Source organism: Coregonus clupeaformis, chromosome 1 (assembly GCF_020615455.1).
Source record: "Coregonus clupeaformis isolate EN_2021a chromosome 1, ASM2061545v1, whole genome shotgun sequence".
NCBI lineage: Eukaryota > Metazoa > Chordata > Actinopteri > Salmoniformes > Salmonidae > Coregonus > Coregonus clupeaformis.
In genome coordinates, this window is record NC_059192.1 from 16,893,108 (window position 1) to 16,965,196 (window position 72,089).

General features: G+C 44.3%; 1 protein-coding gene across 2 annotated transcripts; it reads left to right on the top strand.

The window, feature by feature from the left end:
* The first annotated feature begins 879 nt into the window (after positions 1 to 879).
* Positions 880 to 33,425, top strand: LOC121577759 (peripheral myelin protein 22). Of its 2 annotated transcripts, none has more exons than XM_041891640.2 (5): positions 880 to 1,055; positions 13,414 to 13,505; positions 13,730 to 13,823; positions 30,523 to 30,663; positions 31,570 to 33,425. In XM_041891640.2, exons 2-5 carry the CDS (start codon positions 13,428 to 13,430, stop codon positions 31,728 to 31,730), a joined length of 474 nt encoding a protein of 157 aa, XP_041747574.1. In that variant the 5' UTR covers positions 880 to 1,055; positions 13,414 to 13,427; the 3' UTR covers positions 31,731 to 33,425. The 2 variants fall into 2 exon arrangements, with proteins under 2 accessions (XP_041747574.1, XP_041747566.1); XM_041891632.2 differs by lacking the exon at positions 880 to 1,055 and adding an exon at positions 12,352 to 12,539.
* The last annotated feature ends 38,664 nt before the right edge of the window (positions 33,426 to 72,089 follow it).

Consider the following 72,089-nt stretch of genomic DNA (forward strand, 5'->3'; position numbering starts at 1 on the left):
GAGTCACAAATGAGCATATTTCAGCGGTGGCAGTCTCTGGCTGTGTCCGAAATGGCACTCTATTCCCTATGTAGTAGACTACTCTGGTCAAGAGTTGTGCACTATGTAGGGAATAGGGTGCCATTTCGGACAAAATCTCCATTGTGGATTTAAGTGGACGCTGAAGGACGGGGTGTCGGTGGACATGAGTACCATCACCTCATGCTTTGTTTGTCTGAGGAGGTAATGTTAACCTGATGACCAGACTACCAGAAGGTAATGTAAACCTGATGACCAGACTACCAGAAGGTAATGTAAACCTGATGACCAGACTACCAGGAGGTAATGTAAACGTGATGACCAGACTACCAGGAGGTAATGTAAACCTGATGACCAGACTACCAGGAGGTAATGTAAACCTGATGACCAGACTACCAGGAGGTAATGTAAACCTGATGACCAGACTACCAGGAGGTAATGTAAACCTGATGACCAGACCTCCAGACTAGAGCTCAGAGAATGACTTTAAACTAATAGATACAACACATTCTGTTTCTCTGACTATGCAATATTCTCCCAACCACCTCACACACACATACACACACACACACACACACACACACAAACACACACACGCACACACACATGCCACTGTTTCTTCTGTGTGCCATTGCACCCTAACACGCACCATGTGCCTTCATTATTCCTCTAAGTAAACCTGCTTTATCTGTGCATCTCTGTTAGGTGTGCTTGCGCACGCACGCATGTGTGTGTGTGTGTGTGTCCATTGTGACACATCTGGGCTGTTTCAGAGAGTGGGAGGGAGAGGGGCAGAGCGTGGCCAGGGGACGTGGTGCGACGGTGATGGTGGGAGGGAAGCTGTCAACAGATGGGAGCACTTCACGTTCTGATGCCAGCCCAGGACGTAGGGAGTAACTTAACAAGTAACCTAACTGTCACCTGACCAGCACCCATTAGCAGCTTTCCCAGTGGTTACCGTTTGTCCCTTACTCCTGACCTCCAAGGCAGGAACCCCACCTGGAATCTACTGCTTCACTGTCCATCAACATCCCACTGTAAGTCTGATGAGTTTCTGTCTTTCTCGGGTAACTACGTATCTTTCTTCCATTACTTTTGTACCATGCACCTGCAAGTAACACAATGTGTGTTAGTGTGTACACTACTCCTAAACATTTCCTCATACTTCTTCGCAAAAATATGGAATGAGGCATTACACTGTTTGTTGGTCATGAAGTCATGATGACATCTGATGACATTTCTTCGAGATAGGGCCGTTGAGTGAGACAACACTCAGTGTAAGTAGAACACCATATTTTCCCATATCAAGGATACACTGAGAACAATGTGTCTCTCCATTTCCTTCAGGTCTCAGTCCTTCTGAAAATGTAAAACTCTCATTTTCATTTAGCTCAGGTATTTTCCTGTGGCTTTCAAGTCCTTCGATTTTTGACATGGAATGAGGCAAAAGTGAAGACAGAGCTACTACTGTATTATCCAGTTGTTTAGAGCCACTGATAAGATACAGAAATAGAGAGGCCAGGTTATCCATTCATTTCCACTCTTTTCAGACAGCGCATGTTTTGTGGCCTTAACCCTGTCTCTGAACTACTACACCCCGTCTCTAAACTCCTTAACCCTGTCTCTGAACTGCTCAACCCTGTCTCTGAACTGCTTCACCCTGTCTCTGAACTGCTTAAACATGTCTCTGAACTGCTTAACCCTGTCTCTGAAATCCTTAAACCTGTCTCTGAACTGCTTCACCCTGTCTCTGAACTCCTTCACCCTGTCTCTGAACTGCTTGACCCTGTCTCTGAACTGCTTCACCCTGTCTCTGAACTCTTTAACCCTGTCTCTGAAATGCTTAACCCTGTTTCTGAACTGCTTCAATCTGTCTCTGAACTCCTTAACCCTGTCTCTGAAATGCTTAACCCTGTCTCTGAACTGCTTCACCCTGTCTCTGAACTGCTTAACCCTGTCTCTGAACTCCTTAACCCTGTCTCTGAACTGCTTAACCCTGTATCTGAACTGCTTAACCCTGTCTCTGACCTCCTTAATCCTGTCTCTGAACTCCTTAATCCTGCCTTTGAACTCCTTAACCCTGTCTCTGAACTACTTATCGCTGTCTCTGAACTGCTTAACCCTGTATTTGAACTCCTTAAACCTGTCTCTGAACTGCTTCACCCTGTCTCTGAACTGCTTCAATCTGTCTCTGAATTGCTTAACCCTATCTCTGAACTGCTTAACCCTGTCTCTGAACTCCTTCACCCTGTCTCTGAACTGCGTAAACCTGTCTCTGAACTGCTTAACCCTGTCTCTGAACTCCTTAACCCTGTCTCTGAACTCCTTAACCCTGTATCTGAACTGCCTAACCCTGTCTCTGAACTGCTTCACCCTGTCTCTTTACTGCTTAACCCTGTCTTTGAACTCCTTAACCCTGTCTCTGAACTGCTTCACCCTGTCTCTGAACTCCTTCACCCTGTCTCTGAACTGCTTAACCCTGTCTCTGAACTCCTTAACCCTGTCTCTGAACTGCCTCACCCTGTCTCTGAACTCATTAACCCTGTCTCTGAACTGCTTAAACCTGTCTCTGAACTGCTTAACCCTGTTTCTGAACTCCTTAACCCTGTCTCTGAACTGCTTCACCCTGTCTCTGAACTCCTTCACCCTGTCTCTGAACTGCTTAACCCTGTCACTGAACAGCTTAACTCTGTCTCTGAACTGCTCAACCCTGTCTCTGAACTGCTTCAATCTGTCTCTGAATTCCTTAACCCTGTCTCTGAAATGCCTAAACCTGTCTCTGAACTGATTCACCCTGTCTCTGAACTCCTTAACCCTGTCTCTGAACTGTCTCACCCTGTCTCTGAACTCCTTAATCCTGTCTCTGAACTGCTTAACCCTGTCTCTGAACTCCTTAAACCTGTCTCTGAACTGCTTCACGCTGTCTCTGAACTGCTTCAATCTGTCTCTGAACTCCTTAACCCTGTCTCTGAAATGCCTAACCCTGTCTCTGAACTAATTCACCCTGTCTCTGAACTGCTTAGCCCTGTCTCTGAATTGCTTAACCCTGTCTCTGAAATGCCCCACCCTGTCTCTGAACTGCTTAATCCTGTCTCTGAACTGCTTAACTCTGTCTCTGAACTCCTTAAATCTGTCTCTGAACTGCTTCACCCTGTCTCTGAACTCCCTCACCCTGTCTCTGAACTGCTTAACCCTGTCTCTGAACTGCTTAACCCTGTCTCTGAACTCCTTCACCCTGTCGCTGAACTGCGTAAACCTGTCTCTGAACTGCTTAACCCTGTCTCTGAACTCCTTCACCCTGTCTCTGAACTCCTTAACCCTGTCTCTGAACTCCTTAACCCTGTATCTGAACTGCTTAACCCTGTCTCTGAACTGCTTCACCATGTCTCTTCACTGCTTAACCCTGTCTTTGAACTCCTTAACCCTGTCTCTGAACTGCTTCACCCTGTCTCTGAACTCCTTCACCCTGTCTCTGAACTGCTTAACCCTGTCTCTGAACTCCTTAACCCTGTCTCTGAACTGCCTCACCCTGTCTCTGAACTCCTTAACCCTGTCTCTGAACTGCTTAAACCTGTCTCTGAACTGCTTAACCCTGTCTCTAAACTCCTTAACCCTGTCTCTGAACTGCTTCACCCTGTCTCTGAACTCCTTCACCCTGTCTCTGAACTGCTTAACCCTGTCACTGAACTGCTTAACCCTGTCTCTAAACTGCTCTACCCTGTCTCTAAACTCTTTAACACTGTCTCTGAACAGTGTCACGGTTTCGGCCGAGGCTGCTCCTCCTCCTGGTTCGGGCAGGCTTCGGCGGTCGTCGTCCCCGGAGTACTAGCTGCCACCGATCTATGTTTCATGTTCGTTTGGTTTTGTCTTGATGTTGTACACCTGTGTCTTGTTAGTCCTCGTTAGTGTCCTATTTAGTTCTCGTTGGTTGTGTTTGTCTTTGTGTGTGATTGCTCTTCTGTTTTGTGTTGGAGCTACGTATTTCCCTCCAGTGTTTTGGAGAGGTTCTTTTTGCACATGTTAGTGCGCCGTTTATTTGACGCCTGTGTGCGCCGTGTATTCGCCTTCGGGCTTATTGTGCTTATTTCTTTCGTGAATATTGCACTAAAGTCTTTTGGACTGAGCCTCTGCGTCCTGCGCCTGATTCATACACCACACCCACCTTCAGCACCCATTGACAGAATCACACACCTTAATGGAATCAGCAGGATCGGCAGTTACGCCTGAGTCGCTCGAGGAGCATATCCGTGGGCAAGATGACCAGATAAGACAACTGGGGACCGCTCTACAGGACGTAATCAACACCTTGCACCGATGGGAGGCCAGCAGGGTACCCACACCTCCACCTACCCTGCCCACCCCATCGGCCGGTCCACCAGTCCCAGGTTCGGAATCCAGGGGGTTTCGGCTCTCGCTCCCGAGGGCGTATGACGGAACAGCTGCCGGGTGTCAGGGGTTCCTCCTGCAGGTGGAGCTCTACCTGGCCACTGTACACCCGGTGCCCTCGGGACACGAGAGCGTTTCCGCCCTCATCTCCTGTCTCACGGGCAAGGCGTTGGAGTGGGCTAACGCCGAGTGGAAGAAGATGGACGCCAACACCATCTCCTACGCCGAGTTCTCCCGTCGCTTCAAGGCCGTGTTCGACCATCCACCTGAGGGCAAAGCGGCGGGGAGCGTCTAGTCCACCTGAGACAGGGGAGGAGGAGCGCACAGGCGTTTGCTTTAGAGTTCGGACTCTAGCGGCGGACGCAGGGTGGAATGAACGGGCCCTCATCGACCATTTTCGATGTAGCCTACGGGAGGACGTTCAACGTGAGTTGGCCTGCAGGGATACCCATCTTACCTTCGACCAGTTGGTCGATATGTCCATCCGTCTGGACACCCTGCTGGCCACCCGTGGACGTCCCGAGGGGGTCCTTCCATTCCGCCCTCCGGCACCTCCGAGCCGAGCCCTATGGAGCTCGGGGTGCCGGCGCTAGAGAAAGGAGGAGGAGGAGCCCAAGGGGGCCCTGTCTCCTGCACCAAGTGTGGTCGTGGAGGGCACACTGCGGCCAGGTGCTGGGGAGGGTTCTCCGGGGAGAAGACAACAGGCCACGCACTGGGGGGCCTCCCAGGTGAGTAGACGTCCCACTTACCCAGAGCTTTCTGTTGCGCACTTTTGTATACCTGTTGGTTTTCCACAGGTTGCACCTCATTCCCAGCATAAGGCGCTAGTAGATTCAGGCGCAGCTGGGAATTTTGTTGATCGGAAGTTTTGTTTAGATTTAGGGATCCCTCTCCTACCTGTTGAAAACCCTTTTCCCGTTCATGCCTTAGATAGCCGCCCGTTGGGGTCGGGGCTGATTAGGGAGATCACAGCGCCACTTAGGATGTGTGCGCGGGGGTCATGAAGAGACTATACAGCTATATCTGATCGACTCTCCTGCGTACCCGGTGGTGCTGGGAATTCCCTGGTTAAGCACCCATAACCCTGCTATTTCGTGGCAACAGAGGGCTCTCGATGGGTGGTCTGCTCAGTGCGAGGGGCGATGTCTGGGTGTTTCCGTGGGGGCGACTTCGGTGGAAAGTCCAAACCAAGTGCCCGCACTGCACATTCCGCCTGAATATGGGGATTTAGCTCTCGCGTTTAGTAAAACTAGGGCGACACAGTTGCCTCCTCATAGACAGGGGGATTGTGCGATTGATCTCCAGGCAGGAGCAGCGCTCCCACGGAGCCATGTGTATCCTTTGTCTCAAGAGGAGAGAAAAGCTATGGAGACTTACGTAGCCGAATCTTTGAGACAGGGATACATTCGGCCCTCCACTTCTCCCGCCTCCTCAAGCTTATTTTTTGTGAAGAAGAAAGATGGAGGGTTGCGCCCGTGCATTGATTACCGTGGTCTCAATCAGATTACTGTGAAATACAGTTATCCACTCCCTCTGATTGCGACCATGACGGAGTCATTGCATGGAGCGCGGTTTTTCACAAAATTGGATCTCAGGAGCGCGTATAACTTGGTGCGCATAAGGGAGGGCGACGAATGGAAGACAGCGTTTAGTACCACGTCAGGTCATTTCGAGTATCTGGTCATGCCATATGGGTTGATGAATGCTCCATCAGTCTTCCAATCCTTCGTAGATGACATTTTCCGGGATATGCAGGGACAAGGGGTGGTCGTGTACATTGATGATATTCTGGTGTACTCGTCTACCCGAGCCGAGCATGTAACCCTGGTGCGTCGTGTATTGAGGAGGCTGTTGGAGCACGACCTATATGTCAAGGCAGAGAAATGTCTGTTTTTCCAGGAGTCTGTCTCCTTTTTGGGTTATCGGTTGTCCGCGTCAGGGGTGAGAATGGAGGTGGATCATGTGTCCGCTGTGCGTTATTGGCAAACCGCAACTACTGTAAAAGAGGTGCAGCAGTTCTTGGGCTTTGCGAATTACTACCGGAGGTTTACCCGGGGTTTTGGACAGGTGGCAGCTCCCATCACGTCCCATCTGAAAGGGGGTCCGGTGTGCCTGCAGTGGTCAGCTGATGCGGACAGGGCCTTTGGGAGACTGAAGGACCTGTTTACGTCGGCTCCGGTGCTGGCGCATCCGGATCCCGCATTACCCTTTCAGGTTGAGGTGGACGCGTCTGAGGCAGGTATAGGGGCCGTTCTCTCTCAACGGTCTGGCACGCCACCTAAACTCCGCCCCTGTGCTTTTTATTCTAAAAAGCTCAGCCCGGCGGAGCGTAACTATGACGTTGGGGACAGGGAGCTGTTAGCTGTAGTTCAAGCCCTTAAGGTGTGGAGGCATTGGCTTGAGGGGCTCAACACCCTTTCCTCATTTTGACTGACCATCGGAACCTGGAGTACATCCGGGCAGCGAGGAGACTGAACCCTCGCCAGGCTCGATGGAGTATGTTTCTCACCAGGTTCGTATTTAAAATCACGTACATCCCTGGGTCCCAGAATGGTAAGGCAGATGCGCTGTCCCGGCGGTATGACACGGAGGAGAGGTCCGTTGAGCCTACTCCCATACTACCGGAGTCTTGCCTTGTGGCACCGGTGGTATGGGAGGTCGATGCCGAAATCGAGCGAGCGTTGCGTGCCGACCCCAGCCCTCCACAGTGTCCTGAGGGTCGGAAGTACGTTCCGCTCGAGATTCGGGATCGACTCATTTACTGGGCTCACACGTCCCCCCTCCTCTGGACATCCGGGTATTGGCCGGACAGTGCATTGCCTTAGCACTAAATACTGGTGGCCTACTTTGGCTAGGGATGTGAGGGTTTATGTCTCCTCCTGCTCGGTGTGCGCCCAGTGTAAGGCGCCCCGACATCTGCCCAGGGGTAAGTTACAACCCCTGCCCGTTCCACAACGACCATGGTCCCACCTCTCGGTGGATTTTGTGACAGACCTTCCCCTCTCTCAGGGGAATACCACCATCCTGGTCATTGTGGACCGGTTCTCTAAGGCCTGTCGTCTTCTCCCTATGTCGGGTCTTCCTACTGCCCTACAGACCGCTGAGGCCCCACGTCTTCCGGCATTACGGGGTGCCCGAGGATATAGTGTCTGATCGAGGCCCCCAGTTTACCTCCCGTGTTTGGAGAGCGTTCATGGAGCGTTTGGGGGTCTCGGTTAGCCTTACCTCAGGGTACCACCCGGAGAGTAACGGGCAGGTAGAACGTGTCAACCAGGATGTGGGTAGGTTTCTGAGGTCGTATTGCCAGGACCGGCCTGAGGAGTGGTCAAGGTACCTTCCCTGGGCCGAGATGGCCCAGAACTCTCTCCGCCACTCCTCTACCAACCTAACCCCCTTCCAATGTGTATTAGGTTACCAGCCGGTTCTGGCACCGTGGCAGCAGAGCCAGATCGAGGCCCCTGCGGTGGATGATTGGATGAGGCGCTCGGAATAGACGTGGAACGCTGCCCACGTCCACCTGCAGCGGGCCGTCCTTCGTCACAAGGCGAGCGCCGATCTCCACCGCAGTGAGGGGCCGGTGTACGCAACCGGAGATCGAGTCTGGCTCTCTACCAGAAACCTACCCCTCCGCCTGCCCTGCCGGAAGCTGGGTCAGCGGTTTGTGGGGCCCTTTAAAGTCCTGAGAAGATTGAACGAGGTGTGTTATAGGTTACATCTACCTGTTGAGTATAAGAATATTAACCCCTCGTTCCATGTGTCTCTTCTCAGGCCGGTGGTAGCTGGTCCACACCAGGACAATGAGATAGGAGAGACTCCTCCGCCCCCACTGGACATCGAGGGGCTCCGCGTACACCGTTCGGTCCATCTTGGACTGCAGACGCCGGATGGGGGTCTCCAGTATCTCGTGGAGTGGGAGGGGTGCGGCCCGGAGGAGCGGTGCTGGGTGCCGTGGAGGGACATCCTAGACCCATCTCTCCTGTCGGAGTTCCACCGGGACCATCCCGCGCGCCCTGCTCCGCGTCCTCCTGGTCGTCCCCGAGGCCGGGGTCGGCGCACGGCTGGAGCCGCGGGTCAAGGGGGGGGTACTGTCACGGTTTCGGCCGAGGCTGCTCCTCCTCCTGGTTCGGGCAGGCTTCGGCGGTCGTCATCCCCTGAGTACTAGCTGCCACCGATCTATGTTTCATGTTCGTTTGGTTTTGTCTTGATGTTGTACACCTGTGTCTTGTTAGTCCTCGTTAGTGTCCTATTTAGTTCTCGTTGGTTGTGTTTATCGTTGTGTGTGATTGCTCTTCTGTTTCGTGTTGGAGCTACTTATTTCCCTCCAGTGTTTTGGAGAGGTTCTTTTTGCACATGTTAGTGCGCCGTTTATTTGACACCTGTGTGCGCCGTGTATTCGCCTTCGGGCTTATTGTGCTTATTTCTTTCGTGAATATTGCACTAAAGTCTTTTGGACTGAGCCTCTGCGTCCTGCGCCTGATTCATACACCACACCCACCTTCAGCACCCATTGACAAACAGTTTAACCCTGTTTCTTAACTGCTTAATCCTGTCTCTGAACTGCTCAACCCTGTCTCTGAACTCCTTCACCCTGTCTCTGAACTGCTTAACCCTGTATCTGAAGTGCTTAACCCTGTCTCTGACCTCCTTAATCCTGTCTCTGAACTCCTTAATCCTGTCTTTGAACTCCTTAACCCTGTCTCTGAACTACTTATCGCTGTCTCTGAACTTCTTAACCCTGTCTCTGAACTCCTTAAACCTGTCTCTGAACTGCTTCACCCTGTCTCTGAACTGCTTCAATCTGTCTCTGAACTCCTTAACCCTGTCTCTGAAATGCTTAACCCTGTCTCTGAACTGCTTAACCCTGTCTCTGAACTCTTTAACCCTGTCTCTGAACTGCTTAACCCTGTTTCTTAAATGCTAAATCCTGTCTCTGAACTGCTCAACCCTGTCTCAGGACTCCTTCACCCTGTCTCTGAACTGCTTAACCCTGTCTCTGACCTCCTTAATCCTGTCTCTGAACTCCTTAATCCTGTCTTTGAACTCCTTAACCCTGTCTCTGAACTACTTATCACTGTCTCTGAACTGCTTAACCCTGTCTCTGAACTCCTTAAACCTGTCTCTGAACTGCTTCACCCTGTCTCTGAACTGCTTCAATCTGTCTCTGAACTCCTTAACCCTGTCTCTGAACTGCTTAACCCTGTCTCTGAACTGCTTCACCCTGTCTCTGAACTGCTTAACCCTGTCTCTTTACTCCTTAACCCTGTCTCTGAACTGCTTCACCCTGTCTCTGAACATATGTGTTCTCTCTGTATTGTAACTCATACATGTAACTGCCAAAATTAAGGAAACACTTGAGTAAATTAGGGATACAAAGTATATTGAAAGCAGGTGCTTTCACACAGGTGTGGTTCCTGAGTTAATTAAGCAAGAAATATCCCATAATGCTTAGGGTCATGTATAAAAATGCTGAGCAGGCCATTATTTTGGCTACAATGGCTATGCCCCCATAGGGTGACAATGCCCCCATCCACAGGGCACGAGTGGTCACTGAATGATTTGATGAGCATGAAAATGATGTAAACCATATGCCCTGGTCGTCTCAGTCACCAGATCTCAAGCCAATTGAACACTTATGGGAGATTCTGGAGCAGTTCCTGAGAAAGTTTTCCACCACCATCAACAAAACACAGAAGGATGGAATTTCTTGTGGAAGAATGGCGTCGCATCCCTCCAATACAGTTCCAGACACTTGTAGAATATATGCCAAAGTGCATTGAAGTTCTTCTGGCTCGTGGTGGCCCAATGCCCTGATTAGAATCTTTATGTTGGTGTTTCCTTTATTTTGGCTGTTACCTGTGGATCAATCACAGTGATAGCTAGTTTGTAACAGAGATGCAACGCTAGACTCTGATCAGAACCTGACCAGTTAACTGTCTCCCAGCTGGGTTGGCTCTGGGCCTCTGATAAACAGATGGTGTAATGTAACACTCCCAAGCGGTTGGCACGTCCACCCACCCACACACTAACTCTTGTCAGTCTTTTACAAACATTAGCATATATGGGGCTAGGAGGGTGCGCTAAGTAGCTTTTCATTTCAGGCAGTAGTGAGCTACTCCATTATCCTGGTCCCATATCTGTGTGCTGTTTGGCAAGGCATTGATATGGATATGCTGAATAAACTGATCTGGGACCAGGCTACCACTCCTCAGCTCCTCTGGGGCAGTATGATGTCTCCATATCACTGTGTGTGTGTGTCTGTGTGTGTGTGTGTGTGTGTGTGTGTGTGTGTGTGTGTGTGTGTGTGTGTGTGTGTGTGTGTGTGTGTGCGTGCGTGCGTGCGTGCGTGCGTGCATGCGTGCGTGTGTGCGTGCGTGCGTCTAGAGCTGCTCTACTAACCTACTGGGTGTGTATTAAGTGTCTGTCTGTCATATGCTTTGTGTTTGACATCTACCCAACACACACCCTGTGTTCAGGGCTAGAACACTGTGCTGGTGTCTTCTTCCTTATAGGCCTAATGACTGACTGTTGAGTGTTGAAGTGTGTTTATTTTATGAGCCTAATCTGGACCACAAAGACCCTTACACAGTAGAATTTCTAGAATATGTCTTTCACATGACTATGCAGAATTCAGTCTCTCACTTAGTGTGAAGCAGCATTGACTGCCAGTAGGTCTCAGTGCTGTAGTGTGCTGAGAGTCTTCATACTTAGAGAGAGATTTTGGTCCAGTTTCTCCAAAGTCTACTCCTGCTGAATGGAGAATCTCCAGTCCAGGAAATGGAGTATAATCTGTGTCCAGGAATAAGGCTGCTAAAGTTTTGTTTTGACTCCCCACTGCTCTTCACACCAAAAAGAGGCTCTCTGAATTTTGATCATAGCAACACCCATTACTTTATTACACTGTTATCTGTATCTGTACCTGTAAACTTCCTTGTACACAGAGGAGTAGAATCCATCTCTACAGAGGTTGGAACACCTTGAGCTGAATTATTCATGTCAAACAGAGGATAGAGGATAGCCCTAGATCCTGGCTGCATCCCAAATGGCACCCTAATCCCTACATTGTGCACTACTTTTGTCCAAAGGCCTATGGGCTCCCAGCTGAATGAGTCATGTCAAACAGATGATAGGGCAGAGATAGCCCCAGATCATATCTCTCCTCTCCAGCAGGCCTACATCCCACAGGCGCTGCGCTACGGCTGGGTCATACCCACCCATCCACACTTTCACACATGCTGTGTGATGGGGTGAGTCACTCACAGAGCAGACCACACTTTCGGCTAGCAGTGGGAGAGAGGCTGGTTCCCACTCTGGGAACCAACAATGTTTGTGTGCCTCATTCCCCAGACAACACCTGCAGGATGACTGACTGACTGGACGGAGGGAGGGACCTCAGTATTTATTCAGTTTGGAGCACTTCCAACATACCTCACTGTACTGTACAGTAAGCTACGTTACATCCACCCTGACCCCTCTCAGTTTCAACATGAGATAAATGATGAGGTGTATTAAAGCTGTATTAAAGTTCAAAGGCCAACAATAACTAAGATTTGACATTTTAAAAAATCATATGTAGCTCATCCGTGTTCATATTTGGATTTGTTTTAAGTCTATTCAATATATCACATATCAAAATTGAGTGGAGTCATCAATTTAAAATGTATAAATGTAAATACTAGTTCCATAATATTTAGGCAAAGAAATGACCCTCATATCTCCACAATATTTCTGTAATAAGTCTAAGGAATTCCATCCAGAGAGATATTAATACATTCCTCGAATACAAATGTCATTATGTGTTCATGGTATCCATGTATCCAAGCAAACAATGTGTCATGAAATAACTTCCAAGCACACTGGAGTAACTTCCGGACTGCTTTCCTGCTGCGTGATTATGTACTTCAATTCAGAAGCATATATCGGGAATCCTATCACAGAGGGGCACTCCCTGACGTAGCGACGCACGGCTTGGGCGTTGTACTTCCATAATGAGATACTTTATAACTGCAGTGCTGCCCTTGACATCAATCGAGTCAGAAGAACTTGGAACTGTTGTTGGATTCGGGGAAACTTGCTTTGCGCGCTTTTCGGCAGAAAACCATTTTTGTGGAATTATAATCACTCTGCAGTCGTACTGAGTAAGTTGACTTTGCTTCCAACTGTGGTTAACTTTTTCTGTAGATTAAATAATCTCATGCGCATTGAACATATGGCACGAACAGACAATTGAAGTTATTGAGATCTTCTCGCACGCGAGGCAGGCAGGGGAGCGACTTGGTTTATAACATCCATAAAAACATTTTTGACGGATGGTTCTGCTTATTTTACATTTCGTCTATCAGCGTGTCGACATACAGTAGCCTTTTCCGTTCTATTATTTTTTATATTTTTGCTAGATAGATGGAGTCGAATTGTTTATTGATAATTCATGCGCACTTATTGAGAATACGCATGCAACATATACAAACAAACTGGCATAAGTAATTTGGGAAGTAGCCACTGTCCACTGATCTCTGTGTGGTTTAGTAGAACATATTTTAGGTCCAACTGGACCTGCAGTGCTGTGTGAAAGGTGGTCTGTTTTTTACCTAGATTGATTTGTTTATCATGGAGAAAACAACGTTTTTTTTATTATTTTGTTCATGCAGGGAAACTTACTAAGGGTGTGATTCATGATTTAGTAATGACAGGCTACACTAACAATAGTATATGTATACACTTGTACATTTCAACTGGACATACATAATAGTGACTATTCAATTTTAAACATGGGAGAAAAAAATGCAGCTAAGATTTGTCATGTGTATTACAAGTTGAATATCAGCTGGACAAACACTTTCTCTTTTTTAGAACTCCTCTCTCCAATAAAGACATTCCACAGTTTCAGAGAAGGTTCTGTTCTGTGTTGAAGGCAGGGTACTGCAAATCCTTTAGTGACACACCCATGTCCCAGTCCCACAGAACTGGAGAGAGACCTTCAGAAACTGACTGTCTCCTTCTTTTATCATTTAGCTCCTTCTGACAAGATGCTGCTCCTACTACTGGGAATCGTTATCCTGCACATCGCAGCCTTAGTCCTCCTGTTTGTGTCAACAATTGTCAATGTAAGTGAAGTTTCTTTATCTGTTGAGTTATCTGATTATTATCAATAATTGGTTCTCATTTACGATAATTATTCAAAACAGTAAAAAAAAATAGATTAACATATATTTTATTTGGAAATCAATAGATTGTTTTAAAGTGTTGACATCTCTGCTATCTGTAGGTGTTTTCTATTTGTCTGCAGTGTTCTCTTGTTAATAGCAGCACTGTGTTGTTAATCCTCTAGGCCTGGGCAACAGGGTCCGCTAGCAGTTCAGACCTCTGGAAGAACTGCTCTACAACCAATGGAGGATACCACTGTGACCCGGCCAACACTGGAGGTAAGATACAGTAAAGACTGACTGTGTACATCTGCTGCAGTGGCTTGTTTTTTTCAGCCATGATGCTGATGATGCCTCCTATTGTCCAATAGTGAACTTATTTGAAAGGATATACTGTAGATATCTATTTGTAGATCCTATAAATTGGATATTCTGAATGTTAGTCCATTTGACATCAAACTGGTTGAGATTTTTCTTAAGTGTGTCTTGAGAATAAGTTCAGCACTGTTTGTTGACTGTAAGATCGTAGACAGTAAGACGTGGGAAGCCTTGAAGTGTGATTAACTATAACTGGCCTTGGCCCTGAAAGCGCGCTCACTCACTCTCCTGTTAACTCCTGTGGTCCTCTGTAGCTCAGCTGGTAGAGCACGGCGCTTGTAACGCCAAGGTAGTGGGTTCGATCCCCGGGACCACCCATACACAAAAATGTATGCACGAATGACTGTAAGTTGCTTTGGATAAAAGCGTCTGCTAAATGGCATATTATTATTATTTTATTATTATTTAACCATGCCCCTAATGGGCATCAGGCTCCAATGAGACTCTACTGCCATCTAGGTGTGAGAATGTGAAACTCTGTATAGATAGTTGTGGTGTGATGTCCATATTCAGGCATAAATGGGGCTTTTTAGGGTATTTAAAGTGTTAGATCTGAGCAGGATTGTGTGTGTGTGCAGACAGGGAGGCCTTGGACCACCCCATACAGAACACAGTGTGTTGACAGCTCTGGTCACGCCTATGAATCAGATCCTGTATACAGCCAGATCATTAACAAAACCAGAGACCTAGCAGCTGTGTTTTTGTCTATGAGACAGATTCAGACCAGAGTAAACAGGGGTTGGAGGGAAACACTGCAACAAGAAACAATACCATATTAAATTAGAAGTTTTGATATGGATATGCAGTAGGTTATCTTACAATTAGCAGAAACATGGTTCTAGAGGCACTGTAATACTATAGAATTTGTGTTCAATAGTTTCATGTATTGCCTTAGAGACCCAGTACTACAGAACTAACTGCAGTAGCCTCAAGCCCAACAGGCTGTAGCTAGATGATGTCATGAGTCTAGAATGAGCTGGTTGAACTCACGCCCCAGTGTGTGTTAGTGAGACAGGCAGCGGAGCCTCTCTCTCTCTCTTTCTCTCTTTCTTTCTTTCTTATAAGGAGGCGTATGTGTTGTGGAGTCTGTACTCATGTGCACGTGGCCCAGCCCGACCCAGTCAATCTGTTCAAAGGCCCCTGCAGTGTTTTGCTGAGCAATCACTACAACTGGTATGCCTGGACTGGATGAGCTAAACATGAGGACAGAGTGGCAAGGCAAGCCTCCTATCTGAGGCTCTCTACTGAGAGGGCGGGGTGGAGGCACCAACAATGGTCACGCCCACTGGGTGGCCTTTTATTTTTAATCTTGCTATTAGGAGTTATGTAGTTTATATTCCACATGGGGATTGGTTTATTTTTTACCCATGTTTTTTGCACTTAACCTGAAATGGAAATCCAGTCCTTAGTTTGTATCACTAATTACAGTTAAGCAATGTCCACACCAGCTTCTTACTGTATGTTAGTTATTACATGTGATGGACAGACACCAGCTGGTATGATCTCTACTGTAGCCATGAGCTGGCACTTCAATCTTTCAGCTGAAGCTTGACAATAACATGACATACACAGCAGATATGGCCTTGTGCCTCAGGATAGTCAGGACTCGACAAACTAAGAACAATTATTCATGAAAAATATTTGTCTGTATATTTTGTATAAATTATATAAATAGAGTACAGTATAACGTATTGTTGTATGGGTATACCCATGGAGCATAGAATGGAAATAACCATAGACACAAGCACAACAGGGACTCTTATTATGGTAGATATTGTGGGCCCAGAGGACCACACCTCACACCAGGAAATGCCCCACGTCACAGTCTTCTGGTATGACAGGGGAAGAGAGGAAGAAAAGCTTGGTTTATCAACAGGAGATATTTATAGAACCCTGATATAAAACAAAGTGGCGACCAACAAAGGATCATGTAACACGTTATCATGTTGAGGTCTATACATTGAGTATAAATTACCGTATCGTTAGCCTTACTATGAGAGCTGTTTTGGTTTTGTGTAAAGCTTTCATGGATATAAATAGCGTTTGTCGTATCGCAGTGGATGGGTTTGATAGTAGTGTTGTTGGCTATGTCCTCTGTCATACCTCCTATCTACTAGTGTGCTCTGGTCTGGGGTGAGTGTAGCATGGGCACAGACTCTTTGATAAACCATCAAACCCTGTTGTTTCCCCAAACCTCTCATGACAAGTTGTATTAGTTTCCTGGAAAGCTACATCATGGGAGATGTATAAACAATCTACAAATGGATGTAAACCGAAAGAACAGTTATAAATTAGTCATGTGTCTGCCTGTGGACAGAGTCGTTTTGCTGGTGGTGGTTACTATATGTGTGATCACTCAAGGTCGCAGCAAAGCCAACTGTCTCCTTACTTCAACATTATTTACGCATTTATGTCTTAGCCACAATCATTCATTAAGGTTTCTTAACCAATTAGTGGTGCTAAAGCAGCCTGAGCAGGGTCTCAAAAACCACTGGATTTGTGATGAATTAAATAAAACAAGCATGCACAGTGAGTTTGGTACCTGAGAGATTACTCCAAACTCTAACACTAAGACATGGAGGATGCAGGGTGTATACTGGAACCTTATCTTCCTACTTGACTATGGTCCAGTGTCCTTAGTATCCTATGGGGGCATGCAGGTCTGTATCTGTATTTATTAAGGATCCCCATTATTTCTTGCCAAGGCAGCAGCTACTCTTCCTGGGGTCCAGTATAATTTAAAAAAAAGGCAGTTATACAATTTAAAAAAACATTACAGTACATTCACAACAGATTTCACAACACACTAAGTGTGTCCCCGCTATTCCATAAGGTATATTGTTATCTGTTTTTAAATCTAATTTTGCTGCTTGCATGTGTTACTTGATGTGGAAAAGAGTTCCACGTAGTCCAAATATAAATGTCTGTTTGGCTCTGTAGAGGTAAATACTCTGGTAGAGCTCCAGCAGAAAACAACATGTGGGTAGTGACAGCAGCAGACACAGCTAAACATGAAGTGAGAGGGAGAGAGATGTGTGAGAAATGGCTTGGGAGGGAGGGAGAGATGGATGGAGGGAGGGAGAGATGGCTTAGGAAGGGAGCTGGGAGCTGGCTTAGGAAACCTGAAAGTGGATGCAGGCTGCATGCATGACCCTCAGACAAGAAAGAGAGCTGCTTGGAAGTCCAGGCATTAGTGCTGTGGTTGTAGCGCTAACACAGAGTGGTGGGGGGCTATGTCTCAGTCAGTGGCTTGTATTTATGGATGCCAAGGGAAGCCTGGCTTCCCAAAAAAATTAACCAAGAAAAAAACATACATTATTTTGTATCATTCGTCTCTTTGCGTTTCATAAATATCCTTCAATTCACAAGAGACTGGATGTATCTCACCGGAGAAAGCATCCAAGTGAACGAAACAGCGCCCCTCTGTCTCAGTATGCGTAGCCCATCTATCTGATGCTGTCTGGTTAAAAAGAGTATGACATTGTTGCCGCCCGTAGCATTAAATGCAAGGGAAGCCAATCAGCGTTGAGCTAAACTGAGTGAGCTCAGCTGTGAATGGTCCTGGCTCACCAAAGAAAAGTGTCAAGGGAAGCCAGTTTGGATTTGGCTTCACACCAATCACATCACTTCAAAAGCCAAACGTCATTGACAAAAAAAACTTGAATTGTTGAATCTCGTTGTGTTGTTGTCCTCCGGTGGCTAGCTAACTAAAATCATCCCTTTCCTAAATTAGCCATGGATGGACATAGGGATTTGGACTTGTGGTTTTAACTAATTCTCCGTACCGGCCAATGATTATAACGGCGATTCTGATCCAATCATTAATGTATAAATTGTGCCCCTGGCCTGAGAGGATGGAAGTTCAATATGTAGCTAGATGTAGAAGGCTAATGTTAACTAGCTAACCTTGGGGCGTAGACAAGATGGCGTATTGAATAGAAATCGGTACGAAACACCTCAAGATAAAAACATAATATTCAAAATCAATAAGTTAGACTAAATATTAGCATTTCATATATTCGCAGTTAATATAATTCAATCTGGATAATAACATAAAACAGATCATAAGGCTAGAGAAATATATCGACAAATATTACATCAACACGCAACACCCAAACATGGCGGAAGATAAGCGAGGAGAGCCGATCCCCAAAAGAAAACGCGACTCTTCAACTGATACGGATGACATATGCTTTTCACCACTAGGTATGGTAAGTGTGGAAAGCGACCTGTTGAAGTCGATAAATGACAAATTGGGCATACTAGAACTGGTCAGTAAAGACGTAAAAGAGTTGAAAGCGAGTCTTCAAATGAGTGACTGAAAAAGCTTTGGTAATGGAGAAAGAAACCAAAGAATTAAAAGTGACAGTCTCTAAAATAGAAACGAACGTTAGGGAACTAAAAAAGGAGAACAATCTTCTGAAAGCAGCCTTACTAGACATCCAAACTAGATCGATGAGGGACAATCTAGTACTTACCGGTATTCAGGAAAAGGAGGGAGAAATAACAGAGAATGTTATGAAGGACTTCCTGCATACAGCGCTACAAATCCCACTCGAGGCTGTCGATAAAATCCAACTCGAACGTGTACATCGTTTAGGAAAAAGAGGACAGAAATATGAGCGCCCAATCGTTGCCAAATTTGCGTTTTTTAAGGAGAAAGCTATGGTGAAGAGCCTGGGAAAAAGACTTGCTGGCACAAAAATAGGCATGAATGATCAGTTCCCGAGGGAGATTGTAGAAAGGCGCAAAGTTCTGTATCCAATCTTCAAGGAAAACAGATTAAAAGGGAAACGTGTTGCATTAGTGGTGGATAAATTATATATTGACAACCAAATGTTCAGAGACACAAAGACTACTCCATGGCTATTCTAAGTGGTAATAGAGGAGTCAAATATTGGAGCACCTGATAGGGATTGTAATATTAAATGACATTTATAGTAAGTATAGTATTGTATAAAACGATATAACAAGCAGAATAATACATATTTAAATACAAATAATTAGAACATGGCTTTTTTTTGGCGGGAGGTTGTTGTTTTGGCGGATGGTTGTTGTGGTTGGTCCTGTGTTCTCTCTGGCGTCCTTTTCCCCTTGCGGCAGATGTGGATGCGGGTGCGTTTGCACGCTCGGCCCATTTCTTCCCCAGTCAACCATGTGGTATGCATTTTTGTGTTTGAAAAGGTGCGGCGTTAAATGAGTGAGAGGGGAAATGGTTGCATATCCCGGAGCCGACCGGGGTCTGGGAGCAGGGGTACAGAGAGAGAGCTGTCAATTTTGTGTGGATGAGGGATATACATTTTTAAATATAGTATACATCTAATCTAATTTTCCATTGTCCTATCATGATGGAAAGATCCCTAACCCTATAACCTTGACACCCACCTGAGCGACCTATACACCAAAGAGAAGTTCCCATCTCTTTTTGGACCTGCTGTGAATATGCAGCCTAAACAGAGAAATAAATACGGTCAGAGACCTACTTGAGCAGCACCGCCCCCTCAAGATTCTGAGCCTGCCTGGCAGGGTTGGTCATACAAAGCCAGAGCCCCTGATGGGAGAGCATAATAAACAAGGAAATTCTCAAAGCTGCTAATGAGAACCTTGACGACCTTTACCTAGCCGGTGGGGATTCCGTGGGGTACGCCCACCCAGGTAGTGGCAGTGCTGGCAACACTGGCTGCAGTAACCCATGGGGAGGGGGGTCACACTCGGACAATCAGAGAGGGGGTTTATCATTGTAGCCCAGGTGGCACAAAATAATCAAAGGTCTGATCGCATGGAGATGCTTGGGAAAATGGTTAAAACAGGGGATCAGAGTGTTTGTGTCTCGGGTGATCTGATCTCCATCACCTAGGACTGGACATAGATTAAGTAGATTAATCAAATCTCACATTGTTATCAATTTCTACTCAATCTGCATGCTTTCTCAGTCAGCTTTAACTGTATCTGCACTCGTAGATCAAGTTATTTCTCGAGTTGGGCTCTGGGATATAACAGCTGTTGAGTATCTGTTTTTATGGTGGACTGTGGAGGGGAGGGGTTGAGTGTGTTGGAGTATGTGAGTATGTGCGTGTGTGCTTGTCTGACGTCTGTTGTGGGGGGTGGGGATGTTGGGGGAGGGTATGGGATGGACCGCGGGAATTATTTGCTGGGATAATAATTACTTGTCAATGAATTAAATGTAATACAATGGCAATCCGGGTTATATGTTAGAATCCTACGCGTGAACTGCCGACATTATTACGCATATTAATTGATAATGATGAAAAATAGGATATGCATAATTAAAAAATAAATAAATAGATATATATATATAGAGGTGAAAGCATTGGAAATGCTTTTGGCGGTTGACCTGCTTTTGTTTTGTGGGTGGCACTATGTGCTGTTTTCGATGGATGGGTCCTGGCCTCTCGGGGCCTTAGGGATACGGAGGGACGTGGGTGGGATGCTGATCACGGCGATGACGGCTCAACTTGGGATGGGAAGGGGCTTTAGCGGGGGAATTAGTGGAGAACAATTGAAGGGCTACTCCGTAGCAATGCAAATATCACGGTACAGCTATATGGACACTCAATCATTACGCTATTTTTTATTGGTAAATTTACAAACATATATAATGATAAATAGACTTGAAACTTGTATCTCATTATGGTGTATGGTGAAATAAGTATAGCCAGTTATAACTGTAATGGCTTAGCTGATAATAACAAAAGAAGAACAATATTTACATGGCTCAAAGAGAAGGAATATAATATCTATTGTATACAGGAAACTCATTCAACAATTCGAGATGAAGTAGCGTGGAAAAAGAATGGGGGGAAATATACTTCTCCCATGGGCAAAGAAATTCAAAAGGGGTGATGATATTAATTAATAGTAATTTCGATCCAAATGTGCAAATTGTACAAATAGATACACAAGGTAGATGGATTATTTTAAATATGTTATTGGACCATAAACAGATATGGCTCATTAACCTTTACGGACCAAATAATGATGATCCACAATTCTTTGACAATATATATAATAAATTATCAAGCCTGCAAGCAACTCAAGACAATATTATTATGGTGGGGGATTATAATACTGTTTTAAATAGCTCAATGGACCGTAAAGGAAATCACACCACAAACAATCACCCACATGCTCTTAAGGAAATTGTGAATGTCATGGATACATTAGAACTAGTAGATATATGGAGGCTTAAATATACTGATCTAGTGAGATATACATGGCGGAGACTGAATCAAGCTAGTCGTCTTGACTTCTTTCTTATCTCATTCTCGTTGGCACCAAAAGTATAAAAAGTGTTGATAGGGACAGAATGCGGTCAGACCATCATGTAATAGGCATATATATTACTCTTACTGAATTTCCACGTGGGCGAGGATATTGGAAATTTAATCAAAGCCTATTGGATGATAATTTATTTATAATTAGAACAAAGGAATTTATAACTGATTTTTTCCAACATAACATAGGTACAGCTGAATCCCCTTATTGTATGGGGACACCTTTAAATGTGCCTTTAGAGGCCATGCAATTCAGTACTCATCTCGAAAACAAAAGCAATTTAGGTCAAAAGAGTTTATACTAAGAAAGGAAATAGAAAGTCTAACAGAACAGATAGATGGCAATAAAAACTGTAACATAGAGGCTCAGAATAAATTAGAGGAAAAACAAAAAGAAATGGAGAAACTTATTCAAGAAAGATCAAGTGTAACATATTATAAAAATAAAGCAAACTGGATGGAATATGGGGAAAAATGCACAAAATTCTTTTTTAATCTTCAACATAGGAATGCTACCAAAAAGAACTTAATGAAACTGGTTACAATTGACGGAGTCACCCATGATTCACCAAATGACATTTTGAAGGAAGAAACAAAGTACTTTAAGCATATGTTTTCTTTTCAGTCGCCTCCATCTCCTCTAACTGAAGCTAATTGTAGAGATTTTTTTCTATTGATAATGTCAAATTAACAGCCACACAGAAAGACTCATGTGAAGGTGAAATTACAGAGGAGGAACTTCTGGATGCAATTAAAGACTTTAAGTCTGGGAAAACTCCAGGGTTGGATGGCATACCAGTCGAGGTATACCAAACCTTTTTGATATACTAAGAGGACCGTTATTAGCATGTTTTAACCACTCCTATGTAAATGGTAGATTATCTGACACTCAAGAAGAAGGACTGATCTCATTATTACTGAAACAGGATACAAGTGGAAAATATAAAGATCCAGTCCATTTACAAAATTGGAGGCCCCTTACACTTCAGTGTTGTGATGCAAAAATCCTAGCAAAATGTATAGCGTATAGAATTAAAAAGGTATTGCCGGATATTATTAATTCTAATCAGACAGGTTTTTTACATGGAAGATACATTGGAGATAATATAAGGCAAGTATTGGAAACATTAGAACACTATGGAAAATATGGGAAACCAGGCCTGCTATTCATAGCAGACTTTGAAAAGGCATTTGATAAAGTTCGACTGGGGTTTATATATAAATGCCTGGAGCATTTCAATTTTGGAGAATCTCTTATAAAATGGGTCAAAATCATGTATAGTAACCCTAGGTGTAAAATAGTAAATAATGGCTATTTCTCTGAAAGTTTTAAACTGTCAAGAGGAGTGAAACAAGGTTGTCCACTATCGGCATATCTATTTATTGTGGCCATCGAGATGTTAGCGATTAAAATCAGATCTAATAATAATATCAGAGGATTAGAAATAAAGACCTTAAAAACAAAGGTGTCATTGTACGCTGATGATTCATGTTTTTTTTTAAATCCACAACTAGAATCCCTCCACAGCCTCATAGAGGATCTAGATACATTTTCTAACCTCTCTGGATTACAACCAAATTATGACAAATGTACTATATTACGTATTGGATCACTAAAAAAATACAATTTTTACATTACCATGTAGTTTACCAATAAAATGGTCTGATGGTGATGTGGATATACTCGGAATACATATCCCAAAGGAAATAAATGATCTCACTTCAATAAATTTTAATAGAAAATTAGCAAAAATAGATAAGATCTTACTACCATGGAAAGGAAAATACCTGTCAATTTGTGGAAAAATCACCCTGATTAACTCATTAGTATTATCACAGTTTACCTATTTGCTTATGGTCTTGCCTACGCCTAGCGAACAGTTTTTTAAATTATATGAGAAAAAAATATTCAATTTTATTTGGAACGGCAAGCCAGACAAAATTAAAAGAGCATATTTATATAATGAATATGAATTCGGAGGACAGAAATTATTAAATATTAAAGCATTAGACCTATCACTAAAAGCTTCAGTCTTACAAAAGTTATACTTAAATCCGAACTGGTTCTCAAGCAAATTAGTAAGATTGTCTCACCCAATGTTCAAGAAAGGCCTTTTTCCCTTTATTCAGATTACAACCTCACACTTTCAGTTATTTGAAAAGGAAATAATCTCCCAAATGTCACTATTTCTAAAACAAGCCATAGAAAGTTGGTTGCAATTTCAATTTAATCCTCCAGAAACGACAGAACAAATAATGCAACAAATATTGTGGTTAAATTCAAATATACTAATTGACAAAAAACCTTTATTTTTTGACAGAATGTTTAAAAAAGGTATAATCTTTGTAAATGATATCATCGGTAGGACTGGTGGAGTTATGACGCACATGCAGCTAACAAAAACATATGGAAATGTCTGCTCTACCCAAAATTACAACCAAATAATGGCAGCTTTACCGCAAAAATGGAAGAGGAAAGTGGAAGGGGGAGAAAGTAAGGAACTTGTCTGTCGGCCTTGCATTAAAGAACATAATTGGTTAAGGAAAACTGTGATAAATAAAAAAATATCAGTTTCACTTAAGGACCAAAGGATTGACAGCCGTCCCATATAGATTGCAAAATAGTTGGGAAGAGATCTTTGATGTACCGATCCCATGGCATAGTGTTTATGAACTGACACGCAAAACGACACTCGGATTCAAAAATTAGAATCTTTCAATTTAAATTATTATATAAAATCCTTGCTACCAATAGAATGTTATTTATATGGGGATACAATCTTCCCAGCTCTGCAGATTTTGCTGTGAAGAGACGGAATCATTGGACCATTTGTTTTGGTTCTGTCCATTTGTAGCTTGTTTTTGGACACTGGTCCAGGAATGGCTAAAGGATTGCAATATTTACCTGGAACTAACCTTGCAGATAGCATTACTGGGTGATCTGAAAAGCCATAGTCAATCAATCAATAATATAATAATACTTTTAGCAAAGCTGTTTATTTTTAACTCTCAATCTGTAGAAGCAATGAGAATAGAAAGGTTCAGAACTTTTGTAAAACATCACAGTACGGTTGAAATATATATGGCAAATAGAAATCCGATATGGATGGTGTTAAGAGATAGATGGGAGGTATTGAATAGAGTTGAAGGATGGGACTAATAACAAATAACAACAAATAATAACAAAGATAGCTAATAATGTAAAGCATACTGTGTCCATAATAAGTATATAGGCTGTATGTTGGGAGCTTTTGGGAAAGAGCACAGTTAGAAAGATATGGCATATAGAAGCAAACCGGATGGACATCATGAAAACGATCGGAGAGGTTGAGAGTAGAAGTAGTTCAGGAGCAAAAAATAAATAAATAATAATAATAATAATGATATGTATGTATGTATGTATGTATGTATGTATATGTATGTATATATATATGTATATATATAATAGAATTATTGTGAAATTAACTGTGTCCATGAGGTGTGGATAGTGGGTGTGGACCGGAGGTAGAGGCCTGGGAATTGTTGTTCACTGATTTGCTCCAAGTAGGGAAAGGATGGTGGGGTTGAAAAGTAATAAAGGGGAGTATATATATAAAAAAATATATATATATAAAAAAAAACAAAAAAAACATGGGGGATTGGAAGTGATGCAGACAATTACATTGATAGAAGATACAATCTATCTGCAATATTAAGCTGATCCATTCCCCCAAAAAAAAAAAAAAAATAAATAAAAAAAAAAAAAAAAAAACTAGCTAACCTTGCCCATGAATGGAAGTTAGGCTAGCGAGCAAGCATTTTAGCCAGGTAGCCTAGCACAACAAAAACTAAAAGTGTGTACTGAATGACAGTCAGACTGTTTAGGCAACATAAAAGAGGAGGATGGCATTGCTGGTGTTTATCTACAAGTAGGGTGAGTCAACATGTTAATCTACTTGCACGAACACAAAAACACGCACACACACAGAAATCAGTAGCATGGACAGCCACATCATATTTAGCTTACATTGATTGGACTAAATGGTTTTTGGTATCTTTTAGTTGTCACTGTATTTGACTAAGCAGAGGTGACTTGATTATGAAATTATGCTGGATTAGTGGAGGCAGTGCCTGTTTTCTTTGCGACTTGCGTCTCTGTGGTTCTAAATCAGTAGCTTAGTAGTCCGAAAAATGTACTTGCTTGACAATGCTGTAGGTCATGTAACTATTTGTCACATGCAATATGTTTTGTGGACACCGGACAGATATTGCTCTCCAGTTTTGTGATAAAACAAAGGTGTGGAAGAATTTATTCTGCCACTGTCTTCTTATTGTCTCTGCCTTCTATATCACGGTAGCAAAGCCTGTGAACTAACAGGTTATAGAGCTGCAAACAATGCAATTTTCACAACACAGGTTGTAATATGGCTTTTTTTTTTTTTTTTGCTTGGCTCCCCAAGTGATTTTACCCACGCAACGCTACTGCTCAAAGTCCCTGGCTGTCAGGACAGGTTACTATAATGGGTTAACAGGGTTTTCTGTGCTGTAGTAACCTGGCCTTTGAACAGCAGTAGGCACAGTAACCAGATGATCAATATCTTACACAATGTCTTAAGGGCCTCTTTGTATTATTGAGTAGGCTACAATGCTTTCAGGAACAAGATGCCTAGGTACCATTATTGTGGTCGATGTCCGCACTGCCTTGAAAAATACAAAATACAAAAATCTGTCATTTTAAGCTAGAGATATCCGTCTCAATCCACCAACATCGCACTTCCGCATCTATGGTGAAAGGTGACCGAGCTAGAGCGGTGTTTGTCAGACCATGAGACATCCCGAAAAACAGTCTTCTCACAAAATCGTCTGTAGCGAAATTGGCCTACAAACTCTATGGAAAGATGAGACTCTCACGAACACGATGGTATTCTCCATTTTGCATTACAAACCCACAAGCGTATTGGGACTCGTCTGAAGTCGGTACAGCCGATCTGCCAACTTTTGTCTGTAGCGTCCGAACAGTTTGGGCTACACACTAATATGACCCCTCTGTGCAAAGGTGAGACTCTCTCGAGTACATGTCGGTTGTTTTGTTCTAGGATACCCACAGGCCTCACAAGACTCACCTGAATTTCCCCCGGTACCAGTTGAAAAAATGAATGGAAGTATATATGGAGACTGTATAGTGCCAAAAATAAGGGGTTAAATTAGTGTAAAAAAATTACAAATGTTTCCTGATTTTTCTTATCAAATTCCAAGATGGCGTAGCAGTACGGTCGTGTTTTCTGTAGTGTCCTCATGTAAATAGCCTGTTTTTTTTGGTCCTTTTTCGTATATATTTCTCAATCTCACTTTCCTGCAACCCGCCTCACCCAAGGTGGAACGGATTCTATTATTTCTTTATACCTTCTTATCTAGAACCTCTGAAACTAGCCAGCTAACTAGCTACTTGCTATTAGCCACCGTTAGTGGTCTTCACCATTGTCCGTGGCCTGCACTACCTACCAGCCAGCTCTAGCCTGGCGCTATCGAGCCAGAGCATATCGGATTTTCTGCCGGAATCACTGAATCACTGGACCTTAACACCAGATCATCGCAACTAGCTAGCTGCAACCGAATGGCTGTTGTTGTTGTTGTTGGCTAATCACCACTGTCCTGAAGCAAGCCTCAGTTAGCCTTGAGCTAGCCTCGTGCCAGGCCCATCTCCCGGCTATCTACCTCTCTGTCAACCGGACAGGACCTCCTAGTGTTGACACGGAGCCCCGCCGATCCATCACGACTGGTCTGCCGACTTCATCGTCTGATGTGATTTCAACAGGCTTCCCATTAGCCCCGGCCCGCTAGCACACGCAATCAACAGCCATGCCTCCTGCTCGCCTGTGCCGTAGCAGCCACTGAACTGCTCCCGGACTCACCTATTGGTGTTCACTGGACCTTATGATCACTCAGCTACACAGCTGATACCTGCTGGACTGTTACTTTATACGGTACCCCATCCTGTTTATCTGTTTAGCCTCAGCTCAAACTTTCATCGCCATTACCAGCTGTTGTCTTAGCTCTCTCGAATAAAACCTGTGATTGCTTTATGCCTCTCTCCCATGTCAATATGCCTTGCCTATTGCTGTTTCGGTTAGTTCTTACTGTACTTTTTCACTGTAGAACCCCCAGTCCCGCTCAACCTGCCTCAGATAGCTCCTTTGTCCCACCCCCCACACACGCGGAGACCGGCTCAATCGGTGCCTCCAGTGATGCTATCCCTTTCATCATTACCCAACGCTTAGGTTTACCTCCACTGTACTGTTATCCTTGTCTGTACATAATGCCCTGAATCTATTCTACAACGTCCGGAAATCTGCCCCTTTTATTCTCTGTACCCAACGCACTAGATGACCAGTTCTTAAAGCCTTTAGCCGTATCCTTATTCTATTCCTCCTCTGTTCCTCTGGTGATGTAGAGGTTAACCCAGGCCCTGTAGCCCCCAGTATCACTCCTACTCCCCAGGTGCTATCATTTGTTGACTTCTGTAACTGCAAAAGCCTTGGTTTCTTGCATGTTAACATCAGAAGCCTCCTTCCTAAATTTGAGTTATTCACTGCATTAGCACACTCCGCCAACCCTGATGTTCTAGCAGTGTCTGGATCCTGGCTTAGGAAGGCCACCAAAAATTCTGAAATTACCATCCCCAACTATAACATTTTCCGTCTAGATAGAACTGCCAAAGGGGGTGGAGTTGCAATCTACTGTAGAGATAGCCTGCAGAGCTCTATCATACTATCCAGGTCTGTGCCCAAACAGTTTGAGCTTCTACTTCTAAAAATCCACCTTTCCAGAAATAAGTCTCTCACTGTTGCCACTTGCTACAGACCCCCTCAGCCCCCAGCTGTGCCCTGGACACCATATGTGAATTGATTGCCCCCCCATCTATCCTCAGAGTTTGTATCGCTTGGTGACCTAAACTGGGATATGCTTAACACCTCGGCCGTCCTATAATCTAATCTAAACTAGATGCCCTCAATCTCATACAAATTATCAAGGAACCTACCAGGTACTACCCTAAATCCGTAAACATGGGCACCCTCATAGATATCATCCTGACTAATTTACCCTCTAAATACACCTCCGCTGTCTTCAACCAGGATCTCAGCAATCACTGCCTCATTGCCTGCATCCGTAATGGGTCCGCGGTCAAACGACCACCCCTCATCACTGTCAAACGCTCCCTAAAACACTTCAGCGAGCAGGCCTTTCTAATTGACCTGGCCCGGGTATCCTTGATGGATATTGACCTCATTCCGTCAGTAGAGGATGCCTGGTTGTTCTTCAAAAGTGCTTTCCTCTCCATCTTAAACAAGCATGCCCCATTCGAAAAATTCAGAACTAAGAACAGATATAGCCCCTGGTTCACCCCAGACTTGACTGCCCTTGACCAGCACAAAAACATCCTGTGGCGTACTGCATTAGCATCGAACAGCCCCCGCGATATGCAACTTTTCAGGTATGTCAGGAACCAATATACACAATCAGTTAGGAAAGCAAAGGCTAGTTTTTTCAAACAGAAATGTGCATCCTGTAGCACGAACTCCAAAAAGTTTTGGGACACTAAAGTCCATGGAGAATAAGAGCACCTCCTCACAGCTGCCCGCTGCACTGAGGCTAGGAAACGCTGTCAGTACCGATAAATCTACGATAATCGCACATTTCAACAAGCATTTTGCTATGGCTGGCCATGCTTCCCCTACCCCGGCCACAAGCTCTGCACCCTCCGATGCAACTTGCCCATGCCCCCCGCTTCTCCTTCACCCAAATTCCGATAGCTGATGTTCTGAAAGAGCTGCAAAATCTGGACCCCTACAAATCAGCTGGGCGAGACAATCTGGACCCTTTCTTTCTAAAATTAGCTGCCGAAATTGTCGCAACTCCTATTACCAGCCTGTTCAACCTCTCTTTCGTATCGTCTTAGATCCACAGAGATTTAGAAAGCTGCCGCGGTCATCTCCCTCTTCAAAGGGGGTGACACTCTAGATCCAAACTGTTACAGAGCTATATCCATCCTGCCCTGCCTTTCGAAAGTATTTGAAAGACAAGTTAACAAACAGATCACCGACCATTTCGAATCCCACCGTACCTACTCCGCTATGCAATCTGGTTTCCGAGCTGGTCATGGGTGAACCTCAGCCACGCTCAAGGTCCTAAACGATATTATAACCGCGATCGATAAAAGACAGTACTGTGCAGCCGTTTTCATCGACCTGGCCAAGGCTTTCGACTCCGTCAATGGCTGCCATTCCTTCCAGTTCTCTGCTGCCAATGACTGGAACGAACTGCAAAAATCTCTGAAGCTGGAGACTCTTATCTCCCTCACTAACTTTAAGCATCAGTTGACAGAGCAGCTTACTGATCACTGCACCTGTACACAGCCCATCTGTAATTAGCCCACCCAACTACCTCATCCCCATATTGTTATTTATTTTGCTCATTTGCACCCCAGTATCTCTATTTGCACATCTTCTGCACATCTATCATTCCAGTGTTAATACTAAATTGTAATTATTTTGCACTATGGCCTATTTATTGCCTTACCTCCATAACTTACTACATTTGCACACACTGTATATAGATTTTCTATTGTGTTATTGACTGTACATTTTATTTATCCCATATGTAACTCTGTGTTGTTTTTATCGCACTGCTTTACTTTATCTTGGCCAGGTCGCAGTTGTAAATGATAACTTGTTCTCAACTGGCTTACCTGGTTAAATTAATAAAATAAAATATCTCTCAGATATAGGACAGACACTTCAGAACCAACTTTCTTTTGATATTTGTGTTGTTCCATGTAGTTAATCTGTTATTCAATGCGCTTGTATGGGCTAATAGCAGTAAGGCCAAATCAAATTGTTTATCAAATCATAAAAATAAAAGATACTTCAAGGGGTCTTGAAATTCAAAATCAAATATTAAAATGATCCTTGGTATGACCTTCTTAAAACAATTCCATATAGCTTAGTAGAACACCAACCCTTGGCTTAGACTCTTATGGGTTAAGGATTTCAGGCAACTAAACAAGGCTCATGTTGCTGTAAATAGAAAGTGAAGTCTGATGTATAGTCGTGAGTCTCTAATGCATATGTTAATGTATAGCCAATTCATATCCATGTACTGCATAGCCATGTAGCGTCTATGTATCCTGTGTGGTCCTCTGTAGCTCTGTGTTTCTAAGAACAGCCCTTAGCCGTGACATGTTGGCCATACAACACACCCCCTTGGGCCTTACTGCTTAAATATATTATGTAGACTTGACTGACAATCTCCCTCTCTCTTCCCTGCAGAGTGGATCCAGGCGGTGCAGGCCCTGATGATCCTGTCCATCATCTTCAGCTTCATCTCTCTCTTCCTGTTCTTCTGTCAGCTCTTCACCCTGCAGAAGGGAGGACGTTTCTTCCTCACTGGGGTCTTCCAGATCCTCGCCAGTAAGTTCCAATTATGTCATCCAGACAAAATAAACTGTAACAGAGTCATATTCAGAAGTGTACACTGTATAAAGGGGCCTAAAGCTTTATGGTATAAAGGGGCCTACAGCTTTATGGTATAAAGGGGCCTACAGCTTTATGGTATAAAGGGGCCTAAAGCTTTATGGTATAAAGGGGCCTAAAGTTTTTTGTTGTATTCAAGCAATACACCAGCTGTTCACTAAACATCCGTACTATGCACCCGCCACACCTGAGTGGACACACTCACAGAATGTGTTGTACAAACAGCTTCTGCATTGTCTGTGTCAGTGCACTGATATTGTCTGTGTCAGTTGAATAGGATCTATTGTATTCCAACACCTCTTCTGGTCTATTGTGTCCACCATTGGCAGCCTTTTTTAACCTCCCAGGTTGGCACTGTAGACCATGCCAGTGGGCACAGAGACACTCACACATGTGGAAATGTCAAGACTGAAAACGTAGGGGGTGAACAACAAACAACTTAACATCAACACAGAGACCATGCCATGTCACGCCAGTTCACAATGGGCAGGGCTGGGTTCTGTTGAAACTTGGAAGCAGGCCAGGGTTCTAGATGAGGAAGTGAGGAATCTAACAGCCCTGTTCATAGTTCGATAGCCGCCATGACACAGTGTGATGCAATAACTGGCTGGGGGAATCCATCTGGGAAGCATTGACCCTACTCACCCCACCTCTCCTCTACTGCTGCCCAGCATGGTTCATACTAGGACAACTTCCATGAAGCATTGCAGATTGTGATGATGGCGTGAAACACAATAATTTGATCTTAAGAATTTGACCCCCTCCCCCCTTCATCCCCTGATCTCCTCTCCTCCTCCCCATTCTCCTATTCTCTCCTCTTCTCATATTTTCCTCTCCTCCCAGGTCTGTTTGTGATGAGTGGAGCAGTGATCTATACGGTGATGAGTCCTAAGTGGGTGCCTGAGACTGAGGCCTTCGGCTGGGCCTATATCCTGGCCTGGGTGGCCTTCCCTCTGGCCCTGATCAGCGGACTCATCTATGTCATCTTGAGAAAACGGGAATGAGACCCCTGTCCCCTAACCTCCACCCCACTCTCAGCATTAACAATCCCCCCTCAGGAGAGTAAACTCAGAAGCTTGAGGACTGGTTTATCTGACTGGGTCCACAGCCTTCTTCACCAAGGTTTGCATCTACTGAGAGGTAACACCCAAACACAACCAAACAAGATGACATGATGAAACAATACTGTCAGAATTTGAAATGTATATAGTATCTATGGTTTAAAGCCTATTTATAACACTTTTTACATATGTGTACATAGTATTGTTGTGTTGCTCTGCCGTCAAAGATATTCGTACAAGCTTCTTTTTAGCTGATAAATATGTTTCTAATTAATGATGAAATAATTAGACACTCTGTTTCTGTAAACCACCAAAAAATGAATACAAATGGTTTTTGAACTATTTTAACCAAAGTGCATGTATAAAATGGAGAGCTAGAAGGAATTTGTGTAACTGAGCTTGTTTTACAAAAACAAAAAGTGGCAACATCCAAATAATGGCTTAGATGTTTTTCAACTTTATTTCTTATGTTATTTTTCTATCTTTTTTTTTTCAACAAAGATGGTGCTATGTATTTACCATTCCTATTACTGATTTTCATTTACAGTCAAATGACTTGACTTATGAAGTAACTATAAACGTCAGGGTGAGAAGTAGACTTCAGTGTAATGTCCATATGCCTAACTGCTTCTGTTTATAGAGAAATCATTGATTTGTCTAAATAAAGCTTTAGAAAAACAGTCAGCTGTGATTGTTCAGCTAAAAGGAGCATTGGAGTTGGGTTGGAGTCGGGGCGATGGCGCAGTAGTTTTTTGGTTGGAATGCCATTTGGAATGTCAGTATTAGCACGCCCTGCCAAAGTTCCATTTGATTTCCTCTGTTTTAGACAGAGTTCAAGGCTGGAGAACGTGAGATAAATGACAGCGTTGATCTGGGTTGTTGTCTTCTCGCTCTCTCTGTTGTAAGGCCATGCCATGTTCATCTGTTTGTGTTTATAGCATATGTACGACCAGTAAACACGCTAGAAACCAACCTGCCTCTTGGACGGAGTACTGTAACAACTAGTAGGGCATTGCAGCCAGATCCAAATTGATTTTAAGTTTTTATATCTGATTACATTATAGAGATATTTCAAAGAAGGTCAAGCAAGCTCCGAGGCAGCCACCTCCAACCTGATCAAGGCAGAATAGAGGACATGATTTTTAGTATTAGCCTTGCCATGTGGGAGAAAATGGACAGAGGTCGGCAGTTGTGATACACATGTTCTGTTTCATATTTGAAGTTTGACAAGCTGCAGTTTCTGCCACCCTAAAGTACATGACTTATGTTTATTTTTGATATAATGTTAATAACATATCTATGACTATCTAGTATGTAGACTCATTAATAAAACAAACCAAATTGAAAACAGCTCCTACCTACGGGGATTTCTATATATTTCACTACTGTATCACAGCATAACAATAACCCAATTAGAGCTATAGCCAAGACATTGCTTAATGTTGATGTATGTAACTATTTAGCCATTTACAGAGTTAATAGCTATGTTGTTTAAATGGTCCAATGTCTGCCTTGAAGAGTAATGGTAAACTACTGAAGTGAAAATGTACAGTACATGAAAGAGTGTAATGTGGGATCCCTTACTGTATTTGGTTGGTCTTAGATAACTGTGTGCTATTAAAGAGAATGCAAATTCTGGACTCTCTCTGTTGCCATAATGTAATGATAACTGCACTAGGAGCTCGATTCAATTTTCAATTCGAGAAAGAATGTATGACAATGTAATGAGACGGACGCTTTTTACATCATGCAGGTTTCTCCCATCAAATAGCCAAACCTACATGGCACTCAATCAAATAAAAAATGAGCTGTCATGTTAATGAACAACATATCCTAAAAACAAGACAGGTCAAAGTAAAATGGACAATATGGAATGGACAATCACAACTGTTGTCCAGGAGTTTCACCCCATTGTCATGATCAGTGGTTTCAAGTTTGTATCCCTCCATTTTTGACAAGCTGATCACAGAGAAAAATAAAATACTTCTGCATTTCCCGCTGTGTAACATTGCAAATAGGCTCAGGATAACTCCTCCTGATAAAGTTGGGTAGCTGATATTTAGAGCTTAAATAGCCAAATTGATTAGCCACAGGAATCCGAACTAATAAAGCCAATGTAATGGCCTCTTTTACAAACGGTGGTCCTACCACATGGATGGGCATTCATATCATTCCATTGCGGGTGACATGGTAGGCTACACCCCAGTAAGCACAAGCCACCGTCTTTTCTTGGTCCTGTCCAGGCGTCGTTTTTTGTTGTTTTACAAACGGTAGGCTTACCACAGATGGGCATTCATAAAATTCAATTTCAGACACACTGTAGGTTACACCTCAGTAAGCACGGACCGACGCCAATGCCTTTTGGACGTCTATTTTTAGTGCAGTTCCGGACCGGCCTTGATTTCCAAATCCACCGACATTGGTTTTTAGTCCGGTCAGGATCAAATCTGAACCAATCATAGATGTCTATGTTTGGTTCAGATTTTGTCTGGTCTGGACCAGCCTTGATTTGGCATCTGGAAAATACTTATTTTTCAACGTCCGGAAAAGATGCCTTTTCAATGTCCTGGAAAATATGTATTTTAAACATACGGAAAATACTTTTTCACCTTTTCACTCAGAACCTAAATTGAACCTAACTTCAACGTCTGGAAAATGTCTTTTAAACGTCATTTTGCTTATTGGGACTATTTTAGTTTTGCGGGGGCAGCATTTTTTGGTCTCGCCTATGGCGGCAGAATGGCAAGGACCGGCCCTGTGTGCCCATACCGGGGCAGTCTGTCTGTAGCGTGTGTGACTAGTGTTTCACATGGTGGCCCTAAGGCATGAGGGGGGATTCAGCGATGCCAGTCATTCTGGGCATGCAGCTAGTGTTTCTCTGTCAGCAACCTGCCATCAGCGCAGTGAGAGAGTGAGCAAGAGAGAGAGAGTGGAGACTAAGATAGTGGTATAGTATGAACACTGTCAGTTAGTTACAGACGTCACGTTGCTTGCTTAACGAGTACCACTTCACCCCCCTGTTTCAGCTCTAACTTGGGACCTCTACTTTGCTAACACACGTGACCGCCCACCTTGACAACGTTCCAACTGGTTGAGCCACCCAAAAGGTACCAATTGGATAGCTCCATCCGCGACATTTCAAGCAAGCTGTGGATTGAGCTCACGGCACGTTCTTAACTCTGTTACACTTGCCGGGTTTGTCTTTTTTAAACTACAGATGAGAATTCACTATGTAGCTATAATCTGGTGGGATGCCTCAACATGTTCCCTGTCAAATAAAACAAACAAATGGTGTGAAAGAGAAACTAGAGCTGTGTGGTCAGGATTAAAATAATATCTAAACAGATCATACAGTGGGGGAAAAAAGTATTTAGCCAGCCACCAATTCTGCATGTTCTCCCACTTAAAAAGATGAGAGAGGCCTGTAATTTTCATCATAGGTACACGTCAACTATGACAGACAAAATGAGGGAAAAAAATCCAGAAAATCACATTGTAGGATTTTTTATGAATTTATTTGCAAATTATGGTGGAAAATAAGTATTTGGTCAATAACAAAAGTTTCTCAATACTTTGTTATATACCCTTTGTTGGCAATGACACAGGTCAAACGTTTTCTGTAAGTCTTCACAAGGTTTTCACACGCTGTTGCTGGTATTTTGGCCCATTCCTCCATGCAGATCTCCTCTAGAGCAGTGATGTTTTGGGGCTGTCGCTGGGCAACATGGACTTTCAACTCCCTCCAAAGATTTTCTATGGGGTTGAGATCTGGAGACTGGCTAGGCCACTCCAGGACCTTGAAATGCTTCTTACGAAGCCACTCCTTCGTTGCCCGGGCGGTGTGTTTGGGATCATTGTCATGCTGAAAGACCCAGCCACGTTTCATCTTCAATGCCCTTGCTGATGGAAGGAGGTTTTCACTCAAAATCTCACGAGACATGGCCCCATTCATTCTTTCCTTTACACGGATCAGTCGTCCTGGTCCCTTTGCAGAAAAACAGCCCCAAAGCATGATGTTTCCACCCCCATGCTTCACAGTAGGTATGGTGTTCTTTGGATGCAACTCAGCATTCTTTGTCCTCCAAACACTACGAGTTGAGTTTTTACGAAAAAGTTCTAGTTTGGTTTCATCTGACCATATGACATTCTCCCAATCCTCTTCTGGATCATCCAAATGCACTCTAGCAAACTTCAGACGGGCCTGGACATGTACTGGCTTAAGCAGGGGGACACTCAGGATTTAAGTCCCTGGCGGCGTAGTGTGTTACTGATGGTAGGCTTTGTTACTTTGGTCCCAGCTCTCTGCAGGTCATTCACTAGATCCCCCCGTGTGGTTCTGGGATTTTTGCTCACCGTTCTTGTGATCATTTTGACCCCACGGGGTGAGATCTTGCGTGGAGCCCCAGATCGAGGGAGATTATCAGTGGTCTTGTATGTCTTCCATTTCCTAATAATTGCTCCCACAGTTGATTTCTTCAAACCAAGCTGCTTACCTATTGCAGATTCAGTCTTCCCAGCCTGGTGCAGGTCTACAATTTTGTTTCTGGTGTCCTTTGACAGCTCTTTGGTCTTGGCCATAGTGGAGTTTGGAGTGTGACTGTTTGAGGTTGTGGACAGGTGTCTTTTATACTGATAACAAGTTCAAACAGGTGCCATTAATACAGGTAACGAGTGGAGGACAGAGGAGCCTCTTAAAGAAGAAGTTACAGGTCTGTGAGAGCCAGAAATCTTGCTTGTTTGTAGGTGACCAAATACTTATTTTCCACCATAATTTGCAAATAAATTCATTAAAAATCCTACAATGTGACTTTCTGGAGAAAAAAAATCTCAATTTGTCTGTCATAGTTGACGTCTACCTATGATGAAAATTACAGGCCTCTCTCATCTTTTTAAGTGGGAGAACTTGCACAATTGGTGGCTGACTAAATACTTTTTTCCCCCACTGTATCTGTATTCAGTATAGTTGCCCAAACCACTGTCCTGTCATGTGTGTTTAGACTGGAATAAACTAACTGTTGTATGACGGTTCAGTTAGAAGATTTTTCTCTGATGAAGACTGCCCTTAATGTACCTCTGTCTGTACAGCTGCACAGTATGCCATGTTCTGCGCTAAACTCTAATTACTTTTGATATGACTAATTCTAAACTGATCATAAACAATAAAGTGTTTCTTACCACCATCTTGGAGCCTTGTTCTTTCTTGTTTGTTTTTTTACAGCAAAACTTTTTTTGCAGCCTTGTGGATGAGGCTAAGTATTTTTGCGTTGATAGAATAGTCAAATGGTAAAATTTTGATTTATAAACATAATATTCGGTTTGACTATCTAGCTCTCCAACTAGGGTTGTAAAATGTCTGGTAACTTTCCCCAAATCCCATTTGTTTTCTAGAAATCCCAGTTGAAGGATTCCCAGATGTATTCCTTATTCCCTCCTCACTCCAGAAGTTTTCCAACCATACCAAAATCATACAGTATCACTGTCCCATTTTTAAAACAGAGACACTTCTCATGCAAGAAATGAAATAGTCAGTTCAGAACCAGCTCACTTGTGTAGCTCTATATCATGTTTGAGAGCAAAGTGATGATGGGTTTGTTTCCAACCATGAAAGAAGACTCTTGTAGACATCTTTGATTACAGCTGAAGGCCTGGAAGGTCACTACCACACTTGCTTTCGTCCCCTCATACAGCTGCTGCCTGTCGACCCATCAGGGAATGGACTGATTCCACTCATATGCTCTACATTCTGTCAGTTTTGTAACATGTTATACACAATGTTACATTGGGTAGTAATACATGGAATTGACAAGGAGGGGCAAAGGCAGGGTTAGTATTTCCTGTCAGAGGAAAAAGGGTCGCAAATGTCAAGACTTCATCATTTTACATTTTAGTAGACGCTCTTATCCAGAGCGACTTACAGTTAGTGAATGCATACATGTTTATTTTTTATTTATTGATTTTTTTCATACTGGCCCCCTGTGGGAAACGAACCCACATCCCTGCCGGCCAAACCCTCCCCTACCTTGGACCAATTGTGCGCCGCCCATGGGTCTCCCGGTCACAGCCAGCTGCGACAGAGCCTGGACTCAAACCAGGATCTCTAGTGGCACAGCTAGCACTGCGATGCAGTGCCTTAGACCACTGCGTCGCAGTTAGGCTCACAGCCAAATACTCCCAACCTACAGATGTAAGATCTGTATTTGAGGTTTAAAAAGGCTTCTAAAATTTGTAATTTCCACATTGTAATCTCAGACTTAATTTGACTTTATGAAAAATGTATCAACTTCTACAAATGTATGCATTAGTCATAATCCACATAATAATTCACATTTCCTGTTGCTGCAGGATTATTATCCTGCTGTAAGAGACTGCCTAAAACTAAGATTCTACATATGTAACATACCAGTGATCACCACATGATCAATTTCCCTGTGGGCCTGAGGCATTGTTATAATCACAAACACCAGCTGCTGTGTCGTTGGAAAATCAACAATCCCTAATATCATCATCAGTTTCATGTTTCCTCCACACAAAAATACAAATACAAATACAAATAAAAACCATTCCTAACTAGTTCATGCAAGACAGAGCGGTCCAAGACCCCAGGTTGCACTTTCACATTTCTTTGGAACCATTTCTTTGGAAGAAGAAGAAGAAGAAGAAAGTGGAAGAGGAGGAGGAGGAAGAAGAAGAGGAGATGGAGAACATGAAGCTCTATGACTTTGACTTTGTGGTGCAGCAGAAAAGTCCGTGTACGTCAAATCCAATGGTTGTGACGGGGAATATGGCAGAATACAAACAGAGTGGTCATTCCCTCCGCAAGGCAATCAAACAGGCAAAACGTCAATATCGAGACAAAGTGGAGACGCAATTCAACGGCTCAGACATGAGCCGTACGTGGCAGGGTTTACATACAATCACGGACTACAATAGGAAAACCAGCCACGTCGCGGACACCGACGTCTTGCTGCCAGACAAGCTAAACAAGTTCTTTGCCCGCTTTGAGGATAACACAGTGCCACCGACGCGGCCAGCTACCAAGGACTGTGGGCTCTCCTTCTCCGTGGCCGACTTGAATAAGTAATGTAAACGTGTTAACCCTCGCAAGGCTGCCGGCCCAGACAGCATTCCTAGCCACGTCCTCAGAGCATGCGCAGACCAGCTGGCTGGTGTGTTTACGGACATATTCAATCTCTCCCTATCTCTGCTGTCCCCACATGCTTCAAGATGGTCACCATTGTTCCTGTAGCCAAGAATGCAAAGGTAACTGAAATAAATGACTATCGCCCCGTAGCACTCACTTCTGTCATCATGAAGTGCTTTGACAGACTAGTCAAGGATCACCTCCACCTTACCTGTCACCCTAGACCCACTTCAATTTGCTTACCGCCCCAATAGGTCCACAGACGATGCAATCGCCATCACACTGCACACTGCCCTATCCCATCTGGACAAGAGGAATACCTGTGTAAGAATGCTGTTCATTGACTATAGCTCAGCATTCAACACCATAGTACCCTCCAAGCTCATCATTAAGCTTGAGGCCCTGGGTCTCAACCCCGCCCTCTGCAATTGGGTCCTGGACTTCCTGACAAGCCGCCCCCAGGTGGTGAAGGTAGGAAACAACATCTCCACTTCGTTGATCCTCAACACTGAGGCCCCACAATGTGTGTGCTCAGCCCCCTCCTGTACTTCCTGTTCACCCATAACTGCGTAGCCATGCACGCCTCCAACTCAATCATCAAGTTTGCAGACAACACAACAGTAGTAGGCTTGATTACCAACAACGATGAGACAGCCTACAGGGAGGAGGTGAGGGCTCTCAGAGTGTAGTGTCAGGAAAATAACCTCTCACTCAACGTCAACAAAACAAAGGAGATGACCGTGGATTTCAGGAAACAGCAGAGGGAGTACCCCCCCTATCCACATCAACGGGACAGCAGTGGAGAAGGTGAAAAGTTTTAAGTTCCTCAGTGTACATATCACTGACAAACTGAAATGGTCCAACCACACAAACAGTGTGGTGAAGAAGGCGCAACAGTGTCTCTTCAACCTCAGGAGGCTGAAGAAATTTGGCTTATCACCTAAAACCCTCACAAACTTTTATAGATGCACAATTGAGAGCATCCTGTCGGGCTTTATCACCGCCTGGTACGGCAACTGCACCGCCCACAACCGCAGGGCTCTCCAGAGGGTGGTGCGGTCAGCACAACGCATCACCGGGGGCAAACTACCTGCCCTCCAGGACACATACAGCACCCGATGTCACAGGAAGGCCAAAAAGATAATCAAGGACAACTACCACCTGAGTCAATGCCTGTTCACTCCGCTATCATCCAGAAGTCGAGGTCAGTACAGGTGCATCAAAGCTGGGACCGAGAGACTGAAAAACAACTTCTATCTCAAGGCCATCAGACTGTTAAACAGCCATCACTAGCACAGAGAGGCTGCTGCCTACATACAGACTTGAAAATCACTGGCCACTTTAATAAATGGAACACTAGTCACTTCAATAATGCCACTTTAATAATGTTTACATATCTTGCATTACCCATCTCATATGTATATACTCTATTCTATACTATCTTAATAATGTTTACATATCTTGCAATACCCATCTCATATGTATATACTGTATTCTATACTATCTATTGCATCTTAGCCTATGCCACTCTGATAATGACATTGCTCATCCATATATTTATATATTCTTATTCCATTCCTTTACTTAGATTTGTGTGTATTAGGTTTTTGTTGTGGAACTGTTAGATATTACTTGCTAGATATTGCTGCACTGTTGGAACTAGAAGCACAAGCATTTCGCTACACTCGCAATAACATCTGCTAACCATGTGTATGTGACCAATACATTTGATTTTGTTTTTAAATTGTTGTGTTTATCCTGTAATTTTACAGTAAGTTACCAGCTATGGAGTTGCAGTGAAAATAGTGGAAACAACTTTTACTGAACTTTTTACAGTAATATATACTGTTCAACAACGAAATGTATTCGGGAAGTACACAGAAATTCTAATTATTTTCAAAGAATTAGGAATTGGCGGTTTTGGTTCACTTCCTGAATTGACTGGAATTTTATTGGAATTGACCCCAACATTGGTTAGGACACTTGGGACACAACCACACCCTTTGAACTCAAAACCTCTTGGATGCCAGTAACCTGAATTTCCTGCTTCACCATCAGGTCTGTGGCCATGACAGAGATTGGCCACAGATTTACTGGCAAGAATACATTACTGCATTTTGCTAAAAGTTGCCTGGAATCAAGGGGAAAAAAACGTGATTATCTGACAACACCAATGAATAGGTAGCAGTGCTCTGGGACATTTGACATTAAGGTTTAGATTAAATCAGATCAAGCCTAAACACACGATTGCCGACACACTGTAGCCCTATGTGTGCAGAAATGCTCTCGGGATTTGAACTTGCAACCTTTTGTTCTGGAGTGCATTAATGTCTCAGCAAGGCCACAAGATTGTTATTTGTTACTAAGAACATATATCCACACATACAGTGGGGGGAAAAAGTATTTAGTCAGCCACCAATTGTGCAAGTTCTCCCACTTAAAAAGATGAGAGAGGCCTGTAATTGAGAAAAAAAATTCCAGAAAATCACATTGTAGGATTTTTAATGAATTTATCTGCAAATTATGGTGGAAAATAAGTATTTGGTCAATAACAAAAGTTTCTCAATACTTTGTTAAATACCCTTTGTTGGCAATGACACAGGTCAAACGTTTTCTGTAAGTCTTCACAAGGTTTTCACACACTGTTGCTGGTATTTTGGCCAATTCCTCCATGCAGATCTCCTCTAGAGCAGTGATGTTTTGGGGCTGTCGCTGGGCAACACAGACTTTCAACTCCCTCCAAAGATTTTCTATGGGGTTGAGATCTGGAGACTGGCTAGGCCATTCTTTCCTTTACACGGATCAGTCGTCCTGGTCCCTATGCAGAAAAACAGTCCCAAAGCATGATGTTTCCACCCCCATGCTTCACAGTAGGTATGGTGTTCTTTGGATGCAACTCAGCATTCTTTGTCCTCCAAACACGACGAGTTGAGTTTTTACCAAAAAGTTATATTTTGGTTTCATCTGACCATATGACATTCTCCCAATCCTCTTCTGGATCATCCAAATGCACTCTAGCAAACTTCAGACGGGCCTGGACATGTACAGGCTTAAGCAGGGGGACACGTCTCGTACTGCAGGATTTGAGTCCCTGGCGGCGTAGTGTGTTACTGATGGTAGGCTTTGTTACTTTGGTCCCAGCTCTCTGCAGGTCATTCACTAGGTCCCCCCGTGTGGTTCTGGGATTTTTGCTCACCGTTCTTGTGATCATTTTGACACCACGGGGTGAGATCTTGCGTGGAGCCCCAGATCGAGGGAGATTATCAGTGGTCTTGTATGTCTTCCATTTCCTAATAATTGCTCCCACAGTTGTTTTCTTCAAACCAAGCTGCTTACCTATTGCAGATTCAGTCTTCCCAGCCTGGTGCAGGTCTACAGTTTTATTTCTGGTGTCCTTTGACAGCTCTTTGGTCTTGGCCATAGTGGAGTTTGGAGTGTGACTGTTTGAGGTTGTGGACAGGTGTCTTTTATACTGATAACAAGTTCAAACAGGTGCCATTAATACAGGTAACGAGTGGAGGACAGAGGAGCCTCTTAAAGAAGAAGTTACAGGTCTGTGAGAGCCATAAATCTTGCTTGTTTGTAGGTGACCAAATACTTATTTTCCACCATAATTTGCAAATAAATTCATTAAAGATCCTACAATGTGATTTTCTGGAAAAAATTGTCTCAATTTGTCTGTCATAGTTGACGTGTACCTATGATGAAAATTACAGGCCTCTCTCATCTTTTTAAGTGGGAGAACTTGCACAATTGGTGGCTGACTAAATACTTTTTTTTCCCACTGTATAAGCGTACGGTTACAGTACAGTGTTGTTCCCATGTGTGCAAAAAGGTCAAAGGTACACATAAGGTACCTTCAGAGGTACACATAGGAACTCACATGGTACTGGTTGGTACCTTTTAGGGTACATGTGCAGATAATATAGTATAATGGTAAAAAGAATGTCTACCCAATACATTCATTATAATGCTGTGTTTGTAACCATGTGGGAGGTGGGAATTTACCAGTTGTGTAGTCTTAAATACCAGTTGGATGCATTAATGTGCTATGAACTCATAGAGAAATGCCAATTGGCTAATGGCCAACAAGCTGTGGCAACCATAAACTAAAAGTACAGCTATCATGCTTGTAAACAAGATATAGAATTCAAAAACCATTTTAATAGATAGCTTTTTTTAAATAATGTTTTGTTGTTACATTTAACTGCCGAAAATGCTGTTATCTAGGTCATTTCCTTAGTAGGTGATGTTAGAGGTCAGCATGTGGGAGAAGTCGGAGCTCAGGGATGATAGATGCATTTCACACTAGTAACTACCAGTTGGAGGGCCGTTTAAGTGGAATTTTCCCAGTCGTTTGTGGTAAATTCCCACTCCCCACTTCATTACGAATGCAGGATTAGGTACAATCACTTTGACATGTAGCTGGGGGCAATGTGCTGGTGGGGGCTCATTAGCATATTTGGGGGCATAGTCTGCTGTATTTGTGCCAACCATCAGTAGAAATGTGGTACCAGTTTATCGGTTTATCGTTATGTTGACGAATGTTAAGCACCTGTTTTGACGTTGCTATTTTTGCAATCTTTGTAAGAGCTTGTGACAGTCAAGTTCTGCATTGTTAAGAAGTTACTGTGCTTCTTCCAAAAGCTTAATGGCTCACAGGAAGTTAACGTTTAATTTTCAATAACTTACTATCAACTAGTTGCAAGTGGGTTATTTTCAAATTCACAGTAACTTACTGTAGCTAATCCGTCACACTCATTGACCTGATGGTCTGGTAGGTAAGGGAGTATTAAGTTAACATGGCGACTGGCTATGAATGAAATATTCTATGGCTCTTTTCTGCAGAACTGACAGTATACAATAGTGATGGGTCGTTCGTGAACGAACGGCTCTTTATGAACAGATCTTTTTGGTGAATGTCGTGAAAGTGACGTTCATTTGGCTCCCTGATTTGCATACTGCTGCTACAGTTTTTTTGTTGTTGCTCACAATAATGTTTTTCTGCAGATAAGTTACAAAATAATTATCTAAAGAGGGTGAATCCTCACTGCAGAAACAATAAATATTTTACATTTACGTCATTTAGCAGACGCTCTTATCCAGAGCGACTTACAAATTGGTACATTCACCTTATGATAGCCAGTGGGACAACCACTTTACAATTTTATTTTTTTATTTTTGTCATTTTTAATTTTTAGAGTATATTTTTAATTTTAATTTGTTATATATATATTTTTATTTTTTTGTGGGGGTGGGGTAGGGGGGGAGGGTAGAATGATTACTTTTATACTATCCCAGGTATTCCTTAAAGAGGTAGGGTTTCAAGTGTAGGTAGGGTTTCAAGTGTCTCCGGAAGGTGGTCAGTGACTAAATAGTGGGGAGAGCGCGTCAATCTGGCCTCGCTTACTTTTTGCCAGATAAAAATATATTTGAGCAAGCATTTCACAATCTGTCATAATGGTAGCCTAACTTTTGGGCTTTACAAATTAGTCATGGTTCTATGTTTATTTTAAAGCATTTTGAACAAAGAGCTGTTTGGGAGCCAAATGAGCCAGCTCACCAAAATTACTTCCACCACACATTACTAGTATACAAACATAATGTTTATGAACAGAATACAACAGAGCACATTAACTGGGATTACATTCCCTTTTATGGGAGACCAAAAAGAGCTAGCTGAATGCCACGCCTCGAATAAGCCACTCCTGCAATCTTCTGATGGGCTGCCACTGCTACAGTATGCTGCCAATCAGCAGGCGATGTGCATGTTGTCAACAGAAGAGTCTGTGAAGAAACAGTAGGTTACTGGAAAGGAATGTTAGTGGCAGCAAGTGTCCTGTAGGTTATTTGTAAAATTTTACAATATCTTACTGACAAGTAGTTTCCAGTTAAGAAATTACAAATTCACAGCAACAAGTTGCCATTAAGTTACAGGAAAACACATAACAAAGTCTGTACAGAGCAGCCCAAAACAGACCCATTCTCTTGCAAAGTTTGAAAAATAGTGTCAAAGGAGTTGCACAACTTGTATTGGCATAACCATCAAACACTTAAACTGCTCCAACACTTCCACTGATGGTTGGCACAACATGTAATTAACCGCACCCCAAAATATGCTATTACAAAATAATGTCCCAGTTATTCAACGACCCGCATACTCACCAGACATGTCACCCATTGAGCATGTTTGGGATGCTCTGGATCGACAATCAACAGCCTGATCAACTCTATGTGAAGGAGATGTGTCGTGCTGCATGAGGCAAATGGTGGTCACACCATATACTGACTGGTTTTCTGATCCACGCCCATACCTTTTTTAAAAGGTATCTGTGACCAACAGATGCATATCTGTATTCCCAGTCATTTGAAATCCATAAATTAGGGCATAATAAATTTATTTCAATTGACTGATTTCCTTATATGAACTGTAACTCAATAAAATCTGTAAAATTGTTGCATGTTGCGTTTATATTTTTGTTCAGTAGTAATTAAATTTGACCTCTCGGCTTTTACATGTGCTAAAATGTTGTCACAAGTACTTTCATGGTATCAAATGTAAAAATGTTGCATCCCCATGTTGTATATATATTTTTACATTAGATCATGTTTTTACGTGCTCACATATTGTCACGTGTAGTTTCATATTGACATTTTGCATCCCCATGTTGTCACATTTATTTGACATTAATTTCACGAGATCATGTTCTCACATGTTGCTTCACATTAAATCGTACTACACCGGCTCCGACGGTCGTCGGATGTGGCAGGGCTTTCAAACTATTACAGACTACAAAGGGAAGCACAGCCGCGAGCTGCCCAGTGACACGAGCCTACCAGACAAGCTAAATTACTTCTATGCTCTCTTCGAGGCAAGTAACACCGAAACATGCATGAGAGCATCAGCTGTTCAGGATGACTGTGTGATCACGCTCTCCGTAGCCGATGTGAGTAAGACCTTTAAACAGGTCAACATTCACAAGGCCGCAGGGCCAGACGGATTACCAGGACATGTACTCCGAGCATACGCTGACCAACTGCCAAGTGTCTTCACTGACATTTTCAACCTCTCCCTGTCTGAGTCTGTAATACCAACATGTTTCAAGCAGACCACCATAGTCCCTGTGCCCAAGAACACTAAGGTAACCTGCCTAAATGACTAACGGCCCGTAGCACTCACGTCTGTAGCCATGAAGTGCTTTGAAAGGCTGGTCATGGCTCACATCAACACCATTATCCCAGAAACCCTAGACCCACTCCAATTTGCATATCACCCCAACAGATCCACACTGCCCTTTCACACCTGGACAAAAGGACCACCTGTGTGAGAATGCTATTCAGCGTTCAACACCATAGTGCCCTCAAAGCTCATCGCTAAGTTAAGGACCCTGGGACTAAACACCTCCCTCAGCAACTGGATCCTGGACTTCCTGACGGGCCGCCTCCAGGTGGTAAGGGTTGGTAACAACACACCCGCCATGCTGATCCTCAACACGGGGCCCCTCAGGGCTGCTTGCTCAGTCCCCTCTTGTACTCCCTGTTCACTCATGACTGCATGGCCAGGCATAATTCCAACACCATCATTAAGTTTGCCGATGACACAACAGTGGTAGGCCTGATCACTGACAACGACGAGACATCCTATAGCGAGGAGGTCAGAGACCTGGCCGTGTGGTGCCAGGACAACAACCTCTCCCGCAACGTGATCAAGACAAAGGAGATGATTGTGGACTACAGGAAAAAGAAGAGGACCGAGCACGCCCCCATTCTCATCGACGGGGCTGTAGTGGAGCAGGTTGAGAGCTTCAAGTTCCTTGGTGTCCACATCACCAACAAACTAACATGGTCGAAGCACACCAATACAGTCATGAAGAGGGCACGACAAAACCTATTCCCCCTAAGGAGACTGAAAAGATTTGGCATGGGTCCTCAGATCCTCAAAAGGTTCTACAGCTGCACCATCGAGAGCATCCTGACTGGTTGCATCACTGCCTGGTATGGCAACTGCTCAGCCTCAGACTGTAAAGCACTACAGAGGGTAGTGCGTACGGCCCAGTACATCACTGGGGCCAAGCTTCCTGCCATCCAGGACCTCTATACCAGGCGGTGTCAGAGGAAGACCCAAAAAATTGTCAAAGACTCCAGCCAGCCTAGTCATAGACTGTTCTCTCTACTACTGCATGGCAAGCGGTACCGAGGCTTCTAAACAGCTTCTACCCCCAAGTCATAAGACTCCTGAACATCTAATCAAATGGGTACCCAGACTATTTGCATTGCCCCCCCACCCCTCTTTTACGCTGCTGCTACTCTCTGTTTATTATCTATGCATAGTCACTTTAATAACTCAACCTACATGTACAGTTGTGGTCAAAAGTTTTGAGAATGACACAAATATTAATTTTCACAAAGTCTGCTGCCTCAGTTTTTATGATGGCAATTTGCATATACTCCAGAATGTTATGAAGAGTGATCAGATGCTTTGCAATTAATTGCAAAGTCCCTTTTTGCCATGAAAATGAACTTAATCCCGAAAAAACATTTCCACTGCATTTCAGCCCTGCCACAAAAGGACCAGCTGACATCATGTCAGTGATTCTCTCGTTAACACAGGTGAGAGTGTTGACGAGGACAAGTCTGGAGATCACTCTGTCATGCTGATTGAGTTAGAATAACAGACTGGAGGCTTTAAAAGGAGGGTGGTGCTTGAAATCATTGTTCTTCCTCTGTTAACCATGGTTACATGCAAGGAAACACGTGCCATCATCATTGCTTTGCACAAAAAGGGCTTCACAGGCAAGGATATTAATGCTAGTAAGATTGCACCTAAATCAACCATTTATCGGATCATCAAGAACTTCAAGGAGAGAGGTTCAATTGTTGTGAAGAAGGCTTCAGGGTGCCCAAGAAAGTCCAGCAAGTGCCAGGACCGTCTCCTAAAGTTGATTCAGCTGCGGGATCAGGGCACCACCAGTGCAGAGCTTGCTCAGGAATGGCAGCAGACAGGTGTGAGTGCATCTGCACACACAGTGAGGCAAAGACTTTTGGAGGATGGCCTGGTGTCAAGAAGGGCAGCAAGGAAGCCACTTCTCTCCAGGAAAAACATCAGGGACAGACTGATATTCTGCAAAAGGTACAGGGATTGGACTGCTGAGGACTGGGGTAAAGTCATTTTCTCTGATGAATCCCCTTTCTGATTGTTTGGGGCATTCGGAAAAAAGCTTTTCCGGAGAAGACAAGGTGAGCGCTACCATCAGTCCTGTGTCATGCCAACAGTAAAGCATCCTGAGACCATTCATGTGTGGGGTTGCTTCTCAGCCAAGGGAGTGGGCTCACTCACAATTTTGCCTAAGAACACAGCCATGAATAAAGAATGGTACCAACACATCCTCCTCAAGAGGTGGGTGGACAAACAAAAACCCACAAATTCTGACAAACTCCAAGCATTGATTATGCAAGAATGGGCTGCTATCAGTCAGGAAGTGGCCCAGAAGTTAATTGACAGTATGCCAGGGCGGATTGCAGAGGTCTTGAAAAAGAAGGGTCAACACTGCAAATATTGACTCTTTGCATAAATGTAATGTAATTGTCAATAAAAGCCTTTGACACTTATGGAAGGCTTGTAATTATACTGTGAGACTAGACCATGGGTAGATTTGAGCTGGACTTTGAGACTGTACTATACATAGACATTGGGCTGTACTGTGAGACTCTACCTTGGGTAGACTATGGCTGGATTGTGAGACTGTACCATGGGTAGACTTTGGGCTGGACTGTGAGACTAGACCATGGGTAGACATTGGGCTGGATTTTGAGACTGTGCCATGGGTAGACATTGGGCTGGACTGTGAGACTAGGCCATGGGTAGATATTGGGAAAGTTTGTGAGACTAGACCATGGGTAGACTTTGGACTGGACTGTGAGACTGTACCATGGGTAGACATTGGGCTGGACTGTGAGACTTAACCGAGGGTAGACATTGGGCTGGACTTTGAGACTGTACCATAGGTAGACATTGGGCTGGACTGTGAGACTGTACCTTAGGTAGACATTGGGCTGGACTGTGAGACTAGACCATGGGTAGACTTTGGGCTGGACTGTGAGACTGTACCATGGGTAGACATTGGGCTGGACTGTGAAACTAGACCATGGGTATACTTTGGGCTGGACTGTGAGACTGTACCATGGGTAGACATTGGGCTGGACTGTGAGACTTAACCGAGGGTAGACATTGGGCTGGACTTTGAGACTGTACCATAGATAGACATTGGGCTGGACTGTGAGACTGTACCTTAGGTAGACATTGGGCTGGACTGTGAAACTAGACCATGGGTAGACTTTGGGCTGGATTGTGAGATTTGACCATGGGTAGACTTCGGGCTGGACTCTAATACTAGACCATGGGTAGACATTGGGCTGGGTTTTGAGACTCTGCCATGGGTACACATTGGGCTGGACTGTGAAACTAGGCCATGGGTAGATATTGGGCTGGACTGTGAGACTGACCATGTGTAGACATTGGGCTGGACTGTGAGACTGAACCATGGGTAGACATTGGCTGGACTATAAGACTGTACCATGGGTAGACATTGGGCTGGACTCTGAGACTAGAACATGGGTAGACATGGGGCTGGACTGTGAGACTGTACCATGGGTAGACGATGGACTGGAGTGTGAGACTCGATCATGGGTAGACTTTGGGCTGAACTGTGGGACTGTACCATGGGTAGACATTGAGCTGGACTGTGAGACTGTACCGTGAGTAGACATTGGGCTGGACTGTGAGACTGTACCGTGGGTAGACATTGGGCTGGAATGAGAGACTGTACCATGGGTAGTCATTGGGCTGGACTGTGAGACTCGACCATGGGTAGACATCAGGCTGGACTATGAGACTAGACAATGGGTAGAAATTGGTTTGGATTTTGAGACTGTACCATGGGTAGACATTGGGCTGGACTGTGAGACTAGACCATTGGTAGACAATGGACTGAACTGTTAGACTGTACAATGGGTAGACATTGGGCTGGACAGTGAGAATAGACCATGGGTAGATTTTGGATTGGACTGTGAGACTGACCATGGGTAGACATTGTACCGGACTAAGACTTCTGTACCATGGGTAGACATTGGACTGGACTGTGAGACTGACCATGGGTGGACATTGGGCTGTACGGTGAGACTGTACCATGGGTAGACTTTGGGCTGAACTGTGAGATTGTACCATGGGTAGACATTGGGCTGGACTGTGAGACTGTACCATGGGGAGACATTGAGCTGGACTGTGAGACTGTACCGTGAGTAGACATTGGGCTGGACTGTGAGACTGTACCGTGGGTAGACATTGGGCTGGAATGAGAGACTGTACCATGGGTAGTCATTGGGCTGGACTGTGAGACTCGACCATGGGTAGACATCAGGCTGGACTATGAGACTAGACAATGGGTAGACATTGGTTTGGATTTTGAGACTGTACCATGGGTAGACATTGGGCTGGACTGTGAGACTAGACCATTGGTAGACAATGGACTGAACTGTTAGACTGTACAATGGGTAGACATTGGGCTGGACAGTGAGAATAGACCATGGGTAGATTTTGGATTGGACTGTGAGACTGACCATGAGTAGACATTGTACCGGACTAAGACTTCTGTACCATGGGTAGACATTGGGCTGGACTGTGAGACTGTACCGTGGGTAGACATTGGGCTGGACTGAGAGACTGTACCATGGGTAGTCATTGGGCTGGACTGTGAGACTAGACCATGTGTGTGAGACTCGACCATGGGTAGACATCGGGCTGGACTGTGAGACAATGGGTAGACATTGGGCTGGACTGTGAGACTAGACCATGGGTAGACAATGGACTGAACTGTTAGACTGTACAATGGGTAGACATTGGGCTGGACAGTGAGAAAAGACCATGGGTAGATTTTGGATTGGACTGTGAGACTGTGCCAAAGGTACACATTGGGCTGGACTGTGAGACTGTACCATGGCAGACATTGGGCTGGACTGTGAGACTAGACCATGGGTAGACTTTGGGCTGGATTGTGAGACTTGACCATGGGTAAACATTGGGCTGCACTGTGAGACTAGACCATGGGTTGTCATTGGGCTGGACTGTGAGACTACTTTTACATTTACATTTACGTCATTTAGCAGACGCTCTTATCCAGAGCGACTTACAAATTGGTGCATTAACCTTATAGCCAGTGGGATAACCACTTTACAATATATATATATATATATATATTTTTTTTTTTTTTTTTTGGGATGGGGTAAGGGGGGTTCGAAGGATTACTTTATCCTATCCCAGGTATTCCTTAAAGAGATGGGGTTTCAAGTGTCTCCGGAAGGTGGTGAGTGACTCCGCTGTCCTGGCGTCGTGAGGGAGCTTGTTTCACCATTGGGGTGCCAGAGCAGCGAAAAGTTTTGACTGGGCTGAGCGGGAACTGTGCTTCCACAGAGGTAGGGGGGCCAGCAGGCCAGAAGTGGATGAACACAATGCCCTCGTTTGGGTGTATGGACTGATGAGAGCCTGAAGGTTCGGAGGTGCCGTTCCCCTCACAGCTCCGTAGGCAAGCACCATGGTCTTGTAGCAGATGCGAGCTTCAACTGGAAGCCAGTGGAGTGTGCGGAGGAGCGGGGTGACATGAGAGAACTAGGGAAGGTTGAACACCAGACGGGCTGCAGCATTCTGGATGAGTTGTAGGGGTTTAATGACACAGGCAGGGAGACCAGCCAACAGCGAGTTGCAGTAATCCAGACGGGAGATGACAAGTGCCTGGATTAGGACCTGCGTCGCTTCCTGTGTAAGGCAGAGTCGTACTCTCCGAATGTTGTAGAGCATGAACCTACAGGATCGGGTTACCGCCTTGATGTTAGCGGAGAACGACAGGGTGTTGTCCAGGGTCACGCCAAGGCTCTTCGCACTCTGGGAGGAGGACACAACGGAGTTGTCAACCATGATGGCGAGATCATGGAACGGGCAGTCCTTCCCCGGGAGGAAGAGCAGCTCCATCTTGCCGAGGTTCAGCTTGAGGTGGTGATCCGTCATCCACACTGATATGTCTGCCAGACATGCAGAGATGCGATTCGCCACCTGGTTATCAGAAGGGGGAAAGGAGAAGATTAGTTGTGTGTCGTCTGCGTAGCAATGATAGGAGAGGCCATGTGAGGATATGACAGAGCCAATTGACTTGGTGTATAGCGAGAATAGGAGAGGGCCTTGAACTGAGCCCTGGGGGACACCAGTGGTGAGAGCACGTGGTGCGGAGACAGATTCTCGCCACGCCACTTGGTAGGAGCGACCGGTCAGGTAGGACGCAATCCAAGAGTGAGCCACGCCGGAGATGCCCAACTCGGAGAGGGTGGAGAGGAGGATCTGATGGTTCACAGTATCAAAGGCAGCAGACAGGTCTAGAAGGACAAGAGCAGAGGAGAGAGAGTTAGCTTTAGCAGTGCGGAGAGCCTCCGTGACACAGAGAAGAGCAGTCTCAGTTGAATGACCAGTCTTGAAACCTGACTGGTTTCGATCAAGAAGGTCATTCTGAGAGAGATAGCAAGAGAGTTGGCTAAAGATGGCACGCTCAAGAGTTTTGGAGAGAAAAGAAAGAAGGGATACTGGTCTGTAGTTGTTGACATCGGAGGGATCGAGTGTAGGTTTTTTGAGAAGGGGTGCAACTCTCGCTTTCTTGAAGACGGAAGGGACATAGCCAGCGGTCAAGGATGAGTTGATGAGCGAGGTGAGGTAAGGGAGAAGGTCACCGGAGATGGTCTGGAGAAGAGAGGAGGGGATAGGGTCAAGTGGGCAGGTTGTTGGGCGGCCGGCCGTCACAAGTCGCAAGATTTCATCTGGAGAGAGAGGGGAGAAAGAAGTCAAAGCATAGGGTAGGGCAGTGTGAGCAGGACCAGCAGTGTCATTTGACTTAACAAACGAGGATCGGATGTCGTCAACCTTCTTTTCAAAATGGTTGACGAAGTCATCCACAGAGAGGGAGGGAGGGGGGGTGGAGGATTCAGGATTCAGCAGGGAGGAGAAGGTGGCAAAGAGCTTCCTAGGGTTAGAGGCAGATGCTTGGAATTTAGAGTGGTAGAAAGTGGCTTTAGCAGCAGAAACAGAGGAAGAAAATGTAGAGAGGAGGGAGTGAAAATATGCCAGGTCCGTAGGGAGTCTAGTTTTTCTCCATTTCCGCTCGGCTACCCGGAGCCCTGTTCTGTGAGCTCGCAATGAGTCGTCAAGCAACGGAGCAGGAGGGGAGGACCGAGCCGGCCGGGAGGATAGGGGACATAGAGAGTCAAAGGATGCAGAAAGGAAGGAGAGGAGGGTTGAGGAGGCAGAATCAGGAGATTGGAGGGAGAAGGATTGAGCAGAGGGAAGAGATGATAGGATGGAAGAGGAGAGAGTAGCGGGAGAGAGAGAGCAAAGGTTGCGACGGCGCTTTACCATCTGAGTAGGGGCAGAGTGAGTAGTGTTGGAGGAGAGCGAGAGAGAAAAGGATACAAAGTAGTGGTCGGAGACATGGAGGGGTGTTGCAGTGAGATTAGTAGAAGAACAGCATCTAGTAAAGATGAGGTCAAGCGTATTGCCTGCCTTGTGAGTAGGGGGGGACGGTGAGGGGGTGAGGTCAAAAGAGGAGAGGAGTGGAAAGAAGGAGGCAGAGAGAAATGAGTCAAAGGTAGACGTAGGGAGGTTAAAGTCACCCAGAACTGTGAGGGGTGAGCCATCCTCAGGAAAGGAACGTATCAAGGCGTCAAGCTCATTGATGAACTCTCCAAGGGAACCTGGAGGGCGATAAATGACAAGGATGTTAAGCTTTAATGGGCTAGTGACTGTGACAGCATGGAATTCAAATGAGGAGATAGACAGATGAGTCAGGAGAAAATGAGAGAATGTCCACTTGGGAGAGATGAGGATTCCTGTGCTACCACCCCGCTGACCAGATGCACTCGGGGTATGCAAGAACACATGGTCAGACGAGGAGAGAGCAGTAGGAGTAGCAGTGTTTTCAGTGGTAATCCATGTTTCCGTCAGCGCCAAGAAGTCGAGGGACTGGAGGGTAGCATAGGCTGAGATGAACTCTGCCTTGTTGGCCGCAGAATGGCAGTTCCAGAGGCTGCCGGAGACCTGGAACTCCACATGGGTCGTGCGTTCAGGGACCACCAGGTTAGAGAGGCAGCAGCCACGTGGTGTGAGGCATTTGTATAGCCTCACACCGTGGGTAGACATTGGGCTGGACTGTGAGACTAGACCATGGGTAGACATTGGGCTGGACTGTGAGACTAGACCATGGGTAGACATTGGGCTGGACTGTGAGACTGAACCATGGGTAGACATTGGGCTGGACTGTGAGACTGAACCATGTGTAGACATTGGGCTGGACTGTGAGACTATACCATGGGTAGACATTGGGCTGGACTGTGAGACTGAACCATGGGTAGACATTGGCTGGACTGTAAGACTGTACCATGGGTAGACATTGGGCTGGACTGTGAGACTGACCATGTGTAGACATTGGGCTGGACTGTGAGACTAGACCATGGGTAGACAATGGACTGAACTGTTAGACTGTACCATGGGTAGACATTGGGCTGGACTGTGAGACTGTACCATGGGTAGACATTGGGCTGGACTGTGAGACTGAACCATGGGTAGACTTTGGCTGGACTGTAAGACTGTACCATGGGTAGACATTGGGCTGGACTGTGAGACTGACCATGTGTAGACATTGGGCTGGACTGTGAGACTGTACCATGGCTAGACAATGGACTGAACTGTTAGACTGTACCATAGGTAGACATTGGGCTGGACTGTGAGACTAGACCATGGGTAGACTTGGGCTGGATTTTGAGACTGTGCCATGGGTAGACATTGGGCTGGACTGTGAGACTGAACCATGGGTAGACATTGGCTGGACTGTGAGACTGTACCTTGGGTAGACATTGGGCTGGACTGTGAGACTAGAACATGGGTAGACATGGGGCTGGACTTTGAGACTGTACCATGGGTAGAATTGGACTGGACTGTGAGACTAGACTATGATTGGACACTGGGCTGGACTGTGAGTCTGTACCTTGGGTAGACATTGGGCTGGACTGTGAGACTAGGCCATGGGTAGACTTGGGCTGGACTGTGATACTTGACAATGGGTAGACATTGGGCTGGACTGTGAGACTAGACAATGGGTAGATATTGGGCTGGATTTTGAGACTGTACTATGGGTAGACATTGGGCTGGACTATGAGACTAGACCATGGGTAGACATTGGGCTGGATTTTGAGACTGTACCATGGGTAGACGTTGGGCTGGACTGTGAGACTGTACCATTGGTAGACATTGGACTGGACTGTGAGACTAGACCATGGGTAGACATTGGGCTGGACTGTGAGACTCGACAATGGGTAGACATTGGGCTGTGCAGATGTAGGAGAGAGAGGAATATAACACATTCTCCATTACGGAATCATCAAAGAGAAAGGACTCGGAAGACATTACAATATAGTTTAAAAATGCAATAAGATTTGACAGTTTGAGAAACCCCTGTGCAGCATGGTCAGTAGTCAAGAAGACTTCAGCCATTATCAGTAGATATGTTTACCATATGAGGTTTGCACTCTGCATTCGTTCACTGGCCATCGTGGACAAATATAGCCTCCTGCCTCTCCTACTACTGCTGCTGTTGAATAGAGGGGGTCAGAGGTCAAGGCTAGCAGATGGAACATTTGGATTTCACAGCCCTGTTTACATCATAACAGCCCCTAATTGACTCACATTCTAAGCAAGAACTGTCTGTTCCTACTCACACGCTTCGCTTGGAAGAAATCCTATCCATGTTCGTTTTGTTGTATTGTTTCTCTCCTCTCACTGTTAAAGTTTGGATATTTACATTTACATTTTAGTCATTTAGCAGACACTCTTATCCAGAGCGACTTACAGTTAGTGAGTGCATACATTTTCATACTGGCCCCCCTGGCCCCCCGTGGGAATCGAACCCACAACCCTGGCGTTGCAAGCGCCATGCTCTACCAACTGAGCTACACGGGGCCACTGTATATATCTAGTTTGGTTGGAAATGACTGGAAAGCTACAGTACCAGCTCCAGCTTTCCCTTGTTCTCTTGAACCGCACGGTGAGTGCCAAGTCGTCACTTTCAGTTTGATGGATTCCAAGCAATATTGGCATGAGACAAAGCTTCTTGTACAAGATGTAGAGCCTAAACAGTGTAGCCCTTTCAACCACCAAATAAAAGTAATCTAGATAAACCTGTTCCATTTCTAACACTAGATCAGATTCTATGGTTTTATGGAGATCATTTCCTAAGCCCACCAAATATGAAGTGTACTTATAAAGGAGGATCTTCTTATGGGGAAATGGTGACATAGTCAAATAAATCAAAGTTTGTAAAAAATATATATTTCATGCTGAAATCCTCATATTAAACACCAATAGTATTCACTAAGTTGATGGTTTATATTTAGGATGACGTTTTACAACTTTGTCATTCCATTTAATATTTGAAATCATCTTATTTAATTATTTCATACAGTATATTTAATACAAATTTAATACAAAGGGCCAGACATAATAACCGACATTTGTAGAAATCTGAAGTACCCAAAAGAGCCACTAGATGTCTAGTGAGAGATTACATAAAATCATTGAAGATACCAAAATCCTGGTAGTGTACTGGTAAACTTCAAAAGTTTTCAGCACTATACCCTCCCTTTGCAACCCTAGGTGGAAGTGCCTGTTGGTCAAAGGACGTCGGCTATAATGAACAACATATTTCCTCTGCTCATGCACACGTAGGCATTAGCTCACATGTACAGTCTCACATGGCTGAACATATGTAGGAACATGGGAAAAGAGGCATGCCTGGATGTTGTCTAAGTCTCGGCTTTCTAAAACAGGAGATGTGGCGCTAACCCCAAGGTCTGAGTCCCCGGGAGCCTGGTGTGACAACCCCTTCGACAACCCCTCATCCTGCTTCCTCTGAACACTCTGCAAGATGGGCCCCAGGCAACCCCTCCAGACCCTGGGTTTCCTCCCCCAAACTTGAGCCTGATTCAGGGGTCCTCCTGCCTCTCCATCCCCGGCCTGGTGGTAGGATGGGGAAGGGCTTCAAAAAAGTTCACTCAAAGCAGATCAAAAACGTTATATTGAGGCAGGAAATGGATGGACGAAAACCCTCCTTAACCCAGGTCAAAGATTTTAAAAAACAGCCAAAAACAAGTAAGCATGTCTGTCAGCATTCGATAAAGAAAGAAAGTTATTCCCCTGCTTATATGTGGGAATCTGCAATGAATTACAAATATTCAAGTTCTAATGTTAGAAATATTATTATACACATTTCACCCGCCATGTGTTTTTAATCTGTGAAGTGTCTTTGAATGGATGGGTGTTTTTAATTCACAGGATACAGTATATTTTCATCTCTTGTGGTTTTTGTTTATCCATTCACAGGATGGCTTCCCTCCCTGTGTTTCTTTCCAGTTTCCAGCCCATGTGTGGCCCTTCCCCCAACCAAACCATGGGTTACAATTTCCCCCTGCAGAACAATGTCTCCCATTCATAAGTCGACATCTATCACCTGCTGTCACATCAGCACTGAGATTTCCAACAACAGAGCCCTGCACACGCACAATAAAAACACACACTCAAACATTTCTGTAGCAGATTATGTTTTCACATACGCTGTTCTTAGAGCACCTCAGGGGTCCATTTCGCCACCAATGTTTTTTCAAAGTGCTCCATTGGAAACCGTTGCGTGGATGTTATCATTTCATTAAAATGTGCTCGGTCAGCTGAAAATGGCTGGAAATTTACTCGCAGCTAAAAACCAGCATCACCAGACAGACTCAGTTCAAACTATTTATGTCAACTGCCCTGAGGGGTATCGTACGAAGCAAGCTAGATCTACTCAGGGTTTTCTAACGCTAACCAGCTTCAGTTAGCTTCACATTCCATCTATTGCTCGTCTGCCTGCCGCTAACTCTAGCAGGCTTGTAACTGTGCATGTATGTCGCACATGGCTAGTCGAACGCCGAACTCTTCATTGAGACCATACTGAAACATCAATCCATAAGGAAGTCAGTGTCACATTTTAATTTGTGCCGAATTCAAAATGAAAATAAAGTTATCTTGCAAATTCAGCAGGCTACGGTGTGAAATAGGATTTTAGAAATGCTGTCTTTATTTTATTACTTACCGTTTTAACCATGTCCATTTGATCTGTGTTGTCCTGTAATCACGGCCACTTTGGAAGCCTTTGTTTAGGCCTCTAGAAGTGCAAGTGATATAAGGCACCTAGTATTCATTAATATGCTGTAATATGCAAATGCCTTCAGCCAACATACTTGATCTAATCCCTTGTAATTACAGTATAATACTGTAGAAATAATTATTCTTACAGTTTAATAGTCACTTTTATTGTGTTGTACTGTATTTCATTGCTCTGGCATCAAGTTACTGTGAATATCTCAGTATTGTATTGGCACTATCAGATATATCATATGATATCTTGTTGTAATTACAATTATTTTGAAGATCAATGTATCCTTAACTACAACAAAATGTTCAGTAACGGTTACAGAAACGTTTTACTTGCGATGACTGTGATATGTTTTCTTTTTCTTTTTTATTATCCTTGGTTGAATGCACTGACTAATTTGCTAAGGACAAGAGAGCCCGCTGAATGACCAAACTGTGAATGTAAATGTAAAAATGAAAACTTGCAAAGAACACTGGGAAATATGTTGCTTCATGGGTAATTCCAGTAAATACTGTCAATTAGATTACAGTAAAAAAAAATTGGACCGTAAAATTGATTGCTGTAAAATGGATTACAGTAGATGTACTGTTAAATAAACTATAATAACTACCTGGCCAATTTATTCCAGTAAGTTACTGGACATTTTACTGGATATATTTTAACATTACTATTTTTTTACACACAAAAAAACCTTAATTATATATTTAATCAGTCGTCTTCCTCAAATGAAGGGGATGATGATGCAATCTTTGCGAGAGGGAGGGAATCTGATTTCATTGGTCCTCAACTCGTGGCTCAGTCATTTCATTCAGGGTAAGTGGAGTTAGCCTGCCCCGAAGCAGGTCAGTTCTGAAGGATTCGTTGCCATTGAAATGTAACTGGCTAAAAGGTGATGTGACGAGTACTGAGTATACGAAGAGGCAGGACGCAGACGCAGGAATTAACAAGGTCAAGGTTTACTTAAACAATGACAAAGAGAAATAACAAAGATAGAGTACACGACACGACTCTAAACAATCACACACAACATCAAAAGGAACAGTCCAGGGCTAAATAGGGGTGGTGATGAAATGATGTGGTGCAGGTGCGCTCTAGGTGATTAGGGTGCATTGGGTTTCCATTCCGGTGTTGCCACGATGGTGCGCTCAGACCGGTGGTTCAGTAGACCAGCGAATCAGAGCGCCAGAGGGGAGCAACGGGAGGAGACATGACAGGTGAGCCACCTTCGTATGACCGGTTACCCCGAGTTGAACTCAAAGTTGACCACAAGTTACCTCGCTAACTCCACAAACCTGCTTCATAGGATACCACTCAGGAGACATAACATTTATTGAAAAATGAAGTTATTTCAGCCAGAATAAACTGCAGGCTGGGCCTGGCATGATGTGTTTTTTTTAAGGCAGGAGTTTCACAGAACTCATTGTTTCAATCTAGCCACCGCACCTAGTGCCATGTTGGAAGATCAAACTCAGTCTATTGAAAGTCTTCCAATCGTCCACATGGCTGGCTGCGTTGTGCTACCACCCTAAACTTCGGGAAGATTCCCCATTATTTAGTGTTTGTAAGGACCCAGAAAACGGAGGCAGTGGGAGAACCTATTCAAGTAAGTAAATATATGTTGAAAGTAATAAAAAACATAGCTAGCTTGCTACAGAAACTTAGTGTGCAGGCTAACTCAAATGAGCTGCTAACGTAATATTCACTAGTTAGCTAACTTTACATACTGTATAGCTAGCTAGGTTAATTAAATATCACCATCTTGCTAACTTCATATTAGCTAGTTAGCTATCTTGATGTATTTATCGTTGTAACTCCAAATGCATTTGTAGCTAGGTAGGTAGCTAGCTAACAACCATGGAAGAGGGTGAAATGATTACCTAGCAGTTTCAGCTGTCAGAGAAGGGAGAGTAGTCTACTCTGGATAGGGCAGGTACCTTTGTGGGAGGACATTATGAAACTATTCAGAGAGATATAGCAACATAATATTCAGTGCTGTCTAACTTGAGTATAATGCAGCCTGTTTCTTTGTGACGTTTTCTGTCCTCAGATACAGAGACCTATGAAACCCTGTCTGCAGATGAAGAGGTCCCAATGAATGTCCTAAGAGAATAAGGGTACATCCTAGTATACCATGGATTATATGTTAGCAACTTTTGTGAACAAAAATACGGTTTAAAAGTCACACAATTTATAAACCTATTACAACTGGAGCAGGCCAATCCTGCTGGGTTTGCAGGCTTCTGTTCCAGCCCAGCACTAACACACCTGATTTAAATTAATCAAACATAATTAGTTAATAATCAAGTGTGCTATTGCTGGGCGGGAATAGCAGTCTGCTCCCCAGTAGATCAGGGATCAGTTGCTGGGCTGTAAAAGAAGTCTCCTCCCTCGTAGATCAGGGATCAGTTGTTGGACTGTAATAGAAGTCTGCTCCCCCGTAGATCAGGGACCAGTTGCTGGTCTGGAATAGAAGTCTGCTCCCCTGTAGATCAGGGATCAGTTGCTGGGCTGTAATAGAAGTCTGCTCCCCCATAGATCAGGGATCAGTTGCTGGGCTGTAATAGAAGTCTGCTCCCCCAGTAGATCAGGGATCAGTTGCTGGGCTGTAATAGAAGTCTACTCCCCCGTAGATCAAGGATCAGTTGCTGGGCTGTAATAGAAGTCTGCTCCCCCGTAGATCAGGGATCAGATGCTGGGCTGTAATAGAAGTCTGCTCCCCAGTAGATATGGGATCAGTTGATGGGCTGTAATAGAAGTCTGCTCCCCAGTAGATCAGGGATCAGTTGCTGGACTGTAATAGAAGTCTGCTCCCCAGTAGATCAGGGATCAGTTACTGGACTGTAATAGTAGTCTGCTCCCCAGTAGATCAGGGATCGGTGGAGCGATGTTGGCCACCTCTGGTATTGACTTTTTGTTGTCCACCTGAAATGATGCTTTAGTAATAATAGCCTACTTGTTACTAAGATGGCTAACCTTTACATATGAGTTAGCTTACATGTACACTTTGAAATTATATGAAAGTGTTGATTATTTGAAGTTAAGTGTTTAAACTTGTTTTAATTGTTAACTTAACTATTATTCAAGATGAACTAGTGTCATTGTTGATTAATCACAGATCACAATCCTGCAACAGAGGGGAAGGGAATCTGTCTCTAATTTGTCTGTGTTTCTGTGTTGTATTCTCAAATGAACATTACCTTTTTGTTCAGTCATAAGCTCTCCAAGTATTTTTATTTGATTGTCACTCTTTTTTTCAGGATATCAGCCATGTGTTCCCATTTTGCAGCTGATAATGGTCTGCAACGCCAATGCAGCCATAGACTTACATCAGTAGTTCCCAATTCCAGTCCTCCAGTACCCCCAACAGCACAACTTTAGTCCTCCAGTACCCCCAACAGCATATTTTTGTTGTAATCCCGGACAAACATGCTTGATTCAACTCATTGAGGGCCTGATGATTAGTTGACAAGTTTAATTAGGTGTGTTTGTCTGTGGCTACAATAAAACTGTACTGTTGGGGGGGTACTTGAGGACCGGAGTTGGGAACTACTGGCCGACAGTATGATGGCATTAGCCTTAAGGGCATTTGCAATGCACCCATTGACATTGTGTATCTGAAGCAGAGAATATCTTAATTTACACATTGTTAACATATTGTTCAGCTGTATGTTCTCAATTGAAAAACAATACCAGTAGACAATGTATATGAGGCCTTGTGCTGATGCATGACATTTTTGGGGGAAAATCCAACCCATGTAATCTAGGTGGTGAAATGTCTGGAAGCAGGAGATAGGATCCTTAGCTTAAAACATACACACAACTACTACTACCAAGTTCAATGCCAGATACTTTTCTCCAAGAAGGTCTGTGGCACTTGGAGGTGGCTCTGTGATAATGAAGGTGGTTTGCCTAAGACTACCACAACAATTACATTGTCTATGCTAAATGTGTTTAAATTGTAAATAAATAAAATAGTTGGGCTATAAGAAATATGTTTTATTTAATGGGGCTAGGCAAAGCAGAGATGACACAATACTTTTCATTTCACCAATACAACAATATAGCCTATTATTAAAGTACACTATGTTTACAATATCATAAACAATCTTTAACACGTTCCAAAATACATTTTATATATTCATTCGGTTTAAGGGGGCACTTTTGGCATGACAACAAGGTGAAGGTGCTCTCTACTCAAATGGCACAACAGAATCATTCAGATTGACCAAAGCACAGCATATAACAACCATCTTGTATAACTGAGGGATGTCTCTTTTCATATCCAAAGCACAGCATATGACAACCATCTTGTATAACTGAGGGATTTCTCCTTTCATATCTGGAAAAGGACAAAGTAGTAGAAGCTGATGCTGCTGCAGCATTGCTCATCTTCACAGTGGGAATCCAGTCCACATGGGTGTCTTGATAGAGGTCAGCTGGTGAAGCTACAGTACATAAACAAATGAAAAGCACATCTGAGAATGGGGGCGTGCTCAGTCCTCTTTTTTTTCCTGTAGTCCACAATCATCTCCTTTGTCTCTCCCTCAACTTGATCAAGACAAAGGAGTTGATTGTGGACTACAGGAAAAAAAAGATGACTGAGCACGCCCCCATTCTCATCGACGGGGCTGTAGTGGAACAGTTTGAGCGCTTCAAGTTCCTCGGTGTCCACATCACCAACGAACTATCATGGTCCAAACACACCAAGACAGTCGTGAAGAGGGCACGACAAAGCCTATTCCCCCTCAGGAGACTGAAAAGATTTGTCATGGGTCCTCAGATCTTCCAAAAGTTATACAGCTGCACCATCGAGAGCATCCTGACTGGTTGCATCACTGCCTGGTATGGCAACTGCTCAGCCTCCGACCGCAAGGCACTACAGAGGGCAATGCCTACGGCCCAGTACATCACTGCCATCCAGGACCTCCATACCAGTGTCAGAGGAAGGCCCTACAAATTGTCAAAGACAATTGTCAAAGACTCCAGCCACCCTAGTAATAGACTGTTCTCTCTGCTACCGCATGGTAAGCGGTACCAGAGCACCAAGTCTAGGTCCAAAAGGCTTCTAAACAGCTTCTAGCCATAAGATTCCTGAACAGCTAATCATGAATACCCAGACTATTTGCATTGTCCCCCCACCCCACCCCCTCTTTTACTCTGCTGCTACTCTGTTTATAATCTATGCATAGTCACTTTAACTCTACCCACATGTACATATTACCTCAATTACCTTGACTAACCGGTGCCCCTGCACATTGACTCTGTACCGGTACCCCCTGTATATAGCCTCCCTACTGTTTTTTTTTTTACTGCTGCTCTTTAATTATTTTTCATTTTTATTTTTTACTTATCTATTTTTTCTTAAAACTGCATTGTTGGTTAAGGGCTTGTAAGTAAGCATTTCACTGTTTTTTTATTTTCTTTATTTCACCTTTATTTAACCAGGTAAGCCAGTTGAGAACAAGTTCTCATTTACAACTGCGACCTGGCCAAGATAAAGCAAAGCAGTGCGATAAAAACAACAACACAGAGTTACATATGGGGTAAAAAAACATAAAGTCAACAAAAAAATACAACAGAAAATATGCAGTGTGTGCAAATGTAGCAAGTTATGGAGGTAAGGCAATAAATAGGCTATAGTGCAAAATAATTACAATTAGTATTAACACTGGAATGCTAGATGTGCAAGAGATGATGTGCAAATAGAGATACTGGGGTGCAAAAGAGCAAAATAAATAACAATATAGGGATGAGGTAGTTGGGTGGGCTAATTTCAGATGGGCTGTGTACAGGTGCAGTGATCGGTAAGGTGCTCTGACAACTGATGCTTAAAGTTAGTGTCTGACACTGTAAGGTCTACACCTTTTGTATTCGGCACATGTGGCAAATACAATTTGATTTGATGTTAGAATATCACTTCTTCAGGTCGACTCTACCATCAGGGCTCTTAATTGTTTGGTAGTGATCAATTCAGTCAGGTGTTTTAGTGTCATAAAGATTAAATCAATTGTTGGGCTGGAACAACCAATAGTCAACACAGCAGGTTGTCCTATCCCATTGAGGCCTTTGTCCTATGCTGTAATGTCCATACATTTTCCCACTTATGAATAACGTTCTCAACAAATTATCATTGGGTTATCATATGATAATCACTGGAGTTTTTTTTTTGTTGACAACAATGACCTCCAGGCTATATGTGTAAGGTTCTGTATTTATTTTCTTAGTCAACCTTGAGTTCTTGAACGTAGCCCTGTTTCTTTGTGTTCTTGAACGTAGCCCTGTCTTTCATTTTTGTTCATTGATTTCACCTGTGTTAGTTACTCACCTGGTCTCATCAGCTCCTTATTTAGTTCAGTTCATTCTGTTTGTGCCTTGTGAGGTATTGTTCGTTTTGACTCTACTAAGCCTTTTCCTAGCTCGTTTGTGAGAACCAGTTATAGTCTTCAGTCCTAGTTTTTGATTCTCCTGCCTGTTTGCCTACCTGTGTATGACCATACCATGTATGAGTATTCATTACAATATGGATGTCATATTGTACAATTTGTGTCTCCCCTTTTCATGGTCGTGGCTAGAAGAGATCCAGCTTTTGTCTAATTAACATCATATTTGACATTTCATAGCAGATTAGGAGAATTTAGGCTACAGGTTAGGATAATTAGTTTAAGGTTGGTAAATGTCACGCCCTGGCTCTGGGGACACTTGTATGTTGAGCCAGGGTGTGAGTTTCCATTTGTTTTTCTAGTTGTTGTATTTCTATGTTGGCCAGAGTGGTTCTCAATCAGAGGCAACGAGTGTCAGCTGTTGCTGGTTGTCTCTGATTGGGAACCATATTTAGACAGGCTGTTTTCCCACAGTGGTTATGGGATCTTGTTCCAGTGTGGTTTGTGTCACGCCGTGGACGTCACGTTATCGTTTGTTGTTTTGTTAGTGTAATCACCAAATAAAAAGTATGTTCGCATTCAACGCTGCGCCTTGGTCCTCTGTTCCCGACGATCGTGACAGAAGATCCCACCAAGACTGGACCAAGGGAGATCTCTAGCGGATCTCCTTCGCCTCCTCGACTGGGTCAAGCCGTGTGAGGAAGAGAGGGGCTTGACTTGGAAGCAGAAGGGCGAGAGGTGGGTGAGAACCATGGAGGCCTGGTCCACGGGGGAGAGACAAGCCCAGAAATTTTTTAGAGGGGGGCTCACGCCGTGGATGACGGGGCAGCAGGAGACCGCGATAGAGCAGCCCAGCGGGTTGGCAGAGGAGGCCGCCAGGTTACGGGGGCCACTGGTCAAAGAGGGGAAGGAAGGTGTAGAGGCACGGCGAGAGGTACTGGGGTGTGTTACCAGTCCGGTCCGGCCCGTTCCTGATCCCTGCGTAGGGCCAGTGGTGTGTGTCCCCAGTACGGTCTGGTCTGTTCCTGTCCCTTGCACCGAGCCTGTGGTGCGCGTCGCCAGCCCGGCCCGGCCTGGTCCTGCTCCCCGCACCAAGCCAATGCTGCGCGTCGCCAGCCCGGCCCGGCCTGGTCCTGCTCCCCGCACCAAGCCAATGGTGCGCGTCGCCAGCCCGGCCCGGCCTGTTCCTGCTCCCCGCACCAAGCCAATGGTGCGCGTCGCCAGCCCGGCCCGGCCTGTTCCTGCTCCCCGCACCAAGCCTATGGTGCGCGTCGCCAGCCCGGCCCGGCCTGTTCCTGCTCCCCGCACCAGGCTAATGGTGCGCGTCGCCAGCCCGGTCCGGCCCGCTCCTGCTCCCCGCACCAAGCCAATGGTGCGCGTCGCCAGCCCGGCCCGGCCTGTTCCTGCTCCCCGCACCAAGCCAATGGTGCGCGTCGCCGGCCTGTCCTGCTCCCCGCACCAAGCCAATGGTGCGCGTCGCCGCCCGGCCCGGCCTGTTCCTGCTCCCGCACCAAGCCAATGGTGCGCTCGTCAGCCCGGCTCTGCCCGTTCCTGCTCCCCGCACCAAGTCAGTGGTGCGCTTCGTCAGCCCGGCTCGGCCCGTTCCTGCTCCCCGCACCAAGTCAGTGGTGCGCTTCGTCAGCCCGGCTCGGTCCGTTCCTGCTCCCCACACCAAGCCAGTGGTGTGTGTCGTCAGTCCGGCACAGCCCGTGCCTGTTCCACCGGTGCCTGGTCCGGCACCTGTCAGCTGCTCCACGCCGGAGCTAGAGCAATCCGCTCCACCAGTGTTCAGTTCAGCTCCGGTCAGCAGGGCCAGACCGGACCAGGGGTACTTTGGGGGGTTAGAGAGGGAGTGGGGATCATGCCCGGAGCCGGATCTGCCGCCAAGGCGGAGTGCCCACCCGGTCCCTCCCCTGTGGTATTTGGTTGGCGCGGTCGGAGTCCGCGCCTTTAGGGGGTGGTACTGTCACGCCCTGGCTCTGGGGACACTTGTATGTTGAGCCAGGGTGTGAGTTTCCATTTGTTTTTCTAGTTGTTGTATTTCTATGTTGGCCAGAGTGGTTCTCAATCAGAGGCAACGAGTGTCAGCTGTTGCTGGTTGTCTCTGATTGGGAACCATATTTAGACAGGCTGTTTTCCCACAGTGGTTGTGGGATCTTGTTCCAGTGTGGTTTGTGTCACGCCGTGGACGTCACGTTATCGTTTGTTGTTTTGTTCGTGTAATCACCAAATAAAAAGTATGTTTGCATTCAACGCTGCGCCTTGGTCCTCTGTTCCCGACGATCGTGACAGTAAAAGGGTTAGGTTTACTAAAATGAACCAAAATTACTTTTGACAATTTGACAAAAGCTGGATCCCTTTTTAGCTTGTAGTCTAGCTATTAGCATTCAGCTATCTAGCTAGCTAATTTGGGCTAACTTAGTGTTGTTGTTAACGCCTGGTTAGCATAACAGCTAAACTAAACTCAAAATCAATCAGACTTGATTTACCAGTGATGAAATGATGGTAGCAGACCCTGTACTGACAGCTGTCTGGGTTCAGGTCTTGATGGAGCAGACCCTGTACTGACAGCTGTCTGGGTTCAGGTCTTGATGGAGCAGACCCTGTACTGACAGCTGTCTGGGTTCAGGTCTTGATGGAGCAGACCCTGTACTGGCAGCTGTCTGGGTTCAGGTCTTGATGGAGCAGACCCTGTACTGACAACTGTCTGGGTTCAGGTCTTGATGGGCAAAAAATGTTTCTTTGCTTTTCTGACAGTTCTTGAGGCTTATCTTGGTGTCACCAATGGCGTTTCATGATTGCGGGGAATCTGTAAACCTATTTTTCCCCCGTTGTCTTACCTGCCTTGTTAGAGCAGCCATTTACTCTACAGAAAATGACAGTGGTGATGAATCAACTAGTTTTAGGCACTGTTATCATGCCTAAAACTAGTAGCCACTGGGCTGTTGTTGTCAGAAGAATTAATGCATTGGTTCTTCCAACATGGCAGCCAGGAGGCGTCGTACGTCAACTGCAAGCCCTCTATAGTGGTCTAAATCTGAAACTGTGACTAATTATTGGAAAGATATTCCCTTTCCATGGTCTTATGAGTGAAGAAGGGATGAGGGTGAACTTTCACCCTTGGATTTGGTTAAAATCTTGTCTCTTTAGATACATACAGTAGGGATGTTCCAGTATAGAGTATCTCTCTATCTCTCTCTCCCCTGCTTTATTATACACTCCTGTCAGTTTGTTTGACCACACTCTCTCATTTGCGAAGATTAATTGTCTGGCATTTGAACTTGCTCAGCTTTCCTCAACTAAATATTTAAGTGTTCTAGGTACATGTGGTCTGTTTCAGTTCCCTGGTAACGCTCCATGCTCAGCCTGTGTTCGTTTTTAACATCCCACGTCCTAATCACACCCTTGTCATGATGACTCCCTGGGCTGTGTGTGTGTGTGTCCCATCCCCCAATCACATGTGGATGTATCCCTCTGGACTGGATCATGCAGAATGGTGGGAAATAAGTGGGATTTGCTTTGCTACACCCCTGTTTTGCACGGAGAACATATGGGCGCCTCAGGCAGCAGAGGAGAGGTTAAGATGCTTTCACACGTTAGACCCAAATAAAGGAGCCAAATATGACAAGAAGCTGAACTGCTGACATCTGTCATCCAATCACCATGGACCAAGTAAAATCACTCCTTGATGTATACAAGGAACACACACACACACACACCAGTCCAGCAAGGAAGACGTGTGGAAATCACTGTTCGATCACATGACACCCAACCATTCTAAACACTGGTAGAGAGGACAGTCAACCATTCTAAACACTAGTAGAGAGGACAGTCAACCATTCTAAAACACTGGTAGAGAGGACAGTCAACCATTCTAAACACTGGTAGAGAGGACAGTCAACCATTCTAAACACTGGCTGAGAGGACAGTCAACCATGCTAAACACTGGTAGAGAGGACAGTCAACCATTCTAAACACAGACAGAGAGGACAGTCAACCATGCTAAACACTGGTAGAGAGGACAGTGAACCATTCAAGATACTGATAGAGAGGACAGTCAACCATTCTAAACACTGGTAGAGAGGACAGTCATCCATTCAATACACTGATAGAGAGGACAGTCAACCATTCTAAACACAGATAGAGAGGACAGTCAACCATTCTAAACACAGACAGAGAGGACAGTCAACCATTCTAAACAATGGTAGAGAGGACAGTCAACCATTAGACACTGATAGAGAGGACAGTCAACCATTCTAAACACTGGTAGAGAGGACAGTCAACCATTCTAAACAATGGTAGAGAGGACAGTCAACCATTAAAGACACTGGCAGAGAGGACAGTCAACTATTCTAAACACTACCCTTTCCACTTGCCTCCTAAATGTTTGCGGTAATGCTGCAATCAGTTGGTTGCTGCAATCAGTTGGTTGCTGCAATCAGTTGGTTGTTGTGGTAATGCTGCAATAAGTTGGTTGTAACTTTGGATAGAGCAGACATTTCCATATATTTTTGTTAACTGCATGTGCAACATAATTCCACCAGTCCTATGTATTATATAATTTACAGAGATTACAAGGTCTCATTGTTGGATTAAAAGGTGTAGAGGGCTGTAGTTATATTGCAGGCAGTTTAAACACTAGGGTAGTATTTGTTATTATTGTGTTTAGGGAGGGTTTTGTCATGGCAGGTCTGGCCACATGTGAACATTAGATTGGCTGCTAGAGGATTAAAGACCCTCTCAAACTGAAACATCTTCTCCAAATGCCCTGTCATTCACTTAAACAAAGATCACACACACACATCCAGCTGGAGAGTATGTAAACCAGCCTCTTAATCCTCAGAAAAGTGCCACTTACTCTGAGAGGAACAGGTACCGCTGAGCCAAGGGAGGAGAAAGGAGTATCAAAACACAATTGAGCAATGTTGATGGGTGATGGCCTAAGAGGCAATAGTTGTGAGATAGTCCTCCATTTGTTACAATGCACACAGAGAAACCCTCTGAAGACACAGAGTCATTTGTACATCTACTGGAATGTTCAAGAGGCCCTTACAACACAGCTGGCAGTGGATAGTTAGTAGTAGAAGTCAAGTAATGGTTGAAACAATAAAGCAGATTACTTGAAAGCCTTGGATTTGTCTAGCAGCATACATGTGAGCTCCAACAATAACAAGCAGCGTTTTCTATATGAGATGGAAAAAAGGAATCTATGCAAATAAAATAATTCTACACTACACACTTAAAACAAATGGTTCTATATAGTGCCAAATAAGGGTTATTTAGTTTGTAACCGTGGCGGAACCCCTTTTGGTGCTATATGGAACCTTTTTTTGAATTTTCTATAAAGAACCATGCTCATAAGGTTCTAAATGGAACCTGTATGGTGCTATAAAGAACCCCTTCCTAAGGTTCTATAAAGAACCATTAAAAAAGGTTCTATATGGCACCAAAAAAGGTTTCACTACCGTTACAACCCTTTTTGGGGCTATATAAAACCCATTTTTACAGTTCTTTATAGAAACTTTATGGAGAAAGGTTCTATAAAAAACCTTTCTCAATCTCAAGGGTTCTTTGTAGAACCACACAGGTTTTTTTAAATTATAGTTTATTGGCCATATCATATTGTTAAAATTCCATAGGTTTTATTATTGTGTTCATTAACAAGTGGAGTCAAGTGTGCTAGCTCTGGAATGGCTGGGGAGGCGTTCCTCCAACTCCCTAATCTTCTCCAGTGCATCCTCAAGAGCAAACAAAAGAGAGGAAACTATGTGTAATTAAAAGCAAATCAAGATGGACATAACTGTATTTGAGAAAACAAAATGTGCTGTTCATCGTTAGTAAGGCCTAGATACAACAGTAACAAAGGTTTAGCCAGGCTACAGTACCATACCTTGTTAACGACTAGCTAGCGTGCTGCTGCAACTGTAATGATTTAGACTACAGGCTGGTAGCTATCAAAGTTATTGATGGTTTGTGAAGTGGTTTTGTGAATTCTGCCATTTTTCTATCGCCTACACCTTTCAGCCACTGTCACTTAGGAAGCCAGCAGCCTGACACAGGTAGCTAGCTAGCTAATGTGTCACAGCGACGTGTATGCGGTGGGCGAAGTCAAGAGCAGGACACCGAGCTACTGGCAGAAACTTTACTGGATGCTGTGCAAATACAAAGTACAAAGGCAACCTCAAAGAGAGAGGAAATAATATGACCCGAACACATGGGCAACTGCCGCAAAGACCAAAACAATTACGCACAATACACAATAAGAAACAGAGGGTTATAAAGGGAACACAATCAAACATAATGGGAAACAGGTGTAAACAATAAAGACCAAACAAGACAAACACCGAAACATAGATCGGCAGCAGCTAGTACTCCGGGGACGACGAACGCCGAAGCTTGCCCGAGCAAGGAGGAGGAGCAGCCTCGGCTGAACCCGTGACATAATGTTTGCCAAGCTAGCTAGGTAGCTAGCAATATTTTATAAAAAGCTTAGCTTGCTGCCAAAAGAGCTTGCGAATACTAATATTTATACAACGGGTGGGTCTGATTGGTTAAAACCGCATTCCTGCCGGTGTCTATTCCACAAGTTACCACCTGCTAAATCTATGATGTTAAAATGCCTATTTACTCGGTTCCATCTGACTGCACAATCCACTGTCTGATCAGCCCAGCCAGGCACTTTATGAACTTGATCTCAACTATAAAAAGCATCTAGACATTATCTCGCATTTCTTTTAGACTAACATTTAGTTTTCAACAGCGGAGATTTGTATAAACCTTGCTGTCTGTCTCTCCGACATTTGCAACATTTGCAACATTGTTTTAATATTCAAATTCGATCTCCAGCTGTCCCATAGTAATGAACGTGTCGGGAGTGGGTCAAACAAAAACACTCTAATGATTGGTTGACAAATAGTGCCTCCCACAATGCAAATCAAATCAAACTTTATTTGTCACATGCGCAGAATACAACAGGTGTAGACCTTACCGTGAAATGCTTACTTACAAGCCCTTAACCAATAAAGCAGTTCAAGAAAGAGTTAAGAAATAATTTACCAAACAAACTAAAGTAAAAAATTATAAAAAAGTAACACAATAAAATAACAATAACGAGGCTATATACAGAGTCAATGTGCGGGGGTACAGGTTAGTCGAGGTAATTTGTAGGGGTAAAGTGACTATACAGACAATAGACAGTGGGTAGCAGCAGTGTAAAAACAAATGGAGGGGGGGTGTCAATGGAAATTATCCGGGTGGCCATTTTATTAATTGTTCAGCAGTCTTATGGCTTGCGGGTAGAAGCTGTTAAGGAGCCTTTTGGTCCTAGACTTGGCGGTACGGTACCACTTGCCAAGCGGTAACAGAGAGAACAGTCTATGACTTGGGTGACTGAAGTCTTTTACAATTTTTTGGGCTTTCCTCTGACACCGCCTAGTATATAGGTCCTGGATGGCAGGAAGCTTGGCCCCAGTGATGTACTGGGCCGTACGCACTACCCTCTGTAACGCTT

Excerpts from the sequence above, each read along its gene's own strand:
- LOC121577759 (XM_041891640.2), top strand. The coding sequence starts at position 13,428 with ATGCTGCTCCTACTACTGGGAATCGTTATCCTGCACATCGCAGCCTTA. Across the intron at positions 13,824-30,522 it reads TGACCCGGCCAACACTGGAG|AGTGGATCCAGGCGGTGCAG; the intron begins GTAAGATACAGT and ends TCTTCCCTGCAG. Across the intron at positions 30,664-31,569 it reads GGTCTTCCAGATCCTCGCCA|GTCTGTTTGTGATGAGTGGA; the intron begins GTAAGTTCCAAT and ends CTCTCCTCCCAG.